Source organism: Bubalus kerabau, chromosome 6 (assembly GCF_029407905.1).
Source record: "Bubalus kerabau isolate K-KA32 ecotype Philippines breed swamp buffalo chromosome 6, PCC_UOA_SB_1v2, whole genome shotgun sequence".
Lineage (NCBI taxonomy): Eukaryota > Metazoa > Chordata > Mammalia > Artiodactyla > Bovidae > Bubalus > Bubalus kerabau.
In genome coordinates this window covers 28,328,191-28,400,279 of record NC_073629.1, presented here as the reverse complement: position 1 = coordinate 28,400,279, position 72,089 = coordinate 28,328,191, and the positions used below count along the sequence as shown (strand labels likewise).

Genomic DNA, 72,089 nt, shown 5'->3' with positions numbered 1-72,089 from the left:
GTACTCCTTTCCCAATTTGGAACCAGTTCGTTGTTCCACGTCTGGTTCTAACTGTTGCTTCTTGACCTGCATATAGATTTTTCAGGAGGCAGGTAAGGTGGTCTGGTATTCCTATATCTTGAAGAATTTTCCACAGTTTTTTGTGATCCACACAGCCCCATACCCAGAGCTGTTGTGAGGATTAAAAGAGGCAAGACAAGATACTTCTCTGGTGGTCTAGTGGTTGAGAATCTGCCTTCCAATGCAGGGGACATGCATTCGATCCCTGGTCTGGGAACTAGAAACCCATATGCTTGGGGGCAACTAAGCCCATGTACCACAACTAGAGAGGCCTGCATGAAGCAAGGAAGACCCAGCACTGCCAATGTCAGCCAAGAAAAAAAAAAAAAAAAAGGAAGGACATGTCAGGTGTTTAGCACAGTGCTAGACATATAGTTCAAGTTCCCAACAAATGTTAACTCTCATTATGGAAATTCTTATCTTCCCAGCACAAATTAAACTCCATTAAAACTAATTTATGAGGCAAGAGGGAAGTTTCAGCAGAGCACATAGGTTTCATGATTAGGTGGTGATGTGGGTGTATTCACTTTGTGAAAATTTATTGAGCTATTAATGCTTAAACCAAAGAACTTTTCTCTACCTATGTTATAATCCAGTGAAATTTTCCTAAAATGCTTCTTGAAAATCTCATCCTGCCTTCCCTTGAAAGAATATATGACATCTAATAAATTCTTGATTTCCCTTGCTAATGAGTCAATCTCTCAGAAGGGGGAAAATGCCATGAAGTAACAGTTACTTTCTGCTTTTTACTGACCCAGACCGCCAAACTGGAAGTAAGAAAGTGGAACTGACAGCCACCTGGCCCACCGGGGACCATCACGTGATGATATAGGAAGGAAATGTTTGTCCAAGTTCTGACATAGACCCTACATTTTAAGAAAACCTAATTCAAAAAGTTTGAAGAAAGAATAGCTGTGACATAGCCTGAATTCAGAAAGGAAGGTGGCTTAAGCACTAACTCATTGGTTATAAATTACGGTTAGCAGGATGGGGGTTTGACACCTAAGGAAACAGGTCAGTGGTCATGGAATGTGCTCCCTGATCAGTTCAGGTCTTTAAAAGACTGGGACAGGGTGAATCAGGAATACCCAGCCCCAGGGCAAACACAGAGAATGACACAAATGGATATGATGTGTGTGTGTGTACACTGAAGGACAGAATTAGTGGAGGCTTGAAAAAGATACTAATGACAATTGAAAAGGCATTTTAGGTACGGAAGTCAGAAGATGAATAAGGAAGCATATATTCATGGCTCAATTTTAGTGTTAACAGAAGTACAAAGAAGGCAGAACCATTCATTTCATATTTTTCTTTAATTTTTTCTATCAAGAAAAATCATCTTCAAGTGATAATGGCCAGCATGATGTTGGCTAAGAAAGGATTTGGGCACCAACTGGTTGAATGACTCTCACTGTAAATGAACCAAATCTGCTGGCTAGATGAAAGCTGTACCAATGTACCTAGGAAACCTCACATAAAACCTGAGGTGAACAGGGTGTGCGGACCTGTGCTGAAAGACTTAAGGACGAACGATGAGCTTACTTTCAAAAGTGGAAACATAGTTTAGAAATTAACTCCCTGTGGGCTTGATGTTGATCCCTGGCAAAATACTAGGCTGCTTTAATTAACGGACAGTTTGTGAATACTTGGGGAACGAAGGAGTAAAAATCTCTGGACTCAACATGGCTTTTCAAGGTAAGGCCTTATACTAATAATCATCAACATTTACCGAGTACCCACCATGTGCTTGTCATTCATTCATGCTTCAAACAGTCCTATAATGGACATGCTACCATTATCTCCATTTCCAGTTGAAGAAACAGAGGCACAGAGGGGTCAATTATCTTGCAGGAGGTCACATAGCTAATTTGTGACAGAGCTGGAGCTCAACAAGACAGACCAGCACTGGAACCTCTTCTTTCTTTATTACGTATTTACAAAGCTATTTAATAATGTGTATCAATATATTGTTCAGGACCAAATGAGGACACAGAGTCCACCTTGTACTACACTGAGGCAGACTAGCACTTGGTTAAGTACGCAGCCAGAGAAGCTTGATTGAAACATCCCTGCCAGCCCAGAAGTTCCTGGGACAATATGTTAGTTTGTATCGTTAACTATGTACTAACTATTTACCGACTTCCCTGATAACTCAGTCGGTAAAGAATCTGCCTGCAGTGCAGGAGACCTGGCTTCGATCCCTGGGTCAGGAAGATCCTCTGCAGGAGGAAAGGGCAACCCACTTCAGTATTCTTGCCTGGAAAATCCTATGGGCTGAGGAGCCTGGCAGACTACAGCCCATGGGGTCACAAGAGTCGGACAGGACTTAGTGACTAAACCACCATTAACTACTGGTGACATTTGAGTACTTTGACCTTTAAAAATGGTAGTTTCATACCTTCAGCCTATTAAGTGCATCTCTCTTGTTCAATAGTTTTGTCAAAAAAACAAAACAAAAAAACAACAACTTACATGGACATGGATAGTGCTCGTTGAACCACTTTCAGATGATCCACAGCTGGGATTGCTAACTAGTGAGACAGGTGATAGAAACGTGATGATTCAGGAATATCTCTACAGTTTGGAGGGTAGTGGCCTAAAACTATAATAAAGTGAATTTTAACAGAAACAAGTGTGAAACTCTGGATTTAATTTCAAATACTCAATTTACGCAAGTGAAGGATGAGAGAGCCCTGACTCAAAGCTCCTGTGAAAACATTGAAGTTTGGGGAATCCATCAGCTTACTCAGTCCCCAGATGGTGAAACAGCTGGGAGCTGAAGCAGTCCCGAGCTGTACAAATAAGCCTGCTTCGTCCTCAGGCTCTGTCTGAGGGACCAAAGTGCCAGGGTGGGCAGAGCTCTGAGCACACCCTCCTCCAGCAGTAAGGTGTTCAAAGAAGAGTGGTTGCTGTACACGAAACAGTTGAGAGAACCTAGAATTTTTAGCCTGAGGAGGCTTGGGGAAATCTGATAACACCTTCTAATATTTAAGGGGCTGCTCCTCCTACAATCAAGAAACCTTTTCTGAGCACCTGCCATGTGAGAGGAATTGTATTGTGTCCTCTGAGAGACTGAGGAATGAGAAAGGATGCTCTCCGACCTCAAGAGATCTGTGAATAGACAGGGGTTGTCTGCCGCAGAGGCAACTCATCTAGGAGACAGGAAACAGTTTCTGTGCTAGAGATACACTTACACCAGAATAACTGAGTGGGTTTTTTTTGTGTGTGTGTGTGCAGATATTCGTAGTAAAAAGTTTCAAATATCAAAAAGAAAGGAGGAGTTTATTTGTAAGAGAAGGTAGAAGACAATGGGAAACAGGATTCATTTAATTTTAAGGAAAATATTTTTAAGTAAGAGTCTTATAAGAATGAGTAGATGGCTAGGGGAGAGAGTGAGCCTTGTAGGCATGCAAGAGGCCCATGTGTCAGGATGTTCCTGCCCTGGGCGGCTGGGGTGAGCAAACCTCCAAGAGAGCTTCCAAATTATGTCTCTGACTCTCTAAAAAATACACAGGTTGAGAACAGAAATGGAAGGAAAACATAAGCCAAACCTTTCATGTGTTATCCCTTGGGTGTTAGCCATCATTAAGCCTAACATGAATTTGGTGCTCAAGTGATGTTTGGTAATGAAATTCAAGTTTCTTCTACTTCCTATAGTTATAAAGCAGGCTCTGGTTTTAAAAGCACACAATTTTATTTTTTTAAGATTTTTTTGAGGTGGGCGATTTTTAAAGTCTCTGTTAAATTTATTACAATATTGTTTCCGTTGTTTATGTTCTGTTTTTTTTTTTTTTTTTTTTTTCTCCTGGTCATGAGGCATGCTGGATTTAGTTACTGACCAGGGATTGAACCCATGTGCCCTAGATTGGAAGGCAAAGTCTTAACCACTGGAGAGCCAGGCAAGTTCCAAGAGCACCCAAATTTATAGAACAGTTCAATCAGATTTCCAGAGCCAGAAACAGCCTTTTAGCCGATCAGCTGCAGCACCTGTTCTACAGATGAGAGCAGCAGAGCGGAGAGGGGCTCACTGCCTTGCCTGAGGTTACAGAGGCTTGCTGGTGGACGTACAACTAAATTCCTGCTCTCTCCAGTCCAGGCCTCTTTCCATTAAATTCTCTGCTGCCTTATTCAGCTTCATGAAACCAAAAGAGACACATGAAAATAAACTTCCTTTCACTGTATTTACTACCAGATTCATTGGATAGTGATTTCCTGAAACGCAATTATCTGTGGTCTTCCTTGGAAGCATCCCACTTTTCAGTCTGTCTTTTCCAAGAGTACCCACACATGTGCACACAGATTCCAGCGAGAAGGTCTACCTTTGCATAAGCGAAGGAAGAAGCCACCCTTGCAATGTGACTTGCAAAGGGTTGAGGTGTTCTGCGGAGGCTGTCACCCTTCTCCCCCATTCTTGGAAAATCACTTCCTTCAGCTGCCTCAGGGCCCAGTGCTGCTATTGTAGCCATCCCTCAGCTTCCCCTAGACTCCCAGGAGACGCCTAGGGGGCGTTCCAGGTGGAAACCTTCATAACCTCAATCGAATGAGGGGCCATCAGCCTCCCTGCTTTGTGCCGGCAGGTGTGCCACAGGAGCGGCGCACGCGGCAGGGGGCTGTATTTCAGGGCGCAGAAAGGGTGCAGCAGCAGGGTCAGCAAAGCCAATTTCAGCAACCTAATAATTTTCCCCTGCAGTTAACTCATAATTGTCTTCAGCTGTTTCCATGAAGCAACAGTTAGAACTGGACATGGAATAACAGACTGATTCCAAATTGGGAAAGGAGTACAAAAGGGCTGTATGTTATCACCCTGCTTATTCAACTTCTATGCAGAGTACATCATGTGAAACGCTGGGCTGGATGAAGCACAAGCTGGAATCAAGATTGCTGGGAGAAATATCAATAACCTCAGATATGCAGATGACACCACCCTGATGGCAGAAAGCAAAGACCTGAAGAGCCTCTTGAGGAAAGTGAAAGAGGAGAGTGAAAATGCTGGCTTAAAACTCAACATTCAGAAAACTAAGATCATGGCATCTGGTCCCATCACTTCATAGCAAACAGATGGGAAAACAGTGGAAACAGCAACAGACTTTGTTTTCCTGGGCTCCAAAATCATAGCAGGTGGTGACTGCAGCCATGAAGTTAAAAGACTTGTGCTCCTTGGAAGAAAAGCTATGACAAACCTAGACAGCATGTTAAAAAGCAGAGACATTACTTTGCCGACAAAGGTCTGTCTAGTCAAAGTTATGGTTTTTCCAGTAGTCATGTATGGATGTGAGGGGTGGATCATAAAGAAGACTGAGCACCGAAGAATTTATATTTTTGAACTGTAGCATTGGAGAAGACTCTTGAGAGTCCCTTGGACTGCAAGGAGATCCAACCAGTCCATCCTAAAGGAGATCAGTCCTGAGCGTTCATTGGAAGGACTGATACTGAAGCTGAAACTCCAATACTTTGGCCACCTGATTCAAAGAGCTGACTCACTCAGACCCCGATATGAGAAAGATTGAAGGCAGGAGGAGAAGGTGACAACAGAGAACGAGATGGTTGGATGGCATCACTGACTCAATGGACATGAGTTTGGGTAAACTCCGTGAGTTGGTGATGGACAGGCAGGCCTGGAGTGCTGAGGTTCATGGGGTCACAAAGAGTCGGACATGACTGAGCGACTGAACTGAACTGAGTTGACAATTTATTTTATCCAATCTGTTAGCATTTTCGTCTGAAAATGCTAGGGCGTGACAAGGACCTATTTTCTCATAAGACTGTTGCCAGGGTGCCAAGTGCTTTAATTGATTCTTAAAATAGGTCTGCATCTCACAACTGAGAAGCTAATATTTTCCTGTTTCTATTTTGGGTCCAGTTTCAAGCTCTTGTTGGAGCAGCGTGGTGATACATGGTGAGTTTTGTACACCTTCCTCTCCCATGAAAACTCTCGTTTGCTAGGTTTGTGGAATTATGGGTTAATTGTTTTAAAAATCTTTTCAAAAGTGTTCTTTAATACCGACATAAAATTCTTTGAAACTTAAGCATGTTTTAAAAGGTTACAAACTCTTTTTCAGAGGTTAAAAACAATATTGTGGAGAATTTCCAGCATAGAGACATGGGAAAAACGAGTCAAAAAAAAATGCCAATTAGACAAACAATTTAAACCTATAAGGAGATGGCCAGAGAGCTAACTTTTGTGAATAATCAAGTATAAAAGTTATATCGATAGGACTCCTCTGGTGGTCCAGTGGTTGAGAATCCACCTGCCAACACAGGAGACACAGGTTCGATCCCTCATCCAGGAAGATCCCATATGCCATGGGCAGCTAAGCCTGTGGGCCACAACTACTGAGCCCACGTTCTAGAACCCGCCAGCTGCAACTACTGAAGCCTGAATGCCTATAGCCTGAGCCTTGCAACAAGAAAAGCCACTGCAATGGAAAGCCTGTGCACCGCAACTGGCGAGTAGCTGCCACTCACCACAACTAGAGAAAGCTCACGTACAGCAGCAAAGACCTGGCACGGCCAAAAAGAAGTTATGTAGATAAGTCTAACACATAATTAATTAAATACTGCATTTTTTTCATCCAGATGTTCTAGTGTCCTACAGATGAAGGCTCAAAAAAACCCCGCAAAAGACGGGGGCATTTCAAAGCCAATTGCTTTTGTCAACACAGTGTTGTACCTGAACAAAGCATTAATATCCCATCTTAGCTATCATCTCACCTGGTTTGTGCCCCATGTCTGCAGGGCTATGAGTGACTAGGGTTAATCTGATGAAATGATCTCTGTTAAGGTGATTGTGACTGGTAATGCCTCATGATTCTTCTAAGATATCCTGTTTCCCACCCCACCCCACCCCGCCATGGTGTTTCATGTTTGAATCTAAAGGAATTGTCAATATCAAATCCTTGGAAATTCACATAAGTAGAGGCTGTCTAAAGAGCAACTTGCATGTCATGGGCTGGGCAGCCCCTCCCCAGTTCCCCCCCACCTCAAGGAGTTCCTTTGCAAAATTAGTGATGAGGATTACTCTCAATGAGAGTCTATTGAGACTCTGATGGCTTTGGAGTCTGTGCTAGGCTGAAAAATAGCCCAGCCTGGGTAAAAGATACCCATATCCAATTCCTAGAACCCGTGAATGTTACTTTAAATGGCAAGAGACATGATTAGGTACCTTGATTAAGTTAAGGAGCTTTGTGTGTGTGCATACTCAGTTGTATCTGACTCTTTGTGACCTCATGGACTCTGTAGTCTGTTAGGCTCCTCTGTCCATGGGATTTTCCAGACAAGAATACTGGAGTGAAAAAAAAAAAGAAAGAAATACTTGAGTGGGTTGCCATTTCATTCTTTACAAAATGGTGTTGAACCTTCGTCTCCTGCATTGGCAGACAGATTCTTTACCAGCTGAGCCACTGGGGAAGCCCCAAGGAGCTTATCCTGGTGTATTCAGATAGGGCTTAAATGCAATCACTGGTATCCCTTTAAGAGCAAGGTAGAGGGAGTTTTGAGAGACACACAGGGAAGGTGACATGAAGATGAAGCAGGGAGAAATGTGGCCACCAGCTGAGGAACGCTGACAGCCCCCAGAAGCTGAAAAGCAAGGAATGGACTCCCCGCTAGAGACTTGGGAAAGAGGGCAGCCTGCTGACACCTTGACCTCAAACTTTTGGTCTCCAGAACTGTGAGAGAACACATTTTTATTGTTTAAGCGACCAGGGTGGTGGTAATTTGGTACTGTAGCCCCAAGAGACAAATAGAGTCTATTGGTCTTGGGTTCTGGCTTCAACTGTTACTTCTGAGTGGTCTCAGACATAGTTCGTTCTGAATCTGTGTTTCTTCATTTATAAAAATGATAACATAGGTGTAAGGTGTCTAGTGCACAGTGTTTGTCACCCAGTAATACTTCCTGAAATGTTGGTTTTGTGGGGAAAAAAACAACTTGGTGGTTGAAGTTGCCATCAGTATATCCACAGAGTGAGGTTCTCTTCTCAGAGATACTCTGTAAGTATGTGTGTTGGTGGGTGGGAGGGGGAATGGGTACATAAGTGGGTGATGGGCTAAGGAAGGAGATGATAAAGGTGAAACAGAGAATTAGTAGGTAAGAAATAGGGTCTGAGGTCAGTGAAGGGATTATCAGGGTTTTGCACGATTATAGAGCAGATGGACAAAGGCCCTTAGAATTTAATGGGAAAATTCCCTGGTTCCTTCTTGAAAGGCTTAGCTTTTTATACCCACATCCATATTTTAAACCTCATCACCGAAATCTAAGTACACTCTTCATTTGTAGCTTGTCATCTGAGGGAAAATTACAGAATGGGTCACGGCAGCGGGAAGATTATGGGTTGCATCTGATGAATGGCTATTTATATGTACTGAGCCGGCTCAGGGGTATTCTCCTGGTATAATTTCATAGCAGAGTTAACATCATCACATAAAATATGACAACAGGTTTTACACTGCCGATCTGAAATGAAATTGCAGCCTTCCATAATGAGCAAGTGAGGCTCAGAGGCAGAATGGATGGAGCTTCACCAATACCTGTCACCTGCAGTCACAGACCCTTTGAAACAGGACAAATGGCAGAGGTGAGTGGACAGGCCTGTTTCTCACGTGGCGCTCTGCAGCCCGCTTTGGGAAGAGCAGTTTCCCACCTCTACATTACAGAGACCACTCCCTCCATCCCATAGACATATTTCCTAAAGCACTGGGTGTAAATCATAATCACGTTTCTCCCATCGACTCACAGCATCATTTCAGACATGATGCACCTTTACTTGTATTGATCTTCCATTGGCAAGGACTCTGAACTCTTCCTCACTGTGTGACCTCAGCTCGGCAGTTAATGATTTATGAAAGAAATCTAAATGCCCCAGAGGTGGTCCATACTTGAAGGAACTACCAGAGTAAATATTTCAGATGGACCCTTTTTGAAATTAAAATAATCGCAGCAGTGTTCATCTCTTTGGTCTGGTTGTGTGGGATTTTGTTTCCTCTAATTGTGAGAGGGGGTATTTGAATGTCATCTGAGGAGCACACCTGTACTTTTCAAGTTTATTTTTCTTGGTGAATGAGTCAGTAGCACTCTATGTGAAATCAGAACTTATTCTGTTTACAACCTATACCTACTTGAATTTTCATGGCATAAACCCTGTTGCTTCCAGGAACTCTAACCTGGAATTTTGAACACATTTGAGAGACAGATACATGTACTAGGGTATTCGGTAATGAGGTTATTACTCAGTTCTTTTACATCCATTTGTCTTATTCTCTTACAGCTAGTCAATACCACCCATTTTCCCCCACTGGTCATTTTAGACATGAAGAACGTTTATTGTTTTTGCTTAACATATTTGAATGTAAATGTTTATTCCCACCATTCCACCCTCTAATAAAAGGCCAGCTGGAACTACACACTGGGAGGGTTAAGCAACCACAGGATTAACTGAAACTCTGCCGCTATTGCTCTGGTCAAGATGGTGCTTAGACCCCGGCTGTTCCCAGTCACAACATCTGCTCAGTGGTTTCAAATTACTTGTGGACACCAACCATGATTGACAAGAGAAAATTTTAAATGTTCTAATCAAAGACCTCTTCTTACTCCTATTAATATCACAAGTTGTAGCCTTCTTTCCCCTTGCCCACTACAGGCCAGCAGATATAGAAAGTCCCAGAACAGGTGAAATTGATTAGAATGCAAGGTGATTTTGGAATGAAAACTAGATCATGGCAATTTCAGAAGTTACATGTTCATGTTATGCAGTTAAACTTCCCTTTCAAAAGGTTGAATTATTCTACTGTTAGAGATTATAGTACACAGTAGAAATTCCATAATTTTCTTTAATTTTAAAAGTTTTATAGAGTAAAATTCACATTTTGGTGTACACGTCAATGTATTTTTACACGTGTAAGTTCTTATAACCAGCATTACACCCAGGAAATAGAACAATTTGAATATCTTAAAGAATTCTTCCTGTTACCTCTTTTTAGTAAGACCTTCTCCCCTCTCATAACCCCTAGAAACCTCTGATCTGTACTCTGTTCCAACACAGTTGCCTTTTCCAGAATGTCATAAAAATGGAATCATATAGTGTGTTACCTTTTGATACTGAGACCTTTCTCTTAGCATAGTGCATTTGAATTCATCTATGTTATTCATTTTTATTGCTGAGCAGTATTCCATTGTGTGGATAGATCAGTTTATCCATTCAACCACTGAAGCTAATTTGGTTGCTTCTAGTTTCTGAAGATTGTGAATAATTTTGTGTGACCATAACTTATTTAATTTTTATAAGCACACTAGAGAAAAAAACATCGCCCCCATTCTACAGATGTGGAAACCAAGGCACAAAGACACTGGGGCAGACCCTAAGATACCTATGATTTAATCTGTGATACACAGACATTTTTTTCATCTGTCAGTAGATTGATTGCTGTTGTACTATAGTACAGAATAAAAGAGAAAATGGACATTTTTGGCCTTACAGGCACAGAATCAGATTAATCATAATTCTTTTTTTTTGAACCGTTCTCACTTTTGGTCCATGCATAGCCTTCTTTATTTATATAAATGTATGCTGGTGTATATTTCTTGACCCATTTTCCTTGAATAACATAATTAAAACAGAAGTTCCATACAAACATGAAAAACTAAAATATCGGCAATAGTTTCCATCCACTTTCTACTCCTCTTGTATCCGGTTATTTTGCCACTTACACTTACTATCCTGTTTCCTGTGTATATCATTCCCTTGTTGTTTTTTACAATAACATGTAGTTTTATTATGTGTGTTGTGTGTGTGCTTAGTCGCTCAATTGTGTCCGACTCTTTGCGACCCCATGGACTGTAGCCCACCAGGCTCCTCTATCCATGGGAATTCTCCAGGCTAGAATACTGGAGTGTGTTGCCATGTCCTCCTCCAGGGGGTCTTCCCAACCCAGGGATTGAACCCAGATCTCCCACACTGTGGGCAGATTCTTTACTGTCTGAGCCACCAGGGAAGCTCAAGAATACTGGGGTGGGTAGCTGATCCATTCTCCAGGGGAACTTACCCACCCAGGAATTGAACCAGGGTCTCCTGCATTGCAGGCCAATTCTTTACCAGCTGAGCTATCTATATGTTCCTAAAAGATGTTTTATGTTTTCATTTTTGTTTTAACTAATTTTTATAGAAAGGATATTATCCTGAATGCAATCTCATTATTTTCCCCCGTTCAGCATTATATTGCTGAGGCATCTATAGTAGAATGTGAGTACCTTTGACCAAGAGCCTAGCTCCTATGCCTGTCATCCATCACTGAGATCCACCAAGACCATGCTTTCTGCTGCTCCCTGGGACAATTCTCAGTGACTACTTGTGTGAGGGACACCATGGTAGCCCCATTCCTGAGAGACACATGGCTCCTCTGACAGTTGACTTCGTGGGAGGACTCCTAGGTGACCTGGACAAATCTCCGAGAGCTAACAGCAATTAGGTGATGACAATCCAATCTTCCTTTCTTCTTCCTTTTTCACTTGATGGGATTTGCATTATGGTCTGAGGGCTCTCCCAGCCTTCCCAGTCTTCCTTTCCATTTTCTCTCAAAAGCATTTCCCCTAAGAAACTCTTTCCACGTTGGAACTGACCTAGACATCTTCTCAGAGAACTCAGTCAAAAATAACATTCACACTGTTGCATATAATTGAAATGTATTGTTTTGACTATTCAATTATGAGTATAATATCCAGTGATGAGTGTAGATAAATACATTGTCATATATTCATGACTGCATGTACCCATTGTTTCTAGATTTTACCATTATGAAGAAGATTGCTATTAACATTCCTGTATATGTTCAATAATTTGCCTTGGATATTTATCCAGAAATGAAATGATTGGATCATAGAGTAGATGTGAGACTAACATTTAAGGTAATGTTGAATTACTCTGTAAAGAGTTTGCATACATTTACAGTCCTATCAGCAAACTACAGAAGATCTTGTGGATTCATATCCTCCAATACTTAGTACAGTTGGGATTCTTAATTTTTGCCAATTAAATGTGTATAAAACATATCCCTTTGTGAACTTTATTAGCAAATCCCTCAGGCTGAACATCTTTTTATGTTTATTTCCTCTTCTGTGAACTGCCTATTTATGTCTTTGCCATTTTTTTGCAGAGGGTGGGGAGGGGGAGAATGTTTATTCTTTTTCAACTGAATTGTAGAAATTCCTTATTCGCTCCTGATATTAATTAATGTCTCATTACATACATTGAAAACTTCTCTTCCCAATCCATTTCTAGGTTGCCTTTCATGTTCTTTAAGGTGTCTGTTGATGAACAGAAGTTCTTAATTTTAATATAAAATGATATTATTTTAAAATTGTATGATTAGCATTTTGGTTAAAAATTTCTCCCTATCTCAAGATTAGAAAGATATTCACCTATATTTTTTCCTACATTGTGAATGCCTGATTATAATACTTCAAATGCTAAGTTACCACCTCCATGTTACATGTACACTCACACAGACCTGACAATATTTATATGAAAGAATTTTTAATTTACAAAGATTAAATAAAAACCGAGAATTATAAACAATATATTGATAATAACTGTCTCTGTGTTCTAAGGCCACGTGAGCAAAAATTTCCTTTGCCAGCCAACATCCCCTTATTTTTAAAAATTTAAAATACATTTATATATTTTTTAAAGGTTATTTTTCATTTATGGTTATTCAAAGATATTGGCTCTACTCCCTTTGTTGTACAATGCATCCTCAAGTCTACCTTATACCCAATAGTTTGTACCTCCCACTCCCCCAGTCTTGTATCGCCCCTCTGCCCCTCCCCACCAGCAACCACTAGTTCTGTGGTTCTCTGCTTCTCTTTGGTTGTATTCAGTAGTTATGTTTTCTAGATTCCATATATAAGTGATATCACACAGTATGTGTCTCTCTGTCTAACTTATTTCACTTAGCATAATACCTTCCAAGTCCATCCATGTTGTTGCAAATGGCAAACTTTCTTTTTAATGGCTGCATAGTATTCCATTGCATGCACGCACACACACGCACACCACATCTTCTTTATCCTACTGATGTATACTTGGGTTGCTTCTATATCTTGGCTATTGTAAATAAAGCTGCTATGAACATTTGGGTGCACATATTTTTTCAAATTACTGTTTTCGTCTTTTCAGATATATACCAAGGGATAGAGTTGCTGGATCAGATGGCAGCTCTATTTTTAGTTTTTTGAAAAACCTCCATAATCTTTTCCACAGTGGTTGCTCCAATTTACCTTTCCACCAATAGTGTTCAAGAGCTCCCTTTTTGCCACATCCTTGCCAACATTTGTTATTTGTGGTCTTTTTGATGATAGCCATTCTGACAGGTATGAAGTGACATCACATTATAGTTTCGATTTGTATTTTCTTAATGACTAGTGATGTTGAGCATCTTTTTATGTGTCTGTTCAACATCTGCATTTTCTCTTTGGAAAAATGTCTATTTGTTTCTTTCACCCATTTTTCAATAATAGTTTTTTTTTATGTTGAGTTGTATGAGCTTTTTATATATGTTGGATATTAATCCCTTATCAGTCATATCATTTGCAAATATGTTTTTCCAATCAGTTGGTTGTCTTTTCATTTTGTCAATGGTTTCCTTTGCTGTGCAAAAGCTTTTAAATTTAATTAGGTCCCATTTGTTTATTATTGTTTTTATTTCCTTTAGGAGACAAAGCTAAAAAAATATCATTGTGATTTATTTCAAAGAGTGTTTTACCTATGTTTTCCTCTAGGAGTTTTATGGTATACGGTTTTACATTTAGGTCTTTAATCCATTTCGAATTTGTTTTTGTATATGGTGTTAGAAAATGTTCTGATTTCACTCTTTTATGTATAGCTGTCTAGTTTTCCCAGCACTGCTTATTGAGGAGACTGTCTTTTCTCCATTGTATATTTTTGCTTTTTTTGTTGTAGGAGCCTGGTAGGCTACAGTCTATGGTATCACAAGGAGTCGGATAGGACTGAGTGACTTCACTTTCACTTTCCACTGACCATAAGTGCGTGAATTTATTTCTGGGATTTCTAGTCTATTCCACTGATCTTTATGTTTGTTTTTGTGCCAGTACCATACTATTTTGATTACTGTAGTCATATAGATACTCACCTATATTTTATCCTAAAAAAAAAAGTTTGCTTTTGTCATTTAAGCCTTTGAGTTATTTGGAGTTATTTTAAGAACTAATTTCACATTTTTTCTCCCATATGGGTGTACCCCAGATTAATTTATTAAATAGCCTTTTTTCCCCTTCCATGCCAGCTATCTCAGATATAAAATCCAGTCTATTCAAGGCTCTATTCTATTCCATTGGACAGTTTGTCTACACTAGAAATATAGTATCTTAATACAGCTTCTTGTAAGTCCTGATACCTGGTAATGAAGTCTCTCTTCCATATTCTTTTAAACATCTTGGCTAATCTTGATCCCTTTCTTCTTCCGCATAACTTTTTTGTAATTTTATTTACTTACATGTTTTTGGCTGTGCTGGACCTCCATTGTCGTGCAGCTTTTCTGCAGTTGCAGTGAGTGAGTGGGGTTACTCTTCTCGGCAGCGTGCTGGCTTCTCATTGCAGCAGTTTCACTTGTGGGGCGCAGGCCCCAGGGCGTGTGGGCTTCAGTAACTCTGGCACGTGGGCTCCATAGCTGCGGTTCCCAGGCTCTAGAGCACAGTCTCAGAAGCTGTACGTGGTGTTGGAAAATGTTGGCACATAAACTTACTTGCTCAGTGCCAGTGGAATCTTCCTGCACGGGGATGTGTCTCCCGCATTGGGAGGCAGATTCTTTATCACTAGGCCACCAGGGAAGCTCCCACATAACTTTTAAAATCAGAAATTTTCAACTTCCATGAAATATGTCAGGATTTTAATCAGAATTGTCTTGAATTGATAGACTTATTTCATGAGAAAATACATCTTTGAATTATTGCGGCATCTGACTCAAAAGGATGATATAATCTTTCCATTGATTCAGATATTTCTTTTGTTTCTTAATAAAATTCTGTAATTTTTCTCGTGGGGGTATTGCAGATATTTTGTTCGATTTATTGCTAGGTAAATAAAATGTGTGTATATGTGTATGTGTTTGTAAGTGGTATATTTTTTAGTCTATATTTTCTAGTTTTTAATTCTTACTGTATTTAAGTAATTGTTCCATAGTCTAAAAATGCAATTGACCTCTGTATTATAAAATATATTCTGAAAAGAATGATCATAGGTAGCTAAAATTACTGAATGGCAGGTTTCATTTGCTGAGCACCTACTTTGTGCCAGCCGTGATTTTAAGCATTTTCATACATTTTCCTCTTATATTCTCACTGCAGATGTATGAGTTTGAAAAATAATTCTACCAACAGATTTAAAAACCAGTATGTAGGAAGATTAAAGTGCTTATTTAAAGTCACACAACTATACAATTGGGTACAGGGTTCAACCCCAAATTCTTCTGGCTCTAAAGTATACACTCTTATCTGTTTTACCAGTTATGGCCACCCTCTTAGTTTTAAGGGGAAACAGCAACAATGACAAAACAAACATCAACCACTGTATTTTCTGCATTTCCTGCTTTCCCAGTTAGGACATGAATATACAGGTTGTTTATTCTTAATGTTGTTTATATTGGCCATCTACAGAAAATGTGAAAAACCTGTTCTACAAAAGTATGGTTGCCAATGTCTCTTTAATAGACCAGTCATTGCATTCTTTACTGGCTTTACCCTCTACCTGTTGTATCTGTCCCTGTTGTAATGAATACCCCATGATTCAAGAGGGGTTAAGGAAAAGGCTGTGACTCCCAGAATCTGATTTTTCTCAGAGAGAGAGAGTTGTTCTGCCTTGTTTATTTTTACGTAGCTTCACTGATCATGTGTTAAATATGGCACACACCATTCAGCCAGGTTTGTGATGAGCAAAGAAATGCTTTCATTTGTGAGCATATTATGCCCTACACCCCAAAACCACACAGCAGATTAAATACAAGGATGCACAAGATTTAAATTCTTATATAACAGCCCACCTTATACTAGACACATAATCATCCCTTAGATTTGCATTGCAAAGCAATTTCACAGTGCATATCCGGTTAATTTAATCTTCCCCAATTGAGGAAGTAAGCTGAGTAGGTGCCACTATGAGCATTTTATATATAGGAAGGTAAGACATAGAGAAAGTAATTCTCCCAGGTCACAATGCATATGAAAAACAAAAGCTTCATCTAGACTTATGGAGACTAGTTTCCAGTCTGGTGTTCTCTTGACTTCTCCACAGGTCCCCACCTTGGGAGTCAACTTTCAAAAGTCCCCAGGGAAAGACACTCCCTTCTGATCAGTTCAGTCGCTCAGTCGTGTCCTACTCTTTCGACCCCATGATTCGCAGCACGCCAGGCCTCCCTGTCCATCACCAACTCCCGGAGATCACTGAGACTCACGTCCATCGAGTCAGCGATGCCATCCAGCCATCTCATCCTCTGTCGTCCCCACTTCTTCTGCCCCCAATCCCTCCCAGCATCAGAGTCTTTTCCAATGAGTCAACTCTTCGCATGAGGTGGCCAAAGTACTGGAGTTTCAGCTTTAGCATCATTCCTTCAAAAGAAATCCCAGGCTGATCTTCAGAATGGACTGGTTGGATCTCCTTGCAGTCCAAGGGACTCTCAAGAGTCTTCTCCAACACCACAGTTCAAAACCATCAATTCTTCAGTGCTCAGCTTTCTTCACAGTCCAACTCTCACATCCATACATGACCATAGGAAAAACCATAGCCTTGACTAGATGGACCTTTGTTGGCAAAGTAATGTCTCTGCTTTTGAATATGCTATCTAGGATAGTCATAACTTTCCTTCCAAGGAGTAAGCGTCTTTTAATTTCATGGCTGAATTCACCATCTGTAGTGATTTTGGAGCCCAAAAAAATAAAGTCTGCCACTGTTTCCACTGTTTCCCCATCTATTTCCCATGAAGTGGTGGGACCGGATGCCATGATCTTCGTTTTCTGAATGTTGAGCTTTAACCAACTTTTTCACTCTCCACTTTCACTTTCATCAAGAGGCTTTTGAGTTCCTCTTCACTTTCTGCTATAAAGGTGGTATCATCTGCATATCTGAGGTTATTGATATTTCTCCCGGCAATCTTGATTCCAGCTTGTGCTTCTTCCAGCCCAGCATTTCTCATGATGTACTCTGCATATAAGTTAAATAAGCAGGGTGACAGTATACAGCCTTGACGTACTCCTTTTCCTATTTGGAACCAGTCTGTTGTTCCATGTTCAGTTCTAACTGTTGCTTCCTGACCTGCATACAAATTTCTCAAGAGGCACATCAGGTGGTCTGGTATTCCCATCTCTTTCAGAATTTTCCACAGTTTATTGTGATCCACACAGTCAAAGGCTTTGGCATAGTCAATAAAGCAGAAATAGATGATTTTCTGGAACTCTCTTGCTTTTTCCATGATCCAGCGGATGTTGGCAATCTGATCTCTGGTTCCTCTGCCTTTTCTAAAACCAGCTTGAACATCTGGAAGTTCACGGTTCACATATTGCTGAAGCCTGGCTTGGAGAATTTTGAGCATTACTTTACTAGCATGTGAGATGAGTGCAACTGTGCAGTAGTTTGAGCATTCTTTGGCATTGCCTTTCTTTGGGATTGGAATGAACACTGACCTTTTCCAGTCCTGTGGCCACTGCTGAGTTTTCCAAATTTGCTGGCATATTGAGTGTAGAACTTTCACAGCATCATCTTTCAGGATTTGGAATAGCTCAACTGGAATTCCATCACCTCCACTAGCTTTGTTCATAGTGATGCTTTCTTTCTTTCTTTTTTTTTTTTTCGTAGTGATGCTTTCTAAGGCCCACTTGACTTCACATTCCAGGATGTCTGGCTCTAGGTGAGTGATCACACCATCATGATTATCTGGGTCATGAAGATCTTTTTTGTACAGTTCTTCTGTGTATTCTTGCCATCTCTTCTTAATATCTTCTGCTTCTGTTAGGTCCATACCATTTCTGTCCTTTATCGAGCCCATCTTTGCATGAAATGTTCCCTTGGTATCTCTGATTTTCTTGAAGAGATCTCTAGTCTTTCCCATTCTGTTGTTTGCCTCTATTTCTTTGCATTGATTGCTGAAGAAGGCTTTCTTATCTCTCCTTGCTATTCTTTGGAACTCTGCATTCAGATGCTTATATCTTTCCTTTTCTCCTTTGCTTTTCGCTTCTCTTCTTTTCACAGCTATTTGTAAGGCCTCCCCAGACAGCCATTTTGCTTTTTTGCATTTCTTTTCCATGGGGATGGTCTTGATCCCTGTCTCCTGTACAATGTCATGAACCTCATTCCATAGTTCATCAGACACTCTATCTATCAGATCTAGGCCCTTAAATCTATTTCTCATTTCCACTGTATAATCATAAGGGATTTGATTTAGGTCATACCTGAATGGTCTAGTGGTTTTCCCTACTTTCTCAATTTAAGTCTGAATTTGGCAATAAGGAGTTCAGGATCTGAGCCACAGTCAGCTCCTGGTCTTGTTTTTGCTGACTGTATAGAGCTTCTCCATCTTTGGCTGCAAAGAATATAATCAATCTGATTATGGTGTTGACCATCTGGTGATGTCCATGTATAGAGTCTTCTCTTGTTTTGTTGGAAGAGGGTGTTTGTTATGACCAGTGCATTTTCTTGGCAAAACTCTATTAGTCTTTGCCCTGCTTCATTCCATATTCCAAGGCCAAATTTGCCTGTTACTCCAGGTGTTTCTTGACTTCCTACTTTTGCCTTCCAGTCCCCTATAATGAAAAGGACATCTTTTTTTGGTGTTAGTTCTAAAAGGTCTTGTAGGTCTTCATAGAACCATTCAACTTCAGCTTCTTCTGCATTACTGGTTGGAGCATAGACTTGGATTACTGTGATATTGAATGGTTTGCCTTGGAAACGAACAGAGATCATTCTGTCGTTTTTGAGATTGCATCCAAGTACTGCATTTCGGACTCTTTTGTTGACCATGATGGCCACTCCATTTCTTCTGAGGGATTCCTGCCCACAGTAGTAGATATAATGGTCATCTGAGTTAAATTCACCCATTCCAGTCCATTTGAGTTAGCTGATTCCTAGAATGTCGATGTTCACTCTTGCCATCTCCTGTTTGACCACTTCCAATTTGCCTTGATTCATGGACCTGACATTCCAGGTTCCTATGCAATATTGCTCTTTATACCATCGGACCTTGCTTCTATCACCAGTCACATCCGCAGCTGGGTATTCTTTTTGCTTTGGCTCCATCCCTTCATTCTTTCTGGAGTTATTTCTCCAGTGATCTCCAGTAGCATATTGGGCATCTACTGACCTGGGGAGTTCCTCTTTCAGTATCCTATCATTTTGCCTTTTCATACTGTTCATGGGGTTCTTAAGGCAAGAATATTGAAGTGGTTTGCCATTCCCTTCTCCAGTGGACCACATTCTCAGACCTCTCCACCATGACCCACCCATCTTGGGTTGCCCCACGGGCATGGCTTAGTTTCATTGGGTTAGACAAGGCTGTGGTCCTAGTGTATTAGATTGACTAGTTTTCTGTGAGTATGGTTTCAGTGTATCTGCCCTCTGATGCCCTCTTGCAACACCTACCATCTTACTTGGGTTTCTCTTACCTTGGGCATGGGGTATCTCTTCACGGCTGCTCCAGCAAAGCGCAGCTGCTGCTCCTTACCTTGGACAAGGGGTATCTCCTCACTGCCGCCCTTCCTGACCTTCAACATGGGATAGCTCCCTTCTGATGCCCTTCTCAAATTTTCTGCTCTAAAAGAGGGTTAATATCCTACTAACATGAAGAAGCACTGAGCCCCATCAGAGACCTGATAACCATCAGAATCCTTTTTTCACTCAGAGTAAATTCAGGTTTTCATTCTGTTGGCCCTGTAATGGATAAGGATAAGAAGCTTATGGAAACTTCCTGATGGGAGAGACTGACTGAGGGGGAAACTGGGTCTTCTTCTGATGGGCAGGGGCTTGATCAGTAAATTTTTAATCCAATTTTCTGTTGATGGGCAAGGCTATGTTCCCTCCCTGTTGCTTGAGCTGAGGCCAAACTATGATGGAGGTAATGAAGATAACAGTGACCTCCTTAAAAAGGTCTGATGCAGAAAACTAATGAAACTGATCACATGGACCACAGCCTTATATAACTCAATGAAACTATGAGCCATGCCATGTAAGGCCACCCAAGGCAGACGGGTCTTGGTGGAGGGTTCTGACAAAATGTGGTCCACTGGAGAAGGGAATGGCAGACCACTTCAGTATTCTTGCTTTGAGAACTCCATAAAGAGTATGAAAAGGCAAAAAAGATAGGACAATGCAAAAAAAAAAAAAAAAAATAGAGGAAAACAATAGAATGGGAAAGACTAGAGATCTCTTCAAGAAAATTGGAGATACCAAGGGAACATTTCATGCAGAGATGGTCACATACCATGCAGAAATGGTATGGACCTAACAGAAGCAGAAGATATTAAGAAGAGGTGGCAACAATACACAGAAGAACTGTACAAAAAAGATCTTCATGACCCAGATAACCACAGTGGTGTGATCACTCACCTAGAGCCGGACATCCTGGAATGCAAAGTCAAGTGGATGTTAGGAAGAATCACTACAAACAAAGCTAGTGGAGGTGATGGAATTCCAGTTGAGCTATTTCAAATCCTAAAAGATGATGCTGTGAAAGTGCTGCACTCTATATGCCAGAAAATTTGGAAAATTCACCAGTGGCCAAGGGACTGGAAAAGGTCACTTTTCATTCCAATCCCAAAGAAAGGCAATGCCAAAGAATGCTCAAACTACCGCACAATTGCACTCATCTCACACGCTAGTAAAGTAATGCTTAAAATTCTCCAAGCCAGGCTTCAACAGTATGTGAACCATGAACTTCCAGGTGTTCAAGCTGGAGTTAGAAAAGGCAGAGGAATCAGAGATCAAATTGCTAACATTTGTTGGATTATTGAAAAAGCAAGAGAGTTCCAGAAAATCATCTATTTCTGCTTTATTGACTATGCCAAAGCCTTTGACTATGTGGATCACAACAAACTATGAAAAATTCTTCAAGGATGGGAATACCAGACCACCTGACCTGCTTTCTGAGAAATCTGTATGCAGGTCAGGAAGCAACAGTTAGACGTGGATATGGAACAACAGATTGGTTCCAAATCAGGAAAGGAGTATGTCAAGGCTGTATATTGTTACCCTGCTTATTTAACTTACATGCAGAGTACATCATACGAAATGCTGGGCTGGATGAAGCACAAGCTTGGAATCAAGACTGCTGGGAGAAATATCAATAACCTCAGATATGCAGATGACACCACACTTATGGCAGAAAGTGAAGAAAAACTAAAGAGCCTCTTGAAGAAAGTGAAAGAGGAGAGTGGAAAAAGTTGGCTTAAAGCTCAACATTCAGAAAACTAAGATCATGGCATCCGGTCCCATCACTTCATGTCAAATAGATGGGGAAATAATGGAAACTGAGAGATTTTATTATTTTGGGCTCCAAAATCACAGCAGATGGTGACTGCAGCCATGAAATTAAAAGATACTTGCTCCTTGGTAGAAAAGTTATGACCAATCTAAATAGCTTATTAAAAAGCAGAGACATTACTTTGCCAACAAAGGTCCATCTGGTCAAAGGTATGGTTTTTCCACTAGTCATGTATGGATATAAGAGTTGGACCATAAAGAAAGCTGAGCACAAAATTGATGCTTTTGAACTGTGGTGTTGGAGAAGACTCTTGAGAGTCTCTTGGACTGCAAGGAGATCCAACCTGTCCATTCTGAAGGAGATCAGCCCTGGGATTTCTTCAGAAGGAATGATGCTAAAGCTGAAACTCCAGTACTTTGGTCACCTCATGTGAAGAGTTGACTCATTGGAAAAGACTCTGATGCTGGGAGGGATTGGGGGCAGAAGAAGTGGGGACGACAGAGGATGAGATGGCTGGATGGCATCACCGACTTGATGGACATGAGTTTGAGTAAGCCCTGGGAGTTGGTGATGGACAGGGAAGCCTGGAGTGCTGCAGTCCATGGGGTTGCAAAGAGTCGGACACGACTAAGTGACTGAACTGACTGATTCAGGCACCTTCTTAACAGGCATTACTTGAACCTAATAGCTGTAAAGTGGCAGAATTAAACATGGATCTTCTCAAATATCAGAATTCTTTTCACTGTATATTGAAAGAGGAGAGTCGTAAAGGAATGTTTTTAGGACCTCTGACCCTAGAGGGAAATCTGGAAGAGCACTGGTGTTCCTGAGTGACCCTAAGTGCTTTGTGGATATGTGAGTGGAGGAGCCCCCTTTCCCCTATTTTTTTTTACCTGCCATATCCCATAGTGATAAACTGTCTTCTCTTCTACATAAACCCCTATGGCAGGATAGAACCAGCGTCCAAGATGGGCTAGAGTCCTGAATCAGAAACTCCAGCTTTCTCTTGAATAAAGATTCAGTGAAAGAAAGTGAAAGTGAAAGTGAAAGTCACTTAGTTGTATCCCACTCTTTGCGACCCCATGGACTATACAGTCCATGAATTCTCTAGGCCAGAATACTGGAGTGGGTAGCCATTCCCTCCTCCAGGGGATCTTCCCAACCCAGGGATCGAACCCAGGTCTCCTGCATTGCAGGTAGATTCTTTACTAGCTGAGCCACAGTAAATGCGTGTATTTTTCTAAGTATATGTGTCCAACTCTTTGTGACCCCATGGACAATAGTCTGCCAGGCTCCTCGGTCCATGGAATTCTCCAGGCAAGAATACTGAGTGAGTGAGTAGCCATTCCCTTCTCCAGAGGATCTTCCTGACCTAGGGATCGAACCCAGGTCTCCTGCACTGCAAGCAGATTCTTTCTGTCTGAGCCACCAGGGAAGCCCTTGTTTTATCACATGATGAAGTTATATTGAGGATAAACTTTTTAAATACCTTTGTAGATTAACATATTTTGGGCATCTTTGAGGTGTTCAAAACTTTTTCAAAAACTAACTTCTAAAGCCTGCAAAATATTCCATCATTTTGATATATAGCAATTTATTCAATTAATTATACATCATTAGTCACTTAGGCAGTTTTCCTTTCTCATTAAACATCTTTGGGCATAAATATATGTGCACACTTCTGATTATTTTAGGGTAGATTCACACATGTAGAATTCTTAATGAAAGGTTGCCTGCATGTAAGCATGCTAAATTGCTTCAGTCCTGTCTGATTCTATGCAACCCTATGGACCGCAGCCTGCCAGGCTCCTCTGTCCATGGGATTCTCCAGGCAAGGATACTGGAGTAGGTTCCCACACCCTCCTCAAGGGGACCTTCCCAACCCAGGGATTGAACCCATGTCTCTGACATCTCCTGCATTGGCAGGCAGGTCCTTTACCACTCTGGAAGCCCTAATGAAAGGTTAGGAATATTTTTAAGATTTTTGATACAAAATTGCCTAACTGCTTTCCAGAAAGACTGCACCAATCTACACTCTTTCCACAGTGGAGATGGAAAATGCTGACCATACCAGATTATGAGTGTTGTCACTTTTCAAACTCTTGTTACTTTGATAAGTTTTAAAATGGCATCTCAAGGTTATTGGTTTGAATACTTCTGATGTTAACATTTTTCAATTTTGTTAGTCATTTTTACTGTCCTTTGCTTAGTTAAAAAAATTGAAATCATAGTATTCCTTTTTATTTCTTTAGTTATTAAGGATATAAATCCTTTTTCAGAAATATCTGTAGCAAATGCTTTGCCAGATTGTTGTTCAATACTGTAATGACTTGACATACTTAACTTTTATATTGTCATTGAGAAATCTGTCGCTCTTTTCTGACTCCATCTGTCAGTTATCTTTATAGAGAATCCTTTCCTACCCAGAGCCCTGACAAATATCCATCTCAATATCTTCAAATTTTGATTTCACTTAAAATTTTCTCTTTTATCCATCTGGATTTATTTTGATATCAATGGTGTGTGAGGCAATACATTTTTTTCTTTGTTTTCAAATAGCCATATTTTTTCGACAGATTTTAACAGATTCAACATGGACTGAATCTTGATATTAAATTGAACCAAAGACACACACACACATATACAACAAAACAAAAGGTCAATGAGAGGATTTAGTGCTGGAGGGATTCATAAAGCTGGGGTGTTCCAAACCCTGATGGATTGTTCAATAAGCACTAAGAAAATTGTCAGATAAAACAAGTATTTGTCAGCAACCGGCAATGGCAACCCACTCCAGGACTCTTGCCTGGGAAAATCTCATGGACAGAGGAGCCTGGTAGGCTGCAGTCCATGGGGTCATGAAGAGTCGGACACGACTGAGTGACTTCACTTTCACTTTTCACTTCCATGCATTGGAGAAGAAAATGGCAGCCCACTCCAGTGTTCTTGCCTGGAGAATGCCAGGGACGGTGGAGCCTGATGGGCTGCCGTCTATGGGCTCACACAGAGTTCAACACGGCTGAAGCGACTTAGCAGCAGCAGCAGTAGCAGCAGCAGAGCGGGTTCTGAGTTGTCCCTCTTTCTCTTCCTCCACAAGTGAGGGATCTCCCTTTACCACTGCGAACTGTCTTAAGTAACCAAGAGTTGGGGAAGACTAGGATTCTTTCATGATGTTAAGACCTCCATCAGCCTCTGGAAAAGGAGATGTTCCTGAAAGCAAGTTGACAGTTGATGAGGAATACCAGAAGGGGTAGGGAAGTGTACTTCTCACACACAGATCTAGACTGAACACTTATCAACAATCAAGCTGTTTGTGCTCCTTCCGTGTTCTCCCATTCAATTCTGCATGGTTCTAGCATTATACTTACAACATCATATTATTTATCTTCATGTGTTTTTTTCCTTCCCTCTTATCCTGCTCTTAGGTTGTGGGTGTGATATTTGCTTATGGAAGTAAAATAATTCCCAGTAAAGTACATATTAGTAGACTGCTCGATGATAAACATGTCATATGATAAACATAAAAAAACCACTCAACACCCCAACATAAAACATTGCCATTATACTAGAAAGTTCCTCTATACCCCTTCCTAGTTATCACCCTCCTCCATCCTGAAGCAACCACTCTTCTGATTTCTGTCCCTATAGACTAGTTGTGCCTATTCTTGGGTTCCATAGTAACTGAATTTTTCAGTATGTATTCCTGTGCATCTGGCTCCTTTCATTCTATTACATAACATTTCAGAGATTCGTCCAGGTTGGATCAACTATGTTTTCGGTTCAGTTCAGTTGCTCAGTCGTGTCTGACTCTTTGCAACCCCATGGACTGCAGCACGCCGGGTTTCCCTGTCCTTCACCAACTCCCAGAGCTTGCTCAAACTCATGTCCATTGAGTTGGTGATGCCATTCAACCATCTCATCCTCTGTCGTCCCTTTCTATTTTTTTTGTTGTTGTTGCTGACTAGATTCCAACACCATTTGTTGAAGAGCCTATCCTTTCCCCATTGATTTGCCTTAGCACCTTTGGGAAAGATCATTAGATTATAATCATGTTTTTTTTTTTTCCCCCTGTTCTATTGATTTGTTTGTCTATCTTAGAAATTGACAAGTTACCATTAACATTTACATGGAAATAAAAAAGACCAAAGCAATCATTTAAAACATATTAAAGATTTTATAGGGAAACTTAAAATCAAGTTATGTACATTCTCCAACTATTTTAATAGTTCATCAATTTCTACGTAAAACTGGCTGGAAATTTGGTTGGACTTGCATTGAATCTATTGATCCATTTTGTGAGAATCATCTGTACAATTTTTTATTCCACCACCCCATAAGTATGGCTATATTTAATACTCTCCATTTATATGATCTTTCTTAATTTTTCTCAGCAAGATTTTGTATTTTTTAAGTGTAGAGGTCTTCTACATCTCTTAAAAAAATTTTATAGGTATTTTATAACACTGAATCTGTTATAAATCCTATTGACTTTTAATTTCCTTTTCTAATTGTTTGTTGATAGTATACAGACATATATTTTTTTTCATATTGACCTTATATCCTTGAAACTTGCTAAATTTACTTCTTAGATTTGGTAGGATTTGGAGGGCAGATTCCTTTGAATTGTCTGTGTGTAAATTATACCTTTAAAATAAAGATAAATTTACTTCTTCTTTCCTAGTCTTTACAACTTTTGTTTCTTTTTCTGCCTAGTGGAAAGCCCTCACATAAAATGTTGACTAGAAGCAAGGAGAGTAGGTATCCTAACCTTGTTTCTGACCTCAGAAGGTGTCCATCATTGATTATGGTGTTAGGTGTTTTTTTGTGTTTTTTGTGGTTTTTTTATTGATGCCTTTTACCAGATTGAGAAGGTTCTGTTTTATTCCTAGCTTACTACAGGTTTATCACAAAATGATGCCATAGTTTGTCAGTTATTTTCCTGGATTTACTGTGATGCTATTATGACTATTTTCCTTGATTCTTTTAATGAGATGGATTATATTGATTGTTTTTCTTATATTTTAATCAAGCTTATATTTTTTTGATCCTGATATTCTTTTTACATATTGATGGCTTTGATTTGCTAACATTAAGGATTTTTGCATCTCTATTCATGAGGAATATTAGTTTGTAATATTCCTGTAGTGTGTTTGTCAAGTTTTAGTATTATGGGTCTGTTGACTTCCTAAAATGCATTGAGACACGGCACTTCCTTGTCTGTTTCTGTAAGGGACTGTTAGTTTATGATTAAGAAATCATAATTTCTTATGTGTTTGACAGAATTCACCACTAGCACTATCTGGGCCAGAAGTGTTCCTTATGAAAAGAAATTAATTATGAATTCAATTTCTTTAATAGATACTCAGGTCATTTATTTCTTCTGGTGTCATTTTTAAAAAATTCTGTTTTTCAAGGGGTTTATCCATTTCATTTACATTGCCAACCTTTTGGCATAAAGTTGTCTAAAATATCCCCTATTATTCCTTTAATATGTGTGGGATTTGTGGGAATATTCTTCCTTTCATTCTTTATATTGGTCATTTGCATTTTCTCTTTATTTTTTTCCTTGTTCAGTCTAACAAAGGGCTTATCAATCTTACTAGTTTTTTCAGAAAATCATTTACGGGCTTGTGTTCTCTCTATTGTTTTTCTGTTTTATTCATTTCCACTCTTTATTGTTCCTTCTATTTATCTTGAGTTTTCTTTCACTAGCTTCTTAGAGTGAAGGCTAGGATCATTGATTTTAGGCCTTTCTCAATTTTTAATATTGTTGCTTTTGTTCAGTCACTCAGTCTGACTCTTTGCAACTCTTTGGATGGCATCACCGACTCAATGGACGTGAGTTTGAGTAGACTCCAGGAGTTGGTGATGGACAGGGAGGCCTGGAGTGCAGCAGTCCATGGGGTCACAAAGAGTTGGACACAACTGAGTGACTAGACTGAACTGAACTGAGAGAACATCATGCGAAATGCCTGGCTGGATGAAGCATAAGCTGGGATCAAGATTGCTGGGTGAAATATCAATAACCTCAGATACGCAGATGATGCCACACTTAAGGCAGAAAGCTGAGAGGAAATAAAGAACCTCTTGATGAAAGTGAAAGAGGAGAATGAAAAAGCTGGCTTAAAACTCAACATTTATTAAGTTGGTGATGCCATCCAACCATCTTGGCCTCTGTCATCCCCTTTGCCTCCTGCCTTCAATCTTTCCCAGCATCAGGATCTTTTCCAGTGAGTCAGTTCTTTACATCAGGTAGCCAAAGTATTGGAGCTTTAGCATCAGTGCTTCCAATGAATATTCAGGATTGATTTCCTTTAGGATTGACTGGTTTGATCTCCCTGTAGTCCAAGGGACTCTTAAGAGTCTTCTCCAACACCACAGTTTAAAAGCATCAATTCTTCAGTGCTCAGCCTTTATGGTCCAACTCTTACATCCATACATGACTACTGGAAAAACCATAGCTTTGACTAGATGGACATTTGTTGGCAAAGTAAGGTCTCTGCTTTTTAATATACTGTCTAGTTTGATCAAAGCTTTTCTTCCAAGGAGCAGAGTCTTTTAATTTCATGGCTGCAGTCACCATCTGCAGTGATTTTGGAGCCCAAGAAAATAAAGTCTGTCACTGTTTCCATTATTTCCCCATCTATTTGCCATGAAGTGATGGGACTGGATGTCATGATCTTATTTTCTGAATGTTGAGTGTTAAGCCAGCTTTTTCATTCTCCTCTTTCACCTTCATCAAGAGGCTCTTTAGTTCCTCTTCACTTTTTGCCATAAGTGTGGTGTCATCTGCGTATCTGAGATTATTGATATTTCTCCTGGCAATCTTGATTCCAGCTTGTGCTTCATCCAGCCCAGCCTTTTGCATGATCTACTCTGCTGCTGCTAAGTCACTTCAGTCGTGTCTGATTCTGTGCGACCCCATAGATGGCAGCCCACCAGGCTCCCCCGTCCCTGGGATTCTCCAGGCAAGAACACTGGAGTGGGTTGCCATTTTCTTCTCCAATGCTTGAAAGTGAAAGTGAAAGTGAAGTCGCTCAGTCATGTCCGACTCTTAGCGACCCCATGGACTGCAGCCTACCAGGCTCCTCCATCCATGGCAGTTTCCAGGCAAGAGTACTGGAGTGGGGTGCCATTGCATATAAGTTAAATAAGCAGGGTGACAATATACAGCCTTGATGTAGTTGAAACTCTAAATTTTATTCTTAGTATTACTTTAGTTGAATCCCAGAATTTTAGATATTGTGTGCTTTTATTGCCATTTATTTTCTAATATTATCTAATTTCCCCTAAGATTTTCTCCTTAGAAGTGTACTACTTAATTTTCCAATATTTTAGTATTTTCTAGAGACCTTCTGGTTTATGATTAACTTAAGATGTGGCCAAAAGTTGGATAACTTTTGTATTTTTATTTAACCAAATTTTTCTTGGTGTATTGTGGTAATGAAGTTCTACTACAATCTTTCACATGCTAAGCAGAAACAGAACTCTCCCCCAACTAACCTGAAGGCAGGAATTATAGCTTACTGTTTCTGTAATGGCAGTATTTGTCACATGACAGAAGTTTGAGAAACATAAGAATTAATGTATTTAATGAATGCTAAAGATTTGATAAGTTCAGAAATTTAATGGACATGAACAGAAGAAGGAAAGAGGCATGCATCTCAAAGAGCAGGTATCAGTTCAGTTCAGTTCAGTCGCTCAGTCGTGTCCAACTCTTTGCGACCCCATGAATCGCAGCACGCCAGGCCTCCCTGTCCATCACCAACTCCTGGAGTTCACTCAGACTCATGTCCATCGAGTCGGTGATGCCATCCAGCCATCTCATCCTCTGTCGTCCCCTTCTCCTCCTGCCCCCAATCCCTCCCAGCATCAAAGTCTTTTCCAATGAGTCCACTCTTCGCATGAGGTGGCCAAAGTACTGGAGTTTCAGCTTTAGCACCATTCCTTCCAAAGAAATCCCAGGGCTGATCTCCTTCAGAATGGACTGGTTGGATCTCCTTGCAGTCCAAGGGACTCTCAAGAGTCTTCTCCAACACCACAGTTCAAAACCATCAATTCTTCAGCGCTCAGCCTTCTTCACAGTCCAACTCTCACATCCATACATGACCACAGGAAAAACTATAGCCTTGACTAGATGGACCTTTGTTGGCAAAGTAATGTCTCTGCTTTTGAATATGCTATCTAGGTTGGTCATAACTTTCCTTCCAAGGAGTAAGCGTCTTTTAATTTCATGGCTGAATTCACCATCTGCAGTGATTTTGGAGCCCAGAAAAATAAAGTCTGCCACTGTTTCCACTGTTTCCCCATCTATTTCCCATGAAGTGGTGGGACTGGATGCCATGATCTTCATTTTCTGAATGTTGAGCTTTAAGCCAACTTTTTCACTCTCCTCTTTCACTTTCATCAAGAGGCTTTTGAGTTCCTCTTCACTTTCTGCCATAAGGGTGGTGTCATCTGCATGTCTGAGGTTATTGATATTTCTCCCGGCAATCTTGATTCCAGCTTGTGCTTCTTCCAGCCAGCGTTTCTCATGATGTACTCTGCATATAAGTTAAATAAGCAGGGTGACAGTATACAGCCTTGACGTACTCCTTTTCCTGTTTGGAATCAGTCTGTTTTTCCAACAGATCCTCTTATTGTATAGCACATGAAGCTCTGCTCATTGTTATGTGCCAGCCTGGGTGGGAGCATGTTTGGGGGAGGATGGGTACATGTATATGTATGGCTGAGTCTCCTCCCTGTTCACTTGAAACTACCGCAAGGTTGTTAATCAGCTACAACCTGATACAAAATAAAAAACTTAAAACGTTTAAAAAAAATAGAAAACTAGTACTATTCAGGAAATGGAAGGTAGGGAAGGATGATGGCAATGATACTGATCATAACAGCTAAAATTTATTGAGTAGTTACTCTGTGGAGGGGTAATGCTAAGCAATTTATGCTCCCCAAACCCCATATCATCATGCCCACCTTGCAGACATTGAGACTTAGGTTATCTGCCTGCCCAAGACCACACAGTTAAACATGAAGAAGACCGGACTGGATCTCAAACACCATGGCTTTTGAGGTTTGTGAAAAAATCCTGAGAGCTGTTACCCCTTATTCACTGGGACTCATCATAGGTGGGGACAGATTCCCTTTGTTTAGCCAGCACCACTGCAAGCTGGCTTGTAGCGGTCGAGCTTGCTTTCCATTGATGCTGCTCCCGGGGCTTCTAAGAGGCATCCAGACTTTTAAGACAAAGAAAATAAGAAAAAATTTTAATTATGTTTGGCAAAGGACAAAAATATGCTTGAGATCAGTATTGTTACTGGCATAATAGGAACAGATAACAAAAATAAAATGCAGCCTCTTAACATTTATGTTCCTTCCATTTTTTCTATCTAGGAAAATAACTTCAAGTTAGAAAAGATAAGGTTCCCACAGATGTCAGTGACAGACAGTGGAATCCCAAGGCAAGAGAGAAAGAAGGTTCTAAAGGAGCCTCTTGGGTCTAGCGGCCTGGCCAGAAAATTTTTATTTTGGGAGACTTGCTGTCTCCTTCAAGGGGCTGATGCTTTGCAGAAAGGTGTTAGAAACTCAGCCTTGAGAAAATGTTCATCCTTTAAATAAAGGGCAGGGAGTTTGGATGGTCTTTTATCTGGTGAGCTGAATGCTGTTACCAGATGAGAGATGAAGAGTCTGCATTTCTCCAGACTTGCCAGTTTCTTTCTGAGAGGGTAGCCAGACAGGTTTTGCAGGTGTTGTGCAGACTGCATTTGGGTTGTAGCATTGCATTTGACAGATAAGGTTTCTGTCCTTAAAGATGGGGTGTACCTCTGGGCAAGGGCTGATGGTGGCCAGGTTGAGTATATGAGTAACTGATTGTATGTAAAGTACTAATTAATGGCTTGACGTTGATCTGCAGAATGGATCTTTCACGCTACAGATTTCTGGCCTCCATCTTGCCTGGTTAAGTATTTTTATTAATGACTTGGATAAAGACATTGATGGCCTGATGATAAAATTTGTGGATGACACAAAGCTGGAAGAGATAGCTAATATACTGGATGGCAGAGCTGCAATGCAAAAAAGATTTGACAGACTGAAACAATGGACCAAATCTAATAAGATTATGTTTAATGGGGATAAATGTAAAGTCCTACACTTGGTTAAAAGAAACAAGCAAATAAGATGGAATAAGCAGCAGATGGGAGAGATGTGCTTTGATAGTAGCCCGTGTGAAAATGATAGAGATGTTTCAATTGATTGTAAGCTCAGAATGAATCCGTGGTGCACTGTAAGCTTAGACTGTAATGAAAGTGTGGGTAGAATCCAAGGGAGGCAATAGCCTTTCTTACTCCAAAATGACGGCTTATCTTTGCAGAGTGCTCGTTGTATGGTAAGCATCTTTACATGGATTCTCTCATTTATTCTCACTACTGGCCTTTGAGGGATGATTATAACTCCATTTTATAGATAAGAAAACTGAAGCTGAGATTAATGTGTCCAAAGTTGCATACAAGAGCAAGGATATGGACATGGGTGATATGATCCCACACAAAGTGCTAAATCACCATTCCAGTCTGCCTTTGGTCCCTTTAACTCATACCCAGAGGTTGATGCTAGGTTTTGGTATATCACTTCACCTTATAAAAGTGAACATTTATAAGCTGAAGGAGTTGAGGACTTGAAATCATATCACATACAAACTGGGGAATGACTTGGGGCTGCACCATGCCCTCTGTCCTCACATGTGTAATGGGTTTAGATTATTCTCCCTGTCGTCCTAGAGGGCATAGCCATGGCCAAGGGGGTACAGATACAAAGGGGCTTATTCAGGTTCAGGCAGGCATGAACTTTCTAATAATGACAGCACCCTGACAATGGACTGGCTTCTCACAAGGGAGTGTCTCTAAATGCCAATTGATCACTTGTCAGGAACCATCACGGGACCAGGTAACTTTCGAATTCTCATCCCACTGAGGGGTTCTGCGCTTCCAAGGGAGTCCTGACATCCGTACTAAAGAACCTGGGCATTTTCAGGTGCAGGGGAAGATCTTAGGGTTTTCAATTTCTTGCATTTCAACAATGAACACTGAAAATTGACTTCCCTTCAGGGAGCTATATTGTTGTTTTAAAACTATTATTCCTCAAGGAGTTTTGAAGTATGTGCTGCTCCTTACCTAAACAGCAAAAGTCCCTAGACAACTGTCTGAGATCCATTGTGGAAGGTATAAGAACAAATAAAGAAAATAAAAACAACAAATGAGGCAAAAAGAAAAAAAAAAGCATATGATACTCTGTATTCTCTCTACTTCATTGCAATATCTGTGCTTTTTTACTAGGGTCAACTTATCAGATACATTTTGATACTGTCAGGATTTTATTTATACCTAACAGCCTTTCACTACCTCATCTCTATCCCAAAGTCAGCCTTGGTAAATACGTTTGTTTGTTTGTTTTTAAGAATTATATTTTATTTGGTGGACAAAACTGAAGACTTAAGCCCAGAAGACAGCCTCTCAGATAGCTCTACGGGACTGCTCCAACGATGTTCCCTATCCTACTGCGGTCTGGTGAAACAGAACTATTACATTAATGGTTATAATTATAAATTGAAGATGAGTAAATAGGTTCAGAGCAAGGAACTGAAGATATATTCAAATTACTTCATATGATTTATAATTCATGGACTTTGGAGCATCCGTTTGATTGCCGAGAGATTTCCCTCTCCCAGATGTCCAAAAATCTAGAGTATTTTTTATCTCAGTCCTGGATAATTAGGATTGGTGGACCCCTGGCCCCATATAGAAAATGTTTTAAAAGTATAGCCTCCCTTATTAAGAGAAGAAACAATGGCCCAGCAGTGAGCCTGACATTCCATCAAGCCCCTAGCCAGCTAATCCGTCAGAGCAGCTCCTATCACTCACCTGATGGTAGAGAAAGCAGCCACTGCCCCATATAATGAGATGACATCAGGCATTGTAGGTAAATATATTGGGGCTTTCACTAGTCTTACGCTACAGTCATATTTTCCTAGGAAGCCCACACAATCTTAATCATGTCTGCCAGGGAAGAAATTCTCTTTTCTCTTTTTGTGCTCCCCGAGACATATTTCTGTATTTCCCCTGTATCATTTAAACATATTAAATCACCGTTAGTATGAAGAGTGGGCATCATGATAGTATAAGATCTAATCAGAGCGAGTCTGCTGGTCTCCGAAGGCTGTATTCTTTTTGTCTCTTTCCTCTGTTTTCTTGTTAGACTGAAGAGCCTTTTTTGACATCCTCATTTGTTCTGCTGTGTAATAGCATGGGATCTTTCGGAGCTGTTGACATCTGCTCCACTCTAGAGAGCTGCAGAACCGAGCCAGCAAAGCAATAATAATTATGCCTGAATGGACTGCAAAGGATGCAGGAGATGAGAAAAAAAATACATCCTGTGTGCTGGTGCTCTAACCTGGAGCGGGGGTGTGTAGATGCACCGAGGCCATTCCTATATGTGCATTGTGGACAGAAATCATTTTCCTGAGGGTAAGGGATTAGAAATCCATCAGGTTCAGATTTCTCCAAATTCCCCAAGCCTTGCTTCTTCCTCCGGAAGGCCACACCTAACGCGGGTGCTGGTTTCTCCATGTGCAATGGAGCTTTGCAGGCGTTGGAGGAGAGAGGCCTTTTTCCTCCTGTCCTTTCTCTTCTGCATAGCTGGGTAAGGAAGGCTGCAAATGTGTCTTCTTCCCTGGATACTACTCTCTGGGGATAAATTAGGTTCTTTGGGAAGCTGCTGTAAGTCTTCCTGATTGCCAAGATATTAGTTATTAAGTAACTGTTCTGCTGGCCCTATACTCCTATTAAAAACTGCAGCTGGATATTTACCGTAAAGTGAGCCTGGGCAAGTTGGAGGTGTTCCAGAAACAAATAGAAGTGATTCGAGTTGGAATATTCGGGGGGAAGGTGAGGAAAAAAAGAGATGATTTAGTCTGGGTGGTAAATCTGCACAGTATATGAAAAAAGACATTTAAAACTCTGGAAAAAAACTAGTGGCTCGTGTCTATAGAGTGCTTAGTATTAGCTGTGACAGTCCTTGGTGTACAGGATCATTCGTCCTTAAAGAAACCCACAAGATCAGTGGGACTATTATCCATATTTGCAGATGAAAAGATGGAGCATGGAGCGGCCCCCTGGCTAATGGAAGATGGCTTTAGGAATTGAACCCAGGCCTCTGTGACCCAAGCACCTATATTCTTAGCTCCTAGGCCATGTTTCCAGAGGCCTTGCTTGTGCGTGAAGAGAGATTGGTTTTTAAAGCCTGAGGTTACACAAGAACAAAAGAACCAGTCATGTCATTCATTTGTGATTTTTCAGCAAAGCAGCCAGGCTGCTCAGTGACACACGTGGTCAGTTCCAAGAACCACCGATCAGTTCAATAAAGAGAATGGAAATAAAATCAAGCCCCCAAACCAGAGACCCACTTTCTTTGATTGGGTTAACTGCTTCTTCTGCAGAATTCAGGAATCTTATGGAGGCCCAGTGTTGAGGTCAATCAGGGCCCAGGGCTCGCTCACCGTGCACTGAGTCTTGAGACTCTGCTCATCCTGGCAGCTGGTGCTCCGAGGTTGGACTGGTCTTGACTGAAGTGGGGAGGCAGATGAGGCTCAAGGATGGGGAGCATCTGCTTCCTACCTATGCCGTGTGGCTCCCTCAGCCCCGTTCCCACCAGTTCCACTCCAGCACTTCAACCGCACCATTCACCCCACATCCTTTACCTCTTCAGGACCCTTTCCTGAGGAGGCCCAGGTGTCTCACTTACACTGAGTGACCCCTCTTAGAAAGATTTATTTTAACCAGGAAAAATGCCTTCGTTAGGCCAAAGGAGTACATCTCCAGTAGTGGCAGCAGTAAAGAACCCGCTTGCAATGCAGGAGATGTGGGTTCGGTCCCTGGGTTGGGAAGATTCCCTGGAGGAGGGCATGGCAACCCACTCCAGTATGCTTGCCTGGAGGATTCCATGGACAGAGGTGCCTGGTGGGCCACAGTCCACACAGTCATAAAGAGTCAGACACGACGGAAACAACTGAGCACTCATGCCCAAGTGGCATCTTAGGCCTCCGCAAGCTAATAAGACAGCTGGGGCTCAGGTGGCTGCATGTCTCCCTCCTTATTACCCTTCGTGCTCCCATCTACTCAGGGCTGGATGGTGGCAGGGATGGAGCAGGGTCAAGGGCACGGAACCTCACAGGGGTCAGGCTTAAGACATGGGAGTCATGAGGTTTTGCACAGAAAAGCACTTGGCTGAAAGCACATTGCAAAGGATAGACTGCAACACGGACTGACATTCTAGGGAGGAACGGGAGGAAAAGACCGACCTAAACAACTGAAAGCTGGGGCGGAAAAAAAGGCAAACTGAGATTACTCTTGGGAGACAAAAACCTAGAGCTAGAGAGAAATAAAAGTCATGTGCGACACACCGTCTGTCAGCAGCTGTGCCACTGAAAGTCACCCAACAGGAAGAGCAGGCAGCCAGCGAGATGGAAACTGCCAGGGCAATAATGCATCAAGGAACACCAGGGCCGGTTTGGGCCGTGGATGAAACTGGAGCACATCTGGGGTCAAGACAGGGCAGGGCACCTCTCTGCAGTTGCCCGGCTGTGGCACACGTGTTGTGAGGACCAACATGGGTCAGAATTAGCATTAATTGCCCATGGAGTCTCGAAGAGTCGGACAGGACTGAGTGACTTCACTTTCACTTTTCACTTTCATGCATTGGAGAAGGAAATGGCAACCCACTCCAGTGTTCTTGCCTGGAGAATCCCAGGGACGGTGGAGCCTGGTGGGCTGCTGTCTATGGGGTCGCACAGAGTCGGAAACAACTGAAGCGACTTAGCAGCAGCAACAGTCATGCAATATTTATAGACGGTAGATCCTATGACCACAAATGGTCAGTAAGTGAAAAGCACTCAGCCAACCAAGACTCAGAGTACAGGACAGTACATCATCCTTTAGGCTTTTGCTGTGTGTTGTTTTTTTTTCCTTTTTTAAAAAAATAAACTACATTTAAAATTTACTTTTATACAATTTTTAAAGTTTGCTTTCCATTTACAGTTATTACAAATTATTAGCTATGCTTCCTGTGTTCTGTAATACATCTTTGAGCCTATCTTACAGCATAACCCCCACCCCTATATTACACCTCCCCACCCCACTAGTAACAGCTAGTTTGTTTTTTGTTTCTGTGAGTCTGCTTCTTTTATGCTATATTCACCTGTCTCATATTTTTTAGATTCCATGTGTGCATGCCTTTTGGATTTTAATGCAATAAAACTTCTTCCACCTCTGTACAGAGTGGTAAGCCATACAGGAACTCTAACAATTTTGGAATTCATGGGTTCTCTGGAAGATTCTACCTTGCCTTCCTGAATCCCCGTATTTAGTCACTTGGATCTGCGGTTGATCGCAGTTGAGTTGGAGCAATGTGTCCAGAGTCCCCGGGGTAGGGAACTCTGAGGTCCCCGAGGGCCAAGTGGACACCAGGCCCCTGTCGTCCTTTCTGGAAGTGCACACATGTACTGAACACTAGTCCCTGGAAGCATCTCCTGTAGCAAAGGCCACCGCCTGTGCGGAGTCCATCCAGATTAGCAAATCTGCATAGTGTCGGTCTGCGGGTTGGCTGCTCTTGATTTAATTAATAGTTTGTTTGTTTGCATAATTCTCCTCAGGAAGGACTATTAGCACATCAAAAGGATGTTAACAGTATCCTTGGTAATAATAGAGTAAACACAAACCTAGTTTATCACTTTGTCACTTTCAACAAACACCACTCTGATGTCCTAACCTTTTCAATGAGGTGCCCTATTTAAGTCAACAGCCAGCCAAGTGGGAAAAGGGAATACAGTCTGGTCTATGAACTAGTTCGTGGTGAAAAACCAAAATAATTTCTATAATGACATCTATTTTTTAACTCCCCCAAATATGAAAAAATGCCAGAGGCACGTGTATGATTTTTCCTTCCTCCCTCATTCCACTTAAAAGCTTTTGTAGAGAACCTGCTGGGCCGATAGTATTTTCTTCACATCTCAAGGGAGCTCTTTGTAAAAATGTTTTTAGAACACTAATTTTTATAACACCCCAAGGAAAGAAGGAAAGGTGAGTCATTTACATAAAATTAAGGATTTCTGCAGATTCCATTTCTGTCCTACCTCTTAAAGAAAACAGAGGGAGAACAGAAACTCTCCTTGAAATTTTAGGAGCCAGCTGAGGTTTGATTCAAAAGGAAAATGCCCCTGAAGGAGGAAAGCAGAGACCAGAGAGTATGACCAAGCCCTTCAGTAGCTCAAATCATGCCAAGATGAGGGTGAAGCCAGTGACCCCACGATGTATACATTAGGGTGTGATTTGGGGAGTTTCTTTCTGTGTGGCAAGACTTCCCAGTAAAATCTCTCCAAACTTTCCCCAACCCAGGGACTGAACTCACATCTCTTACATCTTCTGAAATGGCAGGCAGGTTCTTTACCGCTAGTGCCACCTGGGAAGTCCATATAAAGTAGTGTTTATATGTTAATCCCAAACTCTGCTTTCCCCTTTGTTTACCACAAGCTTGTTTTCTAAATCCTTGTTTTTTAAATAAAAGATACTGGACATAATCTTAACTTTTTAAACAGTCATCACCTGTCATGTATAAGCCTGGTCTATTACCTAGAAACTGGAGAAATAAGTTCAGAAATCAAAATATCACTGAGGCAACTAGAATGATACCCAAGTAAAAGGGTGAAATTGCCTTTTGCCTACCCAGCAACTGTTCCTATCTCCTCCTGCCTGTCAGAACTCAGGTTCTGTCCGGCACTTCCCCTTCTCCAGGAAGCCCATGGGCCTCAGGGGAGGTTAATCCAAACCCAGTTACTTACTTCCACTTCCTCCTGGGCAGGGCCTAATCTCAATTCCTTGCCAGGGGTTGGTTCAGAAATGATCATATGATTAAGCCAACAAGGCAAAAGGAGAGGCTTTCTGAGAGCCTCTGGGGAAAATATCTTTGTACTGGGCAGGCCAAAAAGTTCATTCAGATTTTTCCAAAAGATGGTAAGGAAAAGCCCAAACGAACTTTTTGGCCCAGAAACTGCCATAGGAAGTCTCTCAGAACATCGCTCTTCCTGGATGTGAGGCAAACTGCTACCTGGTAGCTATCTTGCTACCAGGCTGAGGATGATAGTGACAAGTGGGAAGAGAACAGAGATAAGAAAATTGCAGGGAAATCAGCCAGAGCCATAAGACCCCATCAGCCAGAAGACCATAAACCCTTAGATACCTCTGGACATCAACTGTGTGAGCTGTACTTGTTTTATAACCTGGCTTGAGTTTTCTCAAGATTTATAAGTTATCACAAACTAAATCTTCCAAGTAGAACTAATGACAAAAGACAAAACAATTGCCTACATAAAGAGTGTAATATTGACTAACAAAGAAGAGACCATGCATTGTAATATAACAAGATGGCTTTCTCTACAGTGAAAATTATTGTTATGAAAGAATTTAATGCTGAACCTAAAGCCTTGTCATCACTCACGACAGTTTAAATATGACCAGATAAAAGGATCCAAAGTCGTAGAAACAGGTATCTACCATGGCCATACTCAACCTGAGCATAGAAGTTGTTGAAGAGGATGAAGGAATACATCGTACTGTACAGCTTAAAACAGCCCTCAAAATGCCCTGGTTGATAGGCCAGAAACTATTCTAGAGGCTCGGAAAGCAAGAATACAGTTTCTAGTGGATGAGGCATTGGCTAGAGGAGAGTCAATCAAATTTATGGAAGTCAAGGCCCATTTTGTGCATAAATAAAAGGGAAGTCTTCAAGGAATTGAAAAGTGTTCCCTTCCCATCTGAAATACTTCCCTGAAATCCCTGATATTTCAAATTATGTTAATTCAGGAATAAAGACTCTCTCTTAACAACAAGAGATAAAAGGCATCAGATGGAAATTTCCATGAGAGCACAAATATGGTACTAAAAACTCACTGTTCTAAAGTGGACATTACTTTCTGTCCTACTAGCTCTAGAATATAAGCTTTGTGAGGCCAGGGATATCTTTGTCTTGTTCATTGCTTTGTCCCTCATAACTAAAATGGTGCCTAATTCACAGTGTTAGTCCCTCAGTTGTGTCCAGCTCTTTGTGACTCCATGGACTGTAGCCTGCCAGGCTCCTCTGTCCATGGAATTCTCAAGGCAAGAATACTGGAGTGGGTTGCCATTCCCTTCTCCAGGGGATCTTCCCAACCCAGGATTGAACCTGGGTCTCCTGCATTGCAGGCAGATGCTTTACCATCTGAGCCACCAGGGAAGCCCCATTGTACATGCAGAATAAACATTTGTGAGTGAACAAATGAGACAGCCGAATTCTTACCAAGAGCAAATCTTTATAGAACAGAAGAAATCTTTAGAGGCCGCTATATAGCTGAATCGGAGAAGGCAATGGCACCCCACTCCAGTACTCTTGCTTGGAAAGTCGCATGAATGGAGGAGCCTGGTGGGCTGCAGTCCATGGGATCGCGAATAGTCGGACACGACTGAGCGACTTCATTTTCACTTTTTACTCTCATGCATTGGAGAAGGAAATGGCAACTCACTCCAGTGTTCTTGCCTGGAGAATCCCCGGGATGGCAGAGCCTGGCGGGCTGCCGTCTATGGGGTCGCACAGAATCGGACACGACTGAAACGACTTAGCAGCAGCAGCATATAGCTGAATGAGATAAAGGAAAAATGAAGCATACAGAACCCAAAGGGCCAAAAATAAACAGGCAAAAGATAGGAAAGGCAATCTTTTCTTGCTTCATTTAGTCAAGGACAACTCCTGATTAGATTCTCACGCTAGACCCACGTCAGGGAGTTGGGAAACCCAACATCCTTTAGGCTAGGGAATCAGAGACAGCATTTGAACCAAGTAGCAGAACCATGTTGCCCCTGCACTTTCCACAGGCCTGTCCCCATTCTCCAAATATCAATGCCCTCCAATCCCCTTCCAAAGTCCTTGGGTGGATTTATCATGAAACTGATGAAGGTTAAGCTGTGGTGCCCCTCATTTTCTAGGAAGAACCCTAGCAATGTATTCACTTGTCATATGTTTTTGCAAAATGTGTTAAAGTCAGATATTTTAGTCACAATAGCTCAGACTGCCATCTCTTTCTTCTCCAACTTGCCTTCTTATCCAGTGGCATCAGGGTAGTGGCAGGCATTTTGGGGGGCCAGATAAGGCAAGTTCAGTTGGAAATATATTTATTTGTGTTTAATGGGATATATTTATGTGATTCCTAGTCTCTTGTGTGTATAATTATTTCTAGCCATTCTGTTGTAGGAATGCCTTTCAGGAACATTCCCACAACCCACTGTGGAAACTCATCTGGTTGTCCTCTCATAAAGTGGCCGATTAAATGTTGTATCACAATATGAATGTGTGCTATGACCTTAGTGGAGGAAAATAAAGGTTTGAAATGGAGCCAGAGGGCAGTCTGGAAATTCTTTCCAGAAAATTCTTTCCAATCAATTTTAAACAAAGGATTCAGAATTCATTGACATCTACTCAAATAGAAGTTCTTTCCTATTAGGACTATCTATGAACATGTAATGTCTACTTTTGTGGGTTTTGTACCACATAAAGTTATTTTTCATCTATCTGTACATGAAGTCAACGGAAATTACTCTGACATCTAAAGAGACTTGTAATGAAAAAAGATTCCTCTAAAAGTAGGAGATCATTGAGGAAGAGATCAATTGCTAATAGAAATAGTAAGTAGTTACTTGAATTATTTAATGGTCTGATGAATGAAGAAGAGTGAGCTATATGAACATATTTGAAAAAAGTATTTGTATTTCTTTATGATTTGACAGGAATATGGACAAGGATGATATAGTTCACAAGATACTGGTACAAGGAGGACATAGACAATAAAAGAGTTAACAGTGAGCACCAACCGTTCCAAACCTCTCAGATTAGGCTCTGAACAACAACAAAAAACTGGGAATGCTCTGGAATCATGTAGATGACAAAAATTTGGGTGAGGTTTCCAAAATTTTACTCTAATTCTAAACATCTGTGTGATGATACCAAAAATAAGCTCTGATGCACACAGAAACTTGTCTACAATATTACTAAACAAATATGATCAACAATGTTATAAGAAAGAATGATTTATCATTACACTTTCTAGACAAAATATTATAAGGTCTTTATCATATAAAGAAGTAGAGTATGGAGCCCCCAAAATGAAGGAAAAATCATTAAGGAACAAAAATATGTATTTTTTTAAATTGTGTGATGATTGTGTCATTTAAATATTTTTAAAATGTGTAATTTATGGTGATTTCTCTTATTACTTTAAATAAATACTCAGCCTTGAGCTTAATTTTGTATGAGAAATCTTTTTCTTTTTAAAGACCTGTTAGGGATTTCCCGGTGGTCCCGTGGTTAAGACTTCTCCGTCCAATGTAGGGGGTGCAGGTTCGATCCTTGGTTGGAGAGCTAAGATCCCATGGGCCTCTCGACCAAAAAACCAAAACAGAAAACAGAAACAACGTTGTAACAAAATTCAATAAAAACCTTAAAAAATGGTCCACATTAAAAAAAAAAATATTTGAGGGAAAAAAAATAGGCCTTTTAAATTATAGAAGCTTCAGATCTCCAAAGCAATAATCTGTTGAGGGGAAGTAGTTCTTGATCCACCTATGCTTCTATTCATTTCAACTCTGGATTGATTAAACCATTACTCAGATTTTAAGGCACACAACACACACACGCACACACACACAAAGAAAAATTTATAAAATGGATGATATGAACTAAAATGAATTTTTCCGTAATATCAATCTTTCCTAACAGCACAACCATCCTGACACTCCTTCGGATTTGAGTGGTAGGATGGTATATGTGTGTTGGGAATGCAAGGAAATTAATAGGGTTCTGGAATTCAGGAATCCTCTTAGGGTTTATAAAGGGAAGGGGAAAAAAAAGAGGATCATTGCCCTAGGCAATTGTATGTAGAGAACAGAGAAAGAAAATTTACTTTGGACTTGGAGTGTCTTGGGTTTAAATCTCAGTCCTACTGCTTAAATAGTTGTGTGACCGTGAGCCTTGATTTCTACATTTATGAAAATAGGCAGAATATTAAGTGCCTTTTAGAGCTTTTGTGAAAATTAAATGCTACTACTGAAATTAAATGAAGCTATAAGGATTAAATGAATAGGGCTGTTCTAAAGAGTAAATGCATTCAGTAATAGGTGTTCTGTAAATGTTAGCTTCCTTCTTAAATATATAGAGCAGGACGTCAACTTATACAAAGAATGTAAATTTGCTCTGGTCGTAAATGTCAATGCACTTTCTGACAATGCCATTGAATTTGTAGAGACTACATGGATATTTCACCTTTTTGCCTTATCCTGAAGTTAATACCAAATTGGACAATGATATGTGTGGGCAGTTAAAAAAAAAAAAAAAAGAAATAAGAATGTCTGGTAACAAGAAAGAATTGTTTACCATACCCACTCATCAAACATGATGTAACAATTAGATACCATTTCATCTCCCAGGTGGAGAAGGCAATGGCAACCCACTCCAGTACTCTTGCCTGGAGAATCCCATGGACGGAGGAGCCTGGTAGGCTGCAGTCCATGGGGTCGCTAAGAGTCCAACAGGACTGATCAACTTCACTTTCACTTTTCACTTTCATGCATTGGAGATGGAAATGGCTCGACTCCAGTGTTCTTGCCAGGAGAATCACAGGGATGGGGGAGCCTGGTAGACTGCCGTCTATGTGGTCACACAGAGTAGGACACGACTGAAGTGACTTAGCAGCAGCAGCAGCATCTCTCAGGTTGGCAAAGATGAAGGATAAGAATGCCTGCCTGCTGTTGGTAAGGGTGTGAGTGGAGGGGTAAGCTCAAAACATGGAAGGGTGTTTATAACATTGTTGAAAACAGGAGAGTTAACCAAAAGATTATTACTGTATTCTGTAGAAATATGTGTGTGTGTAGATAGATAAACACATGTATTTTAACCAAATATAGTATGTATATTTTATGTATACATTATTGATGTGCTCTCTAAACTCAGTTTCTGACTGTAAAATGGGGATAATAACAGCACCTATCTTACAGCATCATTGTCTGGATTAAATTAAATACATAAAAAATCTGTACACAGTGTTTAGCAGTGTCTGGCACATAAGCACTTTATAAATGCTATTATGTTACTCTAGGATGATGGCTAAGTCTCCTGATATCAGCACTAGCTTAACTGTTCTTCTTTTCACCTTGGGTGTCTGCTGACCTGATTATGACTTGTCCCTTTAAGAGTAACTAGAACACTACTGGAGATTGGGTGGCAAGATGATCAGGTATCAACACATCCAGTCATCTGAAGGCCGTTGGAAAACCCCGTCTGATTGGGAGTTCCTCCTGAAAGCCAGGTCTCAGGGTTCTTCTACAGATGCATCCAATTCCAACTGACATGAGAGCCGTAAGGACAGCCTTGTGAATGCCCCTCAGAGACCTTACGGCCCGGATTCCAGAGCATTCTGGGACCTACAGACCCAAGGAAAAAGTGGGGAAAGAGCTGGTTTGCTTTCCCTCCTTCACTCACTATGGAGATATATTGCACAATTGGATGTAGCTTCATTTTGCATTGTGTCTCCTCTTTCCCTGGTTCCTGACTGCCTTGCTTTCTGTTTCTATTTCGACTCTTTTCCAAGATGTTCATTTCCAGAACTGCTTCTGTGCTTTCTTCTCCGGGCATCAGTCTACCACAGTATCTCCTTTCTCCCCTCCTTCCTTCCCTTTCTCTCTTCCTTCGTGCCTCTCTTGAGACTGGTCTAGTGGCCTGGTTGCCATCTGCTGCCTTTTTTTTTTTTTTTTTTATGAGGTTGAGATCAGATGGCATCTAATCGATCGTCATGGTCTCCATGGTTACCAGGGTGACAGAGCACTTGGGAGAGACACATTCTCCAGCCTGGGGCTGTCAGACCATTCCTGAGAGGGAGAAAGAAAATAAAACCTCTTCCATCATATTTACACATTTACATCTTTCTCAAATGCAGCAGGACACAGACCCTGTTTATGTTTTACATAGCTACCTAGTGGCTGGAGGCCAGGGAATTCAGAGTGACTTTTTTCTATCCAAAAAAAAAATGCACAAGGACAAGAGTAAAGATTTTTGATTCTGAGAATACCCCCACCCCAACTCCCCACACACAGATTATCACCTTTTTTCCTTTTGCTTTGTAATGTCTGGGCATTAATTTCTTAATTCTAATGAGGTGTTACCCTTCCAATAAATCACAGAGTAGTTCTAAATGTGACAATTGACAATTATTTGCTTCAGAAAAAGGAAGAGCCACTTATAAAATCAGCATCACTCTAACCTTTGATTAAAATCAGTGATGACATTAGTTGTGACCTGTTCTTTGGCCAAGAATTATTTGTAGTGAGGGAAGCCGTTCTTCCCACGAACAGCTGTCACATATGATGAAATGTAGGCAAAATAACCCTTCTTAATGCAAAAAGGTGCCGGGGCATAACTGGTCGGTAACGCTTTAATGCACAGGGGCTGGCCAATTTGGGCCTTATTATAATAGAATATGCTGGCATTGATGGCCCAGGTCTGGTTGAAAGAGATGTGAGAAAGGTCTTGGTAATAAGGATGTATAACTACTGGAACAAAGGCTAGATTTTTGGAGAATCTGGGAGAGAAGAAAACAACCAATCTTCATATCATTAAATAATGTTAAAACTGCAACTGGAATGCGGTCTTTGATTTATTCACACACCTTTAATGCTAGACACAGATGACCTGGGGCTATCGGCTGTTTTACTTCCTCTCCTGGTAATATTTTATGCTTCATAATACTTACTGGAAATTCTGCTCTTTTTTCATCTTTGTCAGAGAAAACTAAACTTAAAATTATGACACAGGTCCAAGGCCTATAAGTAATTATTCTTCATTTAAAGTAAAAAAATCACCTCGAATGACGGGCAGTGCCTGTTTCTTCCCTTTGTCTCTGATGTCACTTCAGACCTCCTTCATCTCCTCTGTACAGTATCTTAGTAAGATTCAGATATATTCATCTGCAGTGCCTTTGGCTGTTAAGCAAATATCACACTGATATTTGAAATAGAAATGATGCCATCAATTGGAGGAGAGACTTTAATATAAAGGGGAAGTAATTTCTTGTGAACACAACCCCTCTTACTCACTTCACGCTTCTGCCCGTCTTTGCTAATGCCTGCCTCTCTTCCCACTCTGCAACTCTTCCCACCCTCCCCCTCTTTCCTGGTGACCTCTGTAGGATAGTCAGGGGAACTGCTTTTCTTTAAGTCCCACATCCTCAGAAAAGCCCTCCCCCCAGGCCCCATGGCTCAGAGACCAGTGGTGCCTTATGGTCTTGCTGATGTGTTTGTTATGGATATCTCTGGTCTCTTAAGCTCTAGAGGGGCCCTTGCTTCTGGCTCTTCCCTTACTTTCTACCTAGTTAGCCCTCACGAAGGTTTGATGAAAATGATGGCAACCTGTTTTATCTACCATAGTTGGCTTTCCGTTTTAAGGCCTTGGATCTTAGCATTCTTGATCTGCAGAGATTTCACTTGCTTCCTGGCCTCCCAGACTCTGGCATACAAACATGCTGCTCAGAGGTGTGTTCCCCCTTGGAATGAAATGAGTCGTTTCTTCCCATCAGGACGACTGCCGCAGCATGGTGTCAACTCACTCCTGCCTTTGGTAAATTGAGTTTGTCAGTGCTAAGCCACACAGCTGAGTGAAATGTTGTGTGATGTGGGCTGTCTCCTGGGAGAGAGAAACTGGCATAAACCACATCCTAATGGGATCTAGAAACAAAGAAGCGTGAATGAAGTGTTAATTGCATTCATAAAGACATTAACAAAGGAATTAAAATGGCAGCGGCTTCCTCCTCCACTAAAGATTCACAGGAAAACATGTGACCCCAAAGAATGTTTTAACGATAATCATCAAAGTGTATTGTTTGCCCACAGCAGAGATGACTCTCCACAAATATTAACTTACCAAAGAACAAACATTTTTTGTTCATTATCTTAAGTACATTAACTAGCAGACAGTTTAACTGTACCCCACCTCCAATTCTGTTCTCCTTCCTTGCTGCCTTTGTATGATTTAAGTTTCCGAAGAATCAAGAGGCATTTTCAATGCTGCTTCATTAACCATAAGGATGTCTGTTAACAGTTTGAACCTAATCAATCCTACAGTTCTTATTAGAGCAAAATGCTCATTATCTGGGAGACTTTTTGCTTTTTAAAGTAAAATGATGACTGGGGGTTTGTTTTGCAGTCCTTGAATATTCCAGATATCATCAGCAGTGTGGGCAACCTGGGGCTCCCTCCCTCTGCCCTTTGGCAGGGCCCCCAGCTGCTGACAGCAAGGCTAAGCTGCAAAAGGGCAGAAGGCTGCATTTGACTGAGGATGGATCACATTGATGAATATTGCGCCTGCTTAATGAAGTTGAGGCCACAGATTTGGGGCCTTTTATGGTTCTTCTCACTCAATTTCACCCTCACAAACCACACCACTAATCCCAGTCGGTCATTCTGTGTATGTTTGCAACTGGTGACTCGGGGACTAGATAAAAGTAAATGAATCTCATCTAGATGACAGTGACCAGAAATCTCAGTCTAAAATGGAAACAGAACTGGAAAGTGTGTTCACATAGAGCATCTCATGTAGTGCACGCTACTCCAGGAGACAAATAGAGGAGATGTTCCTACCCTCGTCCTGCAAATAAGAAAACAAAAACCCAGAGAAATTAAGTCAAGTCCTGGGATTAGAATTCAGGTATTTTCGATCATCTGACTGCTCTTTCTACTGCGGGAATCTCACTCTCTTGGGATCTCCTTTGATTCTCAGAAGAACCCTGTGGAGTAAGGCAGGCTGTATAAACAAGGGAGCCGATCTGCCAGCAGCCATATGAATGCAACCAGAGGAGCAGGCGCTCTGAAACCCTTGCCTAGAACTTGGCCGAACAACTATAGTTTTCATTCTAGCCTGAGTTGACCATATTCGTAGAAGGTGGCAGATTTAAAAGTGACAAAATTCTAGTCTGTTGTATGTGTCCAGGCTGATCAACATGGGTCAATCAGAAGAAGAAGCTCGGAAGTGCAGGCAGCATCTTAGGAGAGCTACATTCCAGTCATCAGAATCAGACCCAGTGAGTCTCTGGTAGCTTCTACCTCTGTTGAAAATATTGAGGGCATTTCTTTTTGGATATTACCTGTACATTAAATTTAAGGATATCACAAAAATTCTTCAAATAAAAAATTTTGGATTCTGTGTTGCTTTGTATTAGTTGTTCTTAGTTTCATATCTATATTACCACTCAAAAAATGATTGACTTCATACAAGAACACTTCATCTGTAATACTGAACCCATAATCTTCAAGCAAATTTCGCTCCAGTGTAGACATACCACCAAGTTGTTCAGGAGTCTGATCCAAACATCAGTTTGAATTAATTATCTAGATGTTATTATTTAACAGTAAGTTATTAATTAAGTAATTATTTGCCTAAAAATGTTGACTGAGAATGTGAAAGAGTTTGATGCTATTAATATAAGCATCTACTGATATTCAAAACACATAGGTAATCATCTAGTAAAATACCTGGTTTTTATAAATTATTTTCCTTTCATTTTGTCTTTTGAATATTGAAAAGACACACCCTGAGATGTCACCCAAATCCTGGAGGGGAGGGGGAGTTTCAGGCTTTTATTCATTCTATTTATGTCAAAATTAAAAGAATTAATTCATACTTCTAAACCAGAATTGTGTCATTACCATACAGTGATCATTTTGATCATTCTTTTCCATTCATGGAAATCCAAATGGATGAAGTCATTTTACAAGTCTGTACTGTCCATTATGGGTAGCTACTAGTCAAATGTGGCTGTTTAAATTAAAATTAATTAAGATTAAAAATTGAGAATTAAGTTTTATATTCTAAGTGCTCAGTACCTACCTGTGATTGATGGCTACTACATTGAACAGTGCAGATTTATAGAACATTTTTGTCACCATGGAAAGTTCTATTGGACAAAGTTGTTCTACATCAAAAGATTGAAACCCACACAGGCCACAGAAATACATCCCATACCCAAACATCTATTTATAGAACAATATAGTTTCACTGGGTCTTCCCAAGTGGTATTAGTGGTAAAGAACCTGCCTGCCAATGCAGGATCAAAAGAAAAGTGAGTTTGATCCCTGGGTTGAGAAGATCCCCTGGCGGAGGGCATGGCAACCCACTCCAGTCTTCTTGCCTGGAGAACCCCATGGACAGAGGAGTGTGGTGGGCTACGGTCCAAAGAGTTGCAAAGAGTTGGACACGATTGAAGTGACTGAGCACACACACACGCATAGATCCACTGAGAGTGACTTGTAGGACCAGGCTGCTGGGGCCTGGGCATCCGTGAGGAGGTGGCCTGCAGCCTTCTTTCTCAGAGTGAGAACTGGCCATGAGTGTCGTGGGAGAGGATGAGTCTAATCTCTAGAGAAAGGGCAGGTGCAGATGAGCCATTTCCATTTTCCACTCCTGCAACTCCCAGAACCTCCAGTCAAGACCGGCCGCCAAGTTGTGCTCACACAGAAGCCCAAACCAAAGAGCATTTTGGATTAATTTTCTGGCCGTTACTTCTTTGCAAAATCTATCTTGTGCCTTTGATTAAGGATTTTCTTTCTTTTTGCCATGAATTTAAATGAGTCTAAACCTAACAGTGTTTTCCACCAGCCACGATATTTAGCATAGGCATTGACCAACAGAAAGAAGGCTTTGGACAAGCTAGGATTATAAGAGACTGAACAGTACAGTCTGGTGTTCCTGGGCTGACATCGTTAAGTGAATGCCATTCATTAACTCTGCATCATTACAGCAAGTAAACCTATGCACAGACTGAAGTTCTTCCTCTAAGATGGCAAAATGGGAATAATCCCCAGTGTTTGCTGCATTAGCCACTTAAAACTTAAAAGTACTACATCACCAATCATATCCTTTTCTCTGATGTATCATATGAGGACTATCTTTACTATATCAAGAATGGGATTGAGATGGGATGTCTTTTATAAGATTTTCAGTCATTTGCAAAAAACACATGAGATAGACAATTCTCGTTGTTTTAATCACACACTTCTTCAAAGTGGGCTTATTGGGAACATATTTTATATTTTTAGTAGACTCTAAGTCCCTTGAAACTGCTAATACATATTTGTTTCCCACAAGTACCTGATACAGTAGGAGTTTCTCAGAACCTTGCTTCAATTCCATCAACAAATATTGCATTGGCAAAAAAGCTCATTCGTTTTTATTTACTAAACTAATGAATGAATAAGAAGATTATGGGTGACAAATTTGTCTTACCTGGTAACTTTTAGCTAATAGCTGTAGGAAGTTGGAGGGCATGGGGAAGAGTTTTAAATTTTGAGAAGAAACACAGATCGTGAGCTTTTTGAAAGTGTATCACCTCAAAGCTTCCTTTGACTTTCCGTAGGATTATAAGGAGAGAGAACATTTTTGAAGATCAACTGTGTTTCAATTGATGGAGCAGAAGTTCGGTGATGTGCATCTAGCCTATTCTCGCCTTTACAGATTTTCCTTTCTGACATTCTTTCTGGAAGTAGGGAATCTAAAGGAATGTCTGAATGTGTTTTGTATTGTTTTGTACTGATGGCTGAATGACACAATAATGGAGTTAGCTGACATTGAAAATGATTTACATGATTGATCCAAAGCCTATACACATTTTTGTAAACTTAATGAAAACAAATTCAGAAATTAAAGTGATTGCAGGAGAACCTTGAATTCCATCCCCATATTTCTAATCATTCTTGATAAATCAGAATCCAACCCCATCTTCAACATTTCTAAGAAAACAGAACCACAGGTGTATGCTAAAGGCCATAGAAGGGCCTTTTAAAAATATAATAACCTCTTTTGTGTTTCAACAATGCCAGTCACCTATGTAAACACATATTGTGATGCAGCTTTCTAGGTAATGCATCTTTAAATCACCATGACTCATATTTGTCTCTTGTTCCAACTATTTTTCTGGTTCTCTCTTGCAGAAATGGTTTCAATTAGAGCCTGGAAAGGGTTGATGCAGAACTCTTGCTCGGTGCTTGCCAACATGGGAATTGGTTTTAAACATGGCTGTGTCTCATCCAAAAAAAAAAAAAAAATTCTTCCTGCCCTGGAGTTAGAAGAGATTATTCTCAGACAGGCGTTTAGCTGATTTTTAATGTCAAAGAAACTTAATTTGCAAACTCGTTAGAAACTCTTTAGTAAAAGCTGCCTAGTAAAACAGATGATTAATATTGGTAAGCTCCTCATTTGCATATTAATGAGTCTCCATACTCAACTAATTAAAACTGCACTGCCTGTTTGAGGACTTCTAGACTGCTGGTCTTGTTTCCATGTACAAGCATGTATTTTAATGAAAATAAGGGTTAGTAATCATGTCTGAACTTTTCTGATGTACTGTTCCCACCTGTGACACTTAGGACTCCTCAAGAGGTCATAGAACCAGCCATTTCATTGGCCCAAAGGTCACTTTTGTTCTGGGATTTGTGTGCTCCTTGAGGTTTTGATGGGAAGAAAATTGTTGGATTATTCATGATTGAAATAATTGAAAATAAGTAATAAAGTTGTCCCATTGTATCTCAATATTTGTTTTCCTGAAGAAAAAGAAAGTGAAGTCGTTCAGTTGTGTCTGACTCTTTGCGACCCCATGGACTGTAGCCTACCACGCTCCTCCATCCATGGGATTTTCCAGGCAAGAGTACTGGAGTGGGTCGCCATTTCCTGCTCCAGGGGATCTTCCCAACCTAGGGATCAAACCCAGGTCTCCAGCATTGCAGGCAGACGCTTTACCATCTGAGCCACCAGGGAAGCCCCTAAAGTCTTACTCTATAAATGTATCTTTCCAGTATAGTATTTTTTGATATTGAACCTTAGCTGCTCTACAATTTATTCTACTTTTTACTACTTTTTAAGAATTCTAATAAAGAATCACTGGGTGGGGAAGTAGGCTAATTTGCTTCAGAAAATTATGCTTGCAGAAAGCCTAGTGACTTGGTCACAGATCCCTAGCTCTCATTGTTGAGAATACATTGCTATTTTCACTGTACACAAAACAAAACCAATGAGACAAACAAAAATACCTGTGAAAATGAAACACCTTTTATTACAGTGCCCTCAAATGAGATTCATGAGAAATTATATTAGTCCCAACAATCAAGTGACATTGGCCAAATTGCTGAACTTGTCCCTCATCTATAAGAACCAAAAATAAATGTGCAATGAGTGTCTACTCTGTCCCCAAATTGAGCTAGGTGCCGCTGCTAGGTTCTTCCACAGCCCTCAGTGTTTGCTGTTCTAATAGACCACATCCTGTAGTTTTGTAATCATAGTCTTATTTATTTATTTATGCTTTTACTGGAAAACTCTCCATAGCAAGGCCTCGGTCTTTTTCAATGTTATATTGTCCAATGCTTATCCCAGTGATAACTGTGCATGTGCTAAGTTGCTTCAGTTGTGTCTGACTCTGTGTGACCCTATGGACTGTGGCCTGCCAGGCTCCTCTGTCCGTGGGATTCTCCAGGCAAGAACACTAGAGTGGGTTGCTACGCCCTCCTCCAGGGCATCTTCCCGACCCAGGGATCAAACTCGTGCCTCCTGCATTGGCAGGCAGTCTCCTGCATTGCAGGCAGATTCTTTACCATTGAGCCATCAAGGAAGCCTCATAAGGTTCTTGATGACTTAGCTTTAACCAGTCAGATGAATACTATGAAAACTGACTTTAAAACTAAATCCAGTGGGAAAAAAGGCAGTAGCTTGAAGGGCAACAACTTTTGCTGGTGTGGATAATAGCAGGTGTGGCAGAGCTCTGGGGACAGCAGTCTTGGGTGGAGTCATGTCCCTGATGCATGGCTTTGAAGGTATGATCTCAGAGTCTGCAGTGGATGTGGCATTTTCTAGACGCTTAGCATATAAACTGTAGCAGAGGGAGCAGTTCCCTTGGCAGGCAGCTTCCAAGGTGATGTTTGGAGCCATTTTTCCTGAAGATCTTTTCCTGAAGCCTTGGCCATCTAGCCCTTTCAGGAGTTTTGTAGGCATCAAATTCCTTTTCTTTTTAAAACAACCAGCATAGTTTCTGTTTTCTATACTGAACCCTGATGGGTAGATTTCTTCCCAGGATTATTATGGAGTTTCCATGAAACATTTTATGTAAAAGTGACTGGCTCTTAGTGAGTATTTAGTAAGAATTTTCTTCTCTCATAATTTGTATATATAAAATCACAGATGAAACAGTTGTTTTGAGATTCTGATGACTGTCTCTTTGTTTTCAGTTGACCTATAGACACAATCTTCAATCAAAAACTTGGAGTCACACCAACACACAAACATAGAAATATAGAGAGGCAAAATACATCCTTGTTTTATTCATTCTTTTAGCAAAACCTTATTGACTACATATTAAGATCAAGTGCCTGATCCTGAACTTGGACAAATAATTTTCTCTCCCTGAGTCTCAGTTTTCTTATTAAAAAAAATGAAAATGTTGAACTATATCATTTCTAAGTTTTCTGTCTTCTTTGCTTCAAAATTGTGTGTTCTTTATATCACTAAAAAATTAACTCTCAATTTGATCTATGCATATGCAATCTCAGTTTGTCTCAGGGTTGTAGATTTCTATAATGGTTTGGAATTACATGAGAAGGGTTGAACATGTGTTTTTAAGTACTTGTTATTTCTCAAATCAGCTAGGACCACCTCCCCCTTATCAATAATAATACATTGTCTTGACGCAGTGAATCATGGATCTAACACTCTTAAGCATAATTCTTTTCTCCCTTCAACATTTAAGAAAGCAATGTCATCATCATTGGTAACATTTATTGAACAATTACTATTTATTATGTACTTTGTATTTTCTTATGCCCATGACTTAGTGCCCATTTAACATCCACAATGCTCTATACACTTTTTTGATATGATGAAACTGAGGCTGAGAGAAGTAAAGCAAGTTGCCCAAGATCATAGAATTAGTAAGTGGCAGAGCTAAATCTTGGCTAGGTTTATTTGAACCTAAGGTCTCTTTCTTAACTACTACAATAGATGACCTCCCAATAATAATAGTGATGATGAGAATAATAATAATAATTAGTAGTAGTAGCTTTGAAAATACTGCTATTTTATTTATTACCTTTATTGAGTATTTAATACCTTTATTGAGTGTGTACATTCCATCACTTCAGTTGTGTCCAACTCTTTGTGACCCCATGGACTGTAGCCCACCAGGCTCCTCTGTCCATGGGATTCTCCAGACAAGAAGACTGGAGTGGGTTGCCATGCCCTCCTCCAGGGGATCTTCCCGAGGCAGGGATAGAACCCCCATCTCTTGCATCTCCTGCATTGACAGGCAGGTTCTTTACCACCAGCACCACCTGGGAAACCCACTGAGTGCTTACCCTAAATGCCAAATACTCTGCTCTTTTATTCATATTCTCAATTCATTCTTGTAATTTACAACCTAAAACCTATTATAACCTCCATTTTATAGATGAAGAAATGGAATCTTATTGGTTTTAAGCACCTTCACCAAAGGTTCAGCTAATCATTTGTGGAGCTGGGCTGTGAGCTTAGGCAATGTGAAACCAGTGCCTTATGGCCTCTGATACCTTATGGCCTTCTGTTTCCTGTATCAATGGGGTTGAGGGGAAAATATTGACTTTGCCTTAATTTATGGAAGATGTAAATTGTTTGCATACTTGAAAGTCATATAAGTACCCATGGCACTCCCCACAACTGATTCTGCTCATCTGTGCGCTCTGACACCACCAGGACTGGTGACCCTTACAGACTTGTGAGCACAGAAAGAATGGATCAAGTGGTCTATGCATGCAAGAAGTGCTATGCCATGGACATGCACTCCTGCTTCTCAAATTGGTGTGTGATGACCTCAACAACCCTTTTGACTATCCTTCCAGAGCTATAGAGTTTCTGACTCTGTTTCTATCAAGGTGATGGTAATTATGGGAGATCACTTCCTATTTCTGTTTTAAACATTAATGTTATGTAGACATGTGTTTAAAATGTACATTTTTGCAGGCAGGCGGGGAGAGTATGACCATTTAAAAATCTGAATCTTATAAGTGACCTAGATGCGAGCTAAGAATTTAAGAAGGAGAAAAGTTGCAAATCCAAGCAATTAATTATTAAATATTTAAAAGCCAAGTATAGTACCTCTGGGCAGAGAGGCCCTTTCCTTTGAGGAGGTAAAAACTAATTGCAAACACAGAGCTGTTGAGCAGTCACACTGTGAAGCCTGGGGTGCACTCAGCAGTTATCGTCTTCTGTTGGCTGAGCCACATGAAAAGAAAGGTGAAGATCCAACAAAAATGTATATCAAACCCCTTGGGAAATTTATTCAATAAGTCTACATGAAAAGGAATAGATGGTAATGAGAGCCAGGGAGAAAGGCAGATGGGGGATGTTTACTCTGAGTTGCAGAGAGGTTTGTGAGTCCTGAGGCTTTTAATCCCTGAAAGAGACAGATCTAGCACATAGTAGGTGCTCAAAAATTATTAAAATAACTAGCAAATCAATGAATGGATGGATAACTTTCCCCCCTATGTTTGAGAAAAGAGGAAATTTTATAAATATTATTGAAAAGAATACTTGTGATGGATTGAATGTTTATGTCCCTCTCCAATTCATATGTTGAAGTTCTACCCACCATCAACATGATGGAATCGAGAGGTGGAATAGGCATTTGGGAGGTAATTAGAGTTAGATAACAGCATAGGTGTGGAGCCTTGGTCTGATGGGATTAGTGCCCTTATAAAAAGAGACACTGGAGAGTTTGGCCTTCTCTCTCTCCCCAACTGCACAAAGAAGAGGTTATGTGAGAATGCAGGAAGAAGGGAGCCATCTGTAAGCCAGGAAAAGAGTCCTCCCCAGGAAACAAAAAGCCTGGCACCTTGATTTGGGACTTCTCAGCCTCCAGATTGTTAAAAATAAATGTCTGTAGTATTTGTTATGGCAACCTGAACAGACTAAGTCCTTATATATCTTTAAATCTTACTCTACTTGAAGTTTTAGTCACTCAGTCATGTTTGACTCTTTGTGACCCCCATGGACTATAGCCTGCCAGGTTCCTCTGTCCATGGAATTCTCCAGTCAAGAATACTGGAATGGGTAGAAGTGAATGGGAATTCAATTCTCCAAGGGATCTTCCCGACCCAGGGACTGAACCCACGTCTCTTGAGTTGCAAGCAGATTCTTTACTGTCTGAGCCACCTTGTAACTTGTATAGTTATACAATAGTGTGTGTATACATATATATATATACATACACACATATATATGTATATGTATAGATTGATCATTTTAATGATTTTTTAATTAAGTAGTTAATTTTGAATGTGAAATAACTTGCCAGTTGAATGAGAATCATAGTATTTCCTATGACTCAGAAGTCCATGTCCAAGAAGAAATTGGTACTCAGATCATAGGACCAATTCCAGGGCCCTACAGTCAATGCGGTGGCATAACACCAACATGTAGGCAGCACACCAAAGAAGAAATTCTAGTTTCCACACTACAGCTAAGACATAAACTCACTTTGCAGTCACTTTCTCTTCTTTTTCCTCTCTTTCTTTCTTCCTTGTATTGGACCTTTGGGACACATAACAGATAGAAAAGCAAACAGAGGCCATGGGGCTTTGAGACAGGGTATGCTGGATACATGATAACTGCCATAATAAGAGATTTCAGAGGAGACTCAAGTCCCTCAGGGCCTTCTTCCTGAGGTCAAGTTTCTGGGGTTGCAGAGTGTCAGCAGACATATTTCTTTCTCTCTCTCTGTCCTCCTCACAGTGCATACAAACCATTCCTTAACTAGCAAAGTGCGGTACTAGCAAATTTTAGAAAGTACTAGCAAATCCTGGTTATGAGAGCTCTTGCTTCACCTGTGGGAGCAGTCCTTCCTTTGGGTATACATAGCCAGGAGCTGATAGCTTTTCCTAAAATTTGTCATAAAGATGAAAAAGGTATAGTAAAAGAGCAGTTGAATCCTGGGGACTAGGGTCAGATCTCATGTCTATTTCTTATTGACTATGATCCTTAATACCTCACTTAATCCTTCTGAGACTTTCTCCTTCTCTGTAAAATGGGGCTAGTAATTTCTTCCCTACCTGCTTCAGTGAGTTGATCTCAGAAACAAATGAGGCACATTTGGATATACAAAAGCGTTTTGTAAAACATAATACTCTATGCTGGTGGTGGGCAAACTCTGGTCTACAGGCCAAATCCATACATCCCTCTGCTTGTTTTGTATGGCCCACAAGCTGATTTTTACATTTTTAAATGATTGAGAAGATTTTATGACATGAAAATTATGAGATCAGATTCAGTGTTTGTATGAATGAGTGTGTATGCTCAGCTGGTAAAGAATCTGCCTGCAATGCAGGAGACCCCAGTTCGATTCCTGGGTCGGGAAGCTCCCCTGGGGAAGCCTATCTCTTGATAGCCCAGTGTTCTTGGGCTTCCCTGGGTCAGGAAGATACCCTGGAGAAGGGAATGGCAATCCACTCTAGCATTGGACAGAGGAACCTGGAGAGCTACAGTCCACGGAGTCGCAAAGAGTCGGACACGACTGAGTGACTAACACACACACACACACACACACACACACACACACTCTAAGAACAGCATATATGCCAGCTTGTTTAACCCTTAAACCGTACTGGTAACCACCATTGCACACTGCCTATGACAGAGGAGAACAGTCCATCAAAAGCTCAGCATGGAGCCTCACTAGAAACAAAAGCAGTTGAGATTGCAGTGTGGTTCTAGGAAGTAAAGTTTATTTTCTGAACCAATGTTTTGTAGATAAGGAAGCTGGTTTGAAGACTGGTCACACATGACAAATGACAAATAACCCAGTTCTTTGTCTGATAACCCAGGTCTGACCATATCTTTTCAGTGTACAAGGTCATTATTTTCACTTACTTATGCTATCAGAAATTAAAGTGATAGATTTGACCCTACCAAATCTCCATAATAAAACTCAGCCATACTTGACATTAATATCAAAAGCATCTTGGAGTTCATCCAAAGGATTTTGTTCTGGAAGGACCATAAAAACATTGATCACTTTTTAATAGAGAGTAAGGTCAGTGGTACAAATGCTGAGATGACCTTTAAAGTAGGCAATGTACTCATTTAAACTGAGCTTCACCTGTGTTGCAATGTATTCATTTATGAAACTGGTCCACCCGCAAGCCCTTGAAGAGAAAGACCCACCTCCATCCAGTCCCTGTAACTGAAACAGACACTTGTTATATTAATTGCCACCGCCGATGAGCCTTGGACGATTTGCTCGAAGGCCACAGGTTTAGAGACTAGCCTATGGCTTTTGCAACCTGTCTTAAAAAGATGGGCCATGCAGCCCCACCACCCGGCCACCAGTTGCCACCCCGTCGCACTGTGCAAGAAGACGGTGGGGTCTGTGGCCGACAGCGATGCAGTGGTGAACTAGATGATGTGCATTTAAACAACTCCTTGGGCTCTCCAGTTCAAGCCGACACATACTTGCCATGACTGAGCGTGCTATTTTGTGGGCACATTAGAGGTGGCATGAGACCAGGCAAGAAAGTGTTAGTGATGGGCATTGTAAACCTCAACTCAGAGAGCTTTGCCATCAGCTTGACCTGTGGTGATTTGGAAGATCCTCCCGCAGAGGTGGCAATTGAACTCAAAGCAGTGTTCACAGACCGGCAGCAACTCAGAAATTCTTGTATATTTGGGGAAAGGGGTGAAGAACGTCAGCGATCCCTTACTTCCCATTCATCCCAGACCAGCCATCCAGGATGGAAATCCTTTGTTAGCATCCGGGTTTCAGAGTGTTTGTGGATGGACACCAACTTTTTTATTTTTACCACCACATTCAAACGTTATCTGCAATGGACACCATAAAGATCAACGGAGACCTCCAGATCACTAAGCTTGGCTGATGTTGTTTAAACCACATCTGTTTCAGAGCATCAGGTGCCACAAATGTCTGACTGTTGGTCTGAAAGAAGTGTCCTAGCAAGGTCTGAAGACTTAAAAAGAAAACAAAAAGGCAGACTTCACTGTTTCTTCTTTCTGTGCAGTTTAAACCCAAATGACTTCAATGGTGGTTTGCCCTTAGGAAGCTGTCAGAACTAAGACACGGAGCCATTATTCCCAGAACAAAGTAACACATTTATGCTGGATTTTATTCAGACTTAACTGACATGGATTTGTGATTTGGTAATAAGTTATTCATCTTTTCAAAGCAAGGTGATATTTAGAACAAAAGTGCTAAAGACTTAACAACAAAAATGGCACATAGAAATCAACTCATTTCTGCACTCAAGTGGAATTGTGTAAGCACAACCAACATTTTAGTCAGGGTATTTAACATAGAATGTAGGTTGTTCAAGGTGTTGTTTTTTTTTTTTTTTTTTCCCTTTTTGCACAGTGTAATGTTAACTCAGATGTTTTTAAGCTTTCTTGTAGTTATTTCTACTAAGTGTATGTGTTAGAGAATGATTAATGTCTCAAGAACAGTTAGTTATGAACTTTTGAATGTACAATTATCTTAGGTCTGGGTAAGGAAATTACCTATTACCGTCATGAGAAAGGTGAATTTCTACCTTAAAGAGTTGAGTCTTATCCTCCTACCCCTAAACATAGGATCTCTTGATATAAATTGCTGTTAAGTGCTTTGGGGAAAACTTTGCAATAGTTCAGTAAGACTGCTTTTCAAGTTTTTGATGATTATGTAAAATTCTACTTACATTGCTTTTTCTCCTTACTGTGAATTAGCACAGTATTGATCTCCTTAAGACTAAATACTTTTCCCTAAATCTACATAATAGCTCATCGATTTGTTATTAATCTAATTGAAAACACATAAATAGGTAATTGCATTGACAGTTTTTAAAACGGACTGTTACATACATTTTTAAAGGTATAGTATGAAAATGATTCCGGAATGCAATGGAAAGCAGAAGCAAATGGGCCCAAAGAACTTACTTGGAAAGAATTTATATCAACTTAAGCTGTTAGCTCATTGTATGACTTTTATTATGTGACTCTCACCCATCCCTAAGCAATGACTTTGGAGCTTCAGAGTACAAGATGCTTCCTACTGCGTGGGCTCTGCTGAGATAGATCCAACCTAGGAAATGATCCACTTAGTTTATCTGAAAAGTTAACTCCCAGGACTCTAGGTCTTTGAGTCCAGCCAATAGTGTGAATGCTCCAGTGAAGCTCTGGGATTTTCCCTGTACTTGTGGAACTGATTAGACTGCAGGGAGTCTCCAGGAAAAGCCTGCAGTGATACGCATGTCACTGCAAGGCAAGGGATGGCTGGAGTCCTAGGTGCTGGATTTCATAAACTGCATTGGCCTTGGAGAGAAGGGCCCTTGGCATTGCTCTGGTCAGCTAGTGGCGGCAGGGGAAAGGGGTGCTGGGGTGGGGGTGTGAAGTCACTCAGTCTTGTCCGACTCTTTGCAACCCCCTGGACTATAGCCTACCAGGCTCCTCTGTCCATGGGGTTTTCCAGGCAAGAGTACTGGAGTGGGGTGCCATTTCCTTCTCCAGGGGATCTTCCTGACCCAGGGATCGAACCCAGGTCTCCCGTATTGTAGGCAGACGCTTTATCATCTGAGCCACCAGGGGTGGGGGTGTATTTATATATAATTTAGGGTTTGTTTGTACAGCATACTGCGTCCTGTTATGACACGTCCTTGTCCTGCTTTACTGTTTGAGTTTTTTACACAACATGCAGAGGCACTGAAGTGGCCACGTCATTTTCACGTGTCAAGAATGTAGACAGTGTTTCAGAACCAAAGTTTAAGAAAAAGCACACTAAAATTGTGAATTTTTTAAATAGGTGATATATTTGGATTCTCCTCAACTTTGAAACTGTTTAGCACAGTTCCATTGTGTTATGTAAGGAGATGCTTTATCCAACAAGAGTGTCTGAGCATTGAAAAGCTTTATGTCCCAGCTGACTTAACCAGCCATATTCAGCCAGAAGGGCTGTGCTCTGGCTCTGGGTATTTGGAGCCCATGACTAACCTTGTGCAGCCACTAGATTTTGTTGTGTTTGTAGAGAGACCTAGAGGGCACCCTGAAATATATTGGTAGGGATTTTGATTCTCCTTATGGTAGAAGACACCCCCCAACCCCAACAAGATGTTTTCTTTGAGTGGGCATTCATTCCCACCCACTGCATAATTCAGCAGAAACTAGAGTTGGGAGTATAACTGTTGGAACTGACACTGTTCTCTCTACCTATCAGGAACGGGTTGGCAGCCAAGCCCTTAGGCAGCTTTGTGTAAAGATACACTGTAAACCCTTCATTGTTCTGTGGGGTCAGTGAGAACCTCTTGGTTAAGCCTATTGAAATGAATCTGAATGATGTGATGGTCTGATTTGGGTATAATTAAGTTAGTGAGGGGATAGTCCAGCTGTCCTAATTATTAGCTGTAAACCGGAAACTGTTCACATCTTCTCATCAGCATGGGAGGTCTAAGGTGGGAATTCAGGATGAAAAGTACAATTCTAAGCTTCCCAGGAAAGCATCTGGATGTGTAAGGTGTTATTTCTGACCAGAGCCCTAATTCTGCAATATGACCAAAACCAAGGAACATAAATAACAATCAGGCTCTGGGGGAATAATAGGCAGGCTTTAGACAATCTGTTCATTTCTGCATCAAAATCGGAATGAATGTATGCATTCTACTTAAAAGTTAATAGAAGTGACCTCTACTTTCTGGGCTATCCCAGAATTGTCTTAAAATTTTTGTTTTCTTTTAATTTGAAATCCCATTTCAAATCATGCCAACCTTAGTTCAAAACCTCCAAAGAGAGCACTCTTAGAATTGGTAATTTGCTAAAATGGCAAATCCTTTCATTTGTATTAAAAAGAAAATATCCAAAAAGAGGGAGGGAGCCTTTTTGCCTCGAGAGAAGCAGCCTTGGTATTTTCCAGCTACATTATTAATGTAGAAATACTATTTCTATGATGACGTATTTTCAAAGAAACACTTCCTTATTTACTGCATGTCAAATGTTGCTAAATGTTTTCTTTCATTATGATGTCACTGCTGAAAGTTTTTTGCACTATAATAAAGGAATTTTCTACCAAAAAAAAAAAAAAAAAAAAAGATGGGCCATGCAAACAGCTTTCATGGGAACCAGAAACTGGGAAACTGAGAGACTGAGCAATGCAGTCACGGAGCTGAAGGGAAAGGGAGGCTCTGATAACAAACTGATTTTAAAAATCACATAAAGCTAATGTTAAAAGGAGGTAAAGTCTGTGCTCTGTAAAACAGAGGACATGGGAACTGGCTGGTGGAGAGAAGTGGACAGAAAGACATAGAGATGCTCAGAGACAGAGAAAAAGAAAGTGGAAGGGCTGAGCGATGGAGGGGAGGGAAGCAGAGATGCTAAGAGAGACCCAGGCTTGGGACTTCCTGGGTTTTCTGAATTTCCCAGGAAACTTTGGTGAGTCTCTATTCCATAAGACTACAAGGTCCTGTTTGAAAAGCTCTTTCTCATCAGTCTTTAAATAGGAAACTTTGGGGGGCTTCCCTGGTGGTTGAGTGACAAAGAATTTGCCTGCCAGGGCACTGACACAGGTCTGATCCCTGATCTGGGAGGATCCCACATGCCACAGAGCAACTAAGGCCGTGGGCCACGAATACTGAGCCTGTGCTCTAAAATCAGCAAGCTGCAGCGACTGAGACCTGCGTGCCCTACAGCCCATGCTCCACAACAAGAGAAGCCATCGCAATGAGAAGCCCATGCACTGCAACCAAGAAAAGCCTCCACTCACTGCAACTGGAGAAAAACCCACGCAGCAACGAAGACCCAACAGAGCCAAAAATAAATACTTTTTTTTTTAAAAAAGGAAATTTGTGAGTGAATAGGTCCTTCATCTTTTTGGTTTTAGGGGCTTCCTTGGTAGCTCAGCTGGTAAAGAATCTGCCTGCAATGCAGGAGACCTGGGTTCAGTCCCTGGGTTGGGAAGATCTCCTGGAGAAGGGAATGGCTACCCACTCCAGTATCCCAGCCTGGAGAAATCCATGGACTGTATAGTCCATGGGTCACTTATCCCATTCTTCCTCTTGTGACCTAACTAACCCAAAGTCTGGAACCAAGAGGAAAGTGAAATGGGAAGCAAGAAGTCAGCGTTATTTCATAGAAGACTCAGACTCTGAGGGGTGGAACCTGATTACATTGTGCTGAGACTTGGGTTTTTAGAACCACTCTGCTCCCCTCTGTGGATAAAGGCAGAATTGAGAGTATTTTTCATCCTATAAATTGTAAAAGCAGAAGCAAAATGCATTCTTTTTTTCCTCCTTCCATTTCAGGACTATGAACCAAACACATCAATCCACTTCGTTACAAAATATTTTTTTCTTTCTTTCTGATTTAACAACTTGCTCTACTACGTCTAAGGTATTCTAAACACCTGGACCCTTCTAAAACCCTGCCACCCTGCCAGCCGGGTGGTTCTAGTACGAAAAGCCACAGTGGGCAGTCACTTCGCTTTACGTTGTATAAAAGACTACCACGTTTCTCCTTCACACTAGTTTGCTTCAGACCAAAGCCGTGTCAGTTAACAATGCCTGAGGGCCCCCTCTTCCTTTCTGAGCCCACAGTAATAGTCTGCCGGAACAGCCCAGCTGATAGAGGCACTAAGGATAGTTTCATGTTAGGCTGTCAGGCAATCCACAGAGAAGGGTCTCCCAGGCTCCCCCGAGTTCTTTCGCCTCCTACGTGCTGTTGCTCTACTTTGCTTGGCAGACCAGGAGTTAGCAAAGAAGGACCGAGGTGCAGTGCTTATTCTCCTGGACTCTAGACGCGAACTACCAGGCCTCCAATCTTGCCTGTGCCACTTAAAAATAGATAGCACTCTCTGAACCTCAGTCTCCTCATCCGCGAGATGTGGATGATGATATTTGTTTCCACTGTGGGACTAAGGGAGTTAACATCTATAAATGGTTCAGGATAGTCCCTGATACATGATGCACCATGTGGTTGTTAAATCATTAAACAGACATGCTCCAAGGAAAGGAGACGACTCCTCCCTGACACAACAGCCAGGCTAGTGAAAACAGAGCTTAGCTTGAGAAGAACTGAATTGTGTTTCAGGTTATAAAGTGATCTTTTTTTCCTCGCAGGAAATTTCCATTTGCTAATTCATCGCTATTAGACGACTGAATATTTTTAAAGTAAGACAGTGTTTCAAATTATAGGCAACTTGTTGTTAGGGGGAAAAAAAGGAAATTAAACACAGAAATGCACCATTTAAATACAGGTTAATTAACTGGCAATTTAGACCATGGAAGTCGGCAACAGGGAAAAAGAACGGAGGACTTTGAGGTGGTTCTGCCAAAAGACCTGGGCTGCAAGCTTTTAACTGTTTGACCCTTGGCAAGACCCTCCCCCTTGCTTATCTTCAGTGTCTACATAATGGGGATACTTATCCCCGGCTGACAGGGTGGTCGTGAGGATGAAGTAAGAAACACAGCCCAGTGTAGGATATAGTGTGTGGCACATACTGACTGAAGCAGCGCTTGAACTTGAAAATAGTTTCCACTGAGCTCAGACACACAGGCCTTCAATGCTGGGCTCAGGACTTAATGACCTCTTCTTTGGGCAAAATTCAAACCAGGACACCAGACCTACAAAGGAGGAAACTCGCTGACAAGTAAGAAGGGAGACAGGGCTGAAAGAGATGATAAATACATAAAGAAGGAGAAAACAGAACATTTTATAAAAATAAGACAAAATGCTGAAATTTAGTAGCCCGAGGTCTTTTACTGTACATAAAAATAGCCCTCCAGACCTAAGTTGCCTCTGACGGATTCACTGTCTCATAGTCTCGTGTAATGATTAACATTGACATGTCTAAAGCCCCTTGGCAACACACAAAGATATACAAAGAATATCTCTGAAATATCCTGTTAGGACTGCACGTGCCTGAACCCCAGGGGAAAGGGACATGGAGGAGGGAATCACTGTATTGTCTCAGATAATTTGAAAATGAATCACAAGACTAGGGAAGAGGCTGCCTGAGGTTCCAGCTCCTCATGACAGGACCTTAAAAGATTTGAAAAGCCTGGGAGGAAAGCCTTTCACTAACTACATAAGGGAAGAATCATTCTGAGCTTAGTTAAGATATGCTCCCGTGTCCTGTACAGGAAACAGTCAAAGAGGGAAAGAAGACCCTCGACAGAAAGGGCTGTCTGGGAAGGTGGGAATGGTCCCACCCCAGGGCAGGTCTCCAGTAGAGATGCCCAGGACTGAAGGCAGGCAGCCCCTGGTCACAGGTGGCTCCGTGCTTGGCTGCTGGAGCCAGGTGTCTGGGTTCCAACTCAGGTCACCCTCTTATTGCTTGCATGACCTCCTGCTTAATCTGACTTAAGCTGTTCTTTGTGAAATAAATATCTGACAGCACTGTTGTGAGAACAACTATGTGAAGGAACTTGACAGACTGCCTGGCACACTGCGATAACTTAGCCAGTGTTAGCTCCTGTCAAATGTAACTTTGGTATATGTTTTACTTTTCTGTACTTCTAACAATGAATGATTGGGTTGCCTCAGCTCCTCTTATCAAAAACAGTCTTGTGATGAACACCTTCAGAAGTCTGCTCAATATACATTTATTGAGTGCCTAAGGTATGATAGGCAATGCTTTTCTTCAGTTCAGTTCAGTCGCTCAGTCGTGTCCGACTCTTTGCGACCCCATGAATCGCAGCACGCCAGGCCTCCCTGTCCATCACCAACTCCCGGAGTCCACTCAGACTCACGTCCATCAACTCAGTGATGCCATCCAGCCATCTCATCCTCTGTCGTCCCCTTCTCCTCCTGCCCCCAATCCCTCCCAGCATCAGAGTCTTTTCCAATAAGTCAACTCTTCACATGAGGTGGCCAAAGTACTGGAGTTTCAGCTTTAGCACCATTCCTTCCAAAGAAATCCCAGAGCTGATCTCCTTCAGAATGGACTGGTTGGATCTCCTTGCAGTCCAAGGGACTCTCAAGAGTCTTCTCCAACACCACAGCTCAAAAGCATCAATTCTTTGGCGCTCAGCCTTCTTCACAGTCCAACTCTCACATCCATACATGACCACAGGAAAAACCATAGCCTTGACTAGACAAACCTTTGTTGGCAAAGTAATGTCTCTGCTTTTGAATATGCTATCTAGGTTGGACATAACTTTCCTTCCAAGGAGTAAGCATCTTTTAATTTCATGGCTGCAGTCACCATCTGCAGTGATTTTGGAGCCCCAAAAAATAAAGTCTGACACTGTTTCCACTGTTTCCCCATCTATTTCCCATGAAGTGATGGGACCGGATGCCATGATCTTCGTTTTCTGAATGTTGAGCTTTAACCAACTTTTTCACTCTCCACTTTCACTTTCATCAAGAGGCTTTTGAGTTCCTCTTCACTGTCTGCCATAAGGGTGGTGTCATCTGTGTATCTGAGGTTATTGATATTTCTCCCGGCAATCTTGATTCCAGCTTGTGTTTCTTCCAGTCCAGCGTTTCTCATGATGTACTCTGCATATAAGTTAAATAAACAGGGTGACAATATACAGCCTTGACAAACTCCTTTTCCTATTTGGAACTAGTCTGTTGTTCCATGTCCAGTTCTAACTGTTGCTTCCTGACCTGCATACAAATTTCTCAAGAGGCAGATCAGGTGGTCTGGTATTCCCATCTCTTTCAGAATTTTCCACAGTTTATTGTGATCCACACAGTCAAAGGCTTTGGCATAGTCAATAAAGCAGAAATAGATGATTTTCTGGAACTCTCTTGCTTTTTCTACGATCCAGCGGATGTTGGCAATTTGATCTCTGATTCCTCTGCCTTTTCTAAAACCAGCTTGAACATCAGGAAGTTCACGGTTCACATATTGCTGAAGCCTGGCTTGGAGAATTTTGAGCATTACTTTACTAGCGTGTGAGATGAGTGCAATTGTGCGGTAGTGTGAGCGTTCTTTGGCATTGCCTTTGTTTGGGATTGCAATGAAAACTGACCTTTTCCAGTCCTGTGGCCACTGCTGAGTTTTCCAAATTTGCTGACATATTGAGTGCAGCACTTTCACAGCATCATCTTTCAGGATTTGGAATAGCTCAACTGGAATTCCATCACCTCCACTAGCTTTGTTCGTAGTGATGCTTTCTAAGGCCCACTTGACTTCACATTCCAGGATGTCTGGCTCTAGGTCAGTGATCACACCATAGTGATTACCTGGGTCGTGAAGATCTTTTTTGTACAGTTCTTCTGCATATTCTTGCCATCTCTTCTTAATATCTTCTGATTCTGTTAGGTCCATACCATTTCTGTCCTTTATCGAGCTCATCTTTGCATGAAATGTTCCCTTGGTATCTCTGATTTTCTAGAAGAGATCCCTAGTCTTTCCCATTCTGTTGTTTTCCTCTATTTCTTTGCATTGATCGCTGAAGAAGGCTTTCTTATCTCTTCTTGCTATTCTTTGGAACTCTGCATTCAGATGCTTATATCTTTCCTTTTCTCCTTTGCTTTTCCCTTCTCTTCTTTTCACAGCTATTTGTAAGGCCTCCCCAGACAGCCATTTTCCTTTTTTGCATTTCTTTTCCATGGGGATGGTCTTGATCCCTGTCTCCTGTACAATGTCATGAACCTCATTCCATAGTTCATCAGGCACTCTATCTATCAGATCTAGTCCCTTAAATCTATTTCTCACTTCCACTGTATAATCATAAGGGATTTGATTTAGGTCATACCTGAATGGTCTAGTGGTTTTCCCTACTTTCTTCAATTTAAGTCTGAATTTGGCAATAAGGAGTTCATGATCTGAGCCACAGTCAGCTCCTGGTCTTGTTTTTGCTGACTGTATAGAGCTTCTCCATCTTTGGCTGCAAAGAATATAATCAATCTGATTTTGGTGTTGACCATCTGGTGATGTCCATGTACAGAGTCTTCTCTTGTGTTGTTGGAAGAGGGTGTTTGTTATGACCAGTGCATTTTCTTGGCAAAACTCTATCAGTCTTTGCCCTGCTTCATTCCGTATTCCAAGGCCAAATTTGCCTGTTACTCCAGGTGTTTCTTGACTTCCTACTTTTGCCTTCCAGTCCCCTATAATGAAAAGGACATCTTTTTTTGGTGTTAGTTCTAAAAGGTCTTGTAGGTCTTCATAGAACCATTCAACTTCAGCTTCTTCAGCGTTACTGATTGGGGCATAGACTTGGATTACTGTGATGTTGAATGGTTTGCCTTGGAAACAAACAGAGATCATTCTGTCATTTTTGAGATTACATCCAAGTACTGCATTTCGGACTCTTTTGTTGACCATGATGGCCACTGCATTTCTTCTGAGGGATTCCTGCCCGTAGTAGTAGATATAATGGTCATCTGAGTTACATTCACCCATTCCAGTCCATTTCAGTTCTCTGATTCCTAGAATGTTGACATTCACTCTTGCCATCTCCTGTTTGACCACTTCCAATTTGCCTTGATTCATGGACCTGACATTCCAGGTTCCTATGCAATATTGCTCTTTACAGCATCGGACCTTGCTTCTATCACCAGTCACATCCACAGCTGGGTATTCTTTTTGCTTTGGCTCCATCCCTTCATTCTTTCTGGAGTTATTTCTCCACTGATCTCCAGTAGCATATAGGGCACCTACTGACCTGAGGAGTTTCTCCTTCAGTATCCTATCATTTTGGCTTTTCTTGTTCAGTCCTATGCAAACTAAACTCTGGGAAACTAACTCTCCTTATAGCCAGGAATGAGTTACTTACCTAAATTCACTGAACGTTGGTCACCTGCTCACAAGCTCACACATTTGCTGCCAGCACATGAGGGCTCTTGTGTTTTCTTTGTCAACATCCAGTGTCATCAGACTTTGAAAATTTTTGCCAATCTGATTGGCAAAAATAGTATTTTAATTTTCAATTCTGAAGAGAGTGAGACTGAGCACATACTTATTAGCTAATCCTATATCTTTTCTGAGAATTGTCTATAGGTACATTTTGAGTCTTTTTCTATTGGGCATCCTATCTTCTTGTGGTTGATTTGAAGTTGTTTCTTATATATTTTAGAGATGTAGCATTTATTAATGTTGGATATTGGAACTATCTTCCCTCAATTCATCACCTTTTTATTATCTATGTTTAGATTTTCTTTATTGAACAGAAATCCTGTGGTACACCCAGCCCACTTCCTGACTAGACTGATTAACCCTCCATATCTATTGGCCTATTGACATAAATACTATCTATTCCAGTCTCAACTGTTTTTCTACACACAATGTCCAGCATCTGATAAAAATTATAGGATATACATCAGAGAAAGACAAACACTGTATGATACCACTGATATGTGAAGTCTAACAAGTACAACAAACTAGTGAAAACAGCATAAACAAAGCAGACTCATAGAGAACGAACTAATGATTGGGGTGAGAGGGAACTGGGGGAAGCGGGGTCGAGAGATAGACTATTGAATATACGGTAGGCTCAGGGAGGTATTGTTCAACATGGAGAATATATGTTTGGTAATATTTTGAAATAACTGTAAATGGAATACAGTTATTCCATTTTGTAATAACTGTAAATGGAAAGTAATTTTGAAAAGTTATATTAAAGAACTTTAAGTCATAGGCCTAAAAAGGAAAAATTATAGGGCGTACAAAAATTAAGGGGAAACAAACAGTGTCAAGACACAAACAATCAAAGAATCTGATCCAGATATTCAAATTATCAGAAAGGGACTTTAAATAACTATGATTCATATGCTAAAGGATTTAATAAAAAAAAAAAAAAGAGGACAAGAAGCATGAGAGAATTTCAGCAGAGATCTGAATCTCTGAATCAGAGACCATAATAATGAGTCAAGAAGTTACACGTTCTATTTTTATTCTCCTAGTTGTTTCACCAAATTATTAAGTCTTTTTTCCTCTTAGTAATATCAAAGTCAGACATTATTTATTATGTCAATGGTCACTACCTTGAAATACTCAGATTCAGATCAGGTTTTTTTTTTTTCTTTTTTTTTTTTAAATATGGAACGCTTCACGAATTTGCATGTCATCCTTGCTCAGGGGCCATGCTAATCTTCTCTGTATCGTTCCAGTTTTAGTATATGTGCTGTCGAAGCAAGCACTCAGATCAGGTATTTTAATATGTACTGAGCTTCAGTTTTACTGCAATTTTTCCATAGCTTCCATTTCCCTTCATTCATTAGCTCCCAGTTTTGATATACTAGACTAGCTCTTTTAATATCCTAGCCACAAGGTAGGGATTGTGTATGTGTTCAGTCACTCAGTCACGTCTGACTCTTTGTACCCTATGGACTGTAGCCAACCAGGCTCCTCTGTCCTTGGGATTCTCCTGGCAAGAATACTGGAATTGGTTACCATTTCCTCTTCCAGGGGATTTTCCTGGCCCAGGAGCCCTCATCTGTTGCATCTTCTGCTTTGCAGGTGTAGTCTTTACCATTGAGCCTTTACCACTGGGAAAGGCCATGATAGGGATTATTTGGGTTTAAAAAGAGGTTTTTTTCTGAAAGAAACAGACAGTTTTGCACATCAACCAGTTTTGGTCCATCACATTCCATCATTGGAAATAAAGAAAATTGGACCTGTGGAGACAGGACATTGAGATGCCTTCCTCTGGGCTACTTATCCATCAAGCACTGAAGGCATTCTACCTTCAGCTTCTGAGTTTTTAATGGACTTCCAGAAGTGTTTGAGACCTGAAAAAAAATTGTCTCTCAAATACCAAAAGAAAATTGTGTGCTTGATATGCTATGAAGTAGGGTAATGGGGCTCCAAAGGAAAAGTACTTAGAACACATGCAAGTCCTAAGTCAGTCTTGAACCTCTTGGAAATGGACTTCTACCTACTTTGGTTTTAGTTTACAGCTTGTTGATTGAGACCACTGGCTGATACAGCACAATGGAGAATAACAGAGAATTAGAATATTTAATGCTAAAAACTACAGAAAGTGAAAGTGAAGTAGCTCAGTCCTGTCCAACTCTTTGCTACCCCATGGACAGTAGCCTGCACCAGGCTCCTCCATCCATGGGATTTTCTAGGCAAGAGTACTGGAGTGGGTTGCCATTTCCTTCTCCAGGGAATCTTCCTGACCCAGGGATCGAACCTAGGTCTCCTGCATTGTTGACAGATGCTTTACCATCTGAGCCACCAGGGAATATCTATTCAGATTTTCAAACTGTGCCTCAGATGCATAAGAAAGGTTGAGAGAGTAGGGCTCTGGTTCACCCTGCTTTTGAACCTCCATCTACTGCAACTCCCTACCCTGACTGCTATCAGAGCAGCTCCACTTGGATCTGTTGAGTGTACCAGGATTTGTAAAGTTTTGTTTGGAAAGTGAGTTCACTGCTTAGTGTTAGAAAACCACTGATCTATTCTGACTCCCCCATTTTACAAATGAGTGTCCCGAGGCTCAGAGAATTAAAGTAAGTTTTCCAAGGTCTCCCAATAGCTAAGAAAGAGACATATCCAACCTCAATTCAGGGCTTTTTCTTTAAGCAGAGATTGAGGTGAGAAATGGAGTTATTTCCTGCCATATCAGTAAACAAGGATGCCATAGTCATCAGTGATTCCAGCCCTCCAAATGTGAATTTCTGAGCACTGAGGGCACCTGGGATGAAGAACTGTACCTGCCATCTGGCAGCCACAAGGCTGCAGCCACTCCCTCTGGTAAACACTGAGGAACTCAGAAGGTGAAAAAATGTGAAATACTGGCCCCAGGCAGCTGAGATGCGTATGAAAGGAATGATTACAGTGAGCCCAGACTCTTGCATCTTCCCATATATAGAAACTCAGCAGCTGAAACTCCAATACTTTGGCCACCTGATGCAAAGAACTGACTCAGTGGAAAAGACCGGGATGCTGGGAAAGATTGAAGGCAAGAGGAGAAGGGGACAACAGAATATGAGATGGTTGGATGGCATCACTGACTCCATGGACATGAGTCTGAGCAAGCTCTGGGAGTTGGTGACGGACAGGGAGTCCTGGAGTGCTGCAGTCCATGGGGACGCCCTTGCGTCAGACTTGACTGAGCGACTGAACTGGATTCATAGAAAACTGCTAAATTCTTTAACTTGAGATATCTGATTTTCTTTAACTGACAATAATCTTTTGATGTTCAGACTACTTGCCCTTTGTTGTAAGACTTCTATATAACCTAGCTCCTTCCCTCGGCTTCCTGGAGCAGTTCTCTAAAGGCTACTTGAGATACTGTCTCCCAGGCTAAGTCCTGAAAATTTCCACTGAATAAAACTTAACTCTCAACTTTCAGGTTGCAACTATATTTTAAGTTGATAGAGGAATCCCAGATATAACAAGTTTATTTCACAGTCTGGTCCTGACCTTGTGCTGAAAAGGTGTTACTGCCATCCTGGGAAGCATGTAGGCTTTGCTAGAGCAGCTGTGATATGGCTCCATCACCATTTTCCATGTG

The 72,089-nt window shown here is 41.0% G+C and overlaps 3 long non-coding RNA genes, 1 other non-coding gene and 1 pseudogene across 4 annotated transcripts; 3 read left to right on the top strand and 2 right to left on the bottom strand.

Annotated features, from left to right (window-relative positions):
* The first annotated feature begins 7,527 nt into the window (after positions 1–7,527).
* LOC129654888 (uncharacterized) lies at positions 7,528–12,626 on the top strand. The gene is made up of 3 exons (XR_008715646.1): positions 7,528–7,729; positions 8,497–8,633; positions 11,264–12,626. It is a non-coding gene; the product is annotated as an uncharacterized LOC129654888 (long non-coding RNA).
* Positions 12,627–29,784: 17,158 nt separating this feature from the next.
* LOC129654891 (uncharacterized) lies at positions 29,785–47,844 on the top strand. Its single transcript, XR_008715648.1, has 2 exons — positions 29,785–30,598; positions 47,632–47,844. It is a non-coding gene; the product is annotated as an uncharacterized LOC129654891 (long non-coding RNA).
* LOC129654890 (uncharacterized) lies at positions 43,850–47,638 on the bottom strand. The gene is made up of 3 exons (XR_008715647.1): positions 46,056–47,638; positions 45,510–45,629; positions 43,850–44,519 (listed from the first exon to the last, which is right to left on the bottom strand). It is a non-coding gene; the product is annotated as an uncharacterized LOC129654890 (long non-coding RNA).
* A 10,165-nt stretch (positions 47,845–58,009) lies between the features above and the next one.
* LOC129656409 (galectin-related protein-like) lies at positions 58,010–58,580 on the top strand (annotated as a pseudogene).
* An 11,078-nt stretch (positions 58,581–69,658) lies between these two features.
* Positions 69,659–69,765, bottom strand: LOC129656645 (U6 spliceosomal RNA). The gene has a single exon (XR_008716434.1). It is a non-coding gene; the product is annotated as a U6 spliceosomal RNA (small nuclear RNA).
* Positions 69,766–72,089: the final 2,324 nt, after the last annotated feature.